General features: G+C 38.4%; 1 long non-coding RNA gene across 1 annotated transcript; it reads left to right on the forward strand.

Moving 5' to 3' along the window:
- The first annotated feature begins 22619 nt into the window (after nucleotides 1–22619).
- Nucleotides 22620–53801, forward strand: LOC143693700 (uncharacterized). The gene is made up of 3 exons (XR_013181638.1): nucleotides 22620–22720; nucleotides 23123–23275; nucleotides 53706–53801. It is a non-coding gene; the product is annotated as an uncharacterized LOC143693700 (long non-coding RNA).
- Nucleotides 53802–72089: the final 18288 nt, after the last annotated feature.

Consider the following 72089-nt stretch of genomic DNA (forward strand, 5'->3'; position numbering starts at 1 on the left):
GCATTTTACAGAAAAGGGTAGTGCTATCAAATGACGATTTCAAGGCATTTCAAGGAAATGCCAAAGACATGAAACTCTAAGCTTCGTGCTTCTTTTTTATATAATGCAGCTGACCTCATGGTTTATAGCAGTATAAGGAAAATTTTCTTTTGCACAAAACATTTTCTTGCTCATGCTAAAAAACTTGCTAAAATACCTACTTTATCAAGTGTAGATTTCTGGGCTTGCTCCTACAAGAGCAGCAATTCCTTATAACTGCTGATTTCAGTTCTCAGAATTAAGTCCTATTTCAGGAAAAGCAATATATAATTTATACTTTGCCAACTTAAATCACAACCTCTCTGTTTCCATTCATCCTCTACCATTAACTGTCATGAAAAGTCCAAAGAAAATGTTTTGTCCTTCCCTTAGAGGAAACAAAAACAACTTAAGGAGTATTAATAACCAAGTAGATATAATTTAAAGCGGTATTAGGAAAGGAACAGTGCAGCCAGTAAAAACATCATAGAAAGCTGGTATCACTGTACTGTTTATGATCAGAGGGTGAAATATGGCCTTTTTCTTAATCAGTAACTCCTATGGAAATTCAATGAAAAGACACTATTGCCTATTGAAAATGTTGTATCCTCAAGGTCCCCTCCGTTGCTCGCATGTTGGATGCAGAAAGGATGGTTTTCCACTCATGCTGTTTTCCTCAGGAAAGTGTGGTGGCCCCAGGCAGCCTCTTGCTATTCCCTGCCTCCACTCCTCCTCATGCTTTGGCCACGGTGCACTGACGCTTCTCTCTGGCTTCACAGGCCAGTGAGCAATGGTGCTCGCGCCCCCTTTGTCTGCTGGAGCCAGTCTTTCTCTCCAGCAACCCTCACTTCCCAAAAGGGGATGTATTTTAAGTTGACAGGGCTCAGATCAGATGGACAAACCATGTATTCTGTAGTCTGGTAATTCAGTTTGGATAGCTCTAAAATTAACATATTTTTTAACTACTTGATTGTCCTTGGGGTGCTTAACCACTAAGTGAAGAAAGCATCTTTGTTCTTATGTAGAAAAAGACAATTTTGAATACATGTTATTACTATTTACACATGGCAAGATTTCCATCTTACCTTCCTGGATACTAAATGTTATAACACAAACTACTACTTTTTTCTGGAATTGTTTCTGCTGCCTTCAACATCTGCAAATGTTAAGACAGAATAAGTTTAGGATTTTGAGCATAGATGGGACAATGCCTTTCAAACACACTTTCCCTGAAGTTCTAAATAGTACACTCCAGATTCCCAAAGCTGATAGATACAAATACATAACTTCTGGAGTTTTTGACTCTAGATACCTTTCTAGTTATGAGCAGTACAGTCTCCATGGAGCCTTTGAGTGCGCCAAACCCTCATATCCATGAACATATCTTCAATTTATGTGTCAGGTCATATTGGTAAATGGAAACCTCCTTCCTAAGAAATATTCAAAGGACATTTGACAGGATTGCATTTCCATTCTTACTTGGAAATGCTGGCATCTGAAAGTCTGGTCCATTTTGAATAATCTTTGGGAACTTCCTTTCCTTTCATGCAGGTAAATCAGGGATAATTTAAAAGCAAAGTACCTTTATAAAATGCAAGTCAGATGCTTTCATCTTCATGACCTCATAATTAACTTTCCATTGTGAGATCTTCTTTGGTTATGGCTACTGATTAAAAGGTGAAAGGTTGAGGAGAAAGTGAATGGCAGGGAATTACATGCTCCCTTTCCTTTTAAAGGCACTTCCTTTACAGCAGTTATGATAAATACCAACCTTTATTCATGTTACAGGTCTGAATTGGTGCCATATGATGATGAATTCCTATACAAAGACACGGCAGGACCTGATTAAGAGTTAAAAAAAGTATGAACACAGATGGAAAGAGAAAACTTGAAGTTGGAAGATGGCAGGGACAGCTGACAGCATTATGTTTCCAATGAAGAAGGGTAAAAAAATGTTTGGGGAAAAAAAAAAGAGAGAGAGAAAACTGTTCTTTTAGCCCCCTGATGGCCACATTTCAATCTGGGGAAAAAAAGAAGAAAGCTTGTTTTTACCCAGTTCTGTGTAATGTAACAGGGATGGATGAATCACATGCAGGAAGCTTTTTTTGACTTCCAGCACATCAAAATAGATTTTATTCTTTCACTATACAGAACAGATATAAACTGCAAGGTATATATATGTGCATGTACCTCTTCTAAATCCTATCTTCTATAGAAACTCCTGTGAACCTCTAGGAGAGCTTTCTGAGGGTTTAAATCTGAGGCTTTTAATCTAAGGGTTTGAATTCTGTGTTTTCTGACACTCATCTGAAGCTGCTAACACTCTGATTTGCTCACACACAGCCTTTACCAAGGATTGCTGTAGAAGTTCTCTTAGCCCAAAGGTAATCCAAATTTCACCAAACCTCTGAGATTAATTCTTGCAATGCAACATCTTTTCTGGGGTTTTTGTTTTGTTTTGTTTTGTTTGTTTGTTTGTTTGTTTGTGTTTTTTCTTGTTGTTTTTGTTTTTGTTTTTTGATTGGTCATTGCTGTTGTTATAGTTTCTTCCCCTCCCCTCCCCCCCAGGGATACTGTTATAATGATGATAGAAGCAGAAGATTAAAATCTCTGTCATACTCTCAAGATTTGCTCCTAAGTAGTTGGTAAGGAGATGGGCCAAATGGTTTTCCCAAGACTAAAACAAAAGATTTAACCTTAAAAAAGGAGTTAAACAAATGAGTAAATTATCAATTGGGCATCTCCTACCTTTGTGAAATTAGGTCCAGAGTTGTGATAATCTCTATGGATTAACACAGGAATTTCTTAAATTATGTACAACCATGTGGTGTTAGTCAGAGGAGTAGTCTACTGAGTTATTTCAGACATGCTAAGTAATTTTGTTTAAAAATAAATAAGTGTTTGGTCATCTTAACTGTTTGGTGACTGAAAAAAGTGGAGCAGAAGCCATTTTTCAATTATGCTGGTTAACCTAATTTATCTTTTAGTAAATATCTGTGATTTATTTTGCATGGTTAAGAAAAATACTCATGCATGTAAATTGTAACCAAAATGATATTAGTCTTGACTTTACTTAAATATATTGTGCATAAAAGTTTACCAAGGCCTTTAGATAAATGATTGAATTGCCTGCAATGCCCAGTGCATCAAAATTCTTCAGAGACAGCATTTTGGAAAAATTATTTAATTTCAAAGCTTTCCTAGTTGTGTTTGTTTGGTTTTGTTTTTTCCTGTGGTCCTTTGTAATTTCCTTCCCTCAACATCCTGTATTGTGGTACTATAATAAATAGACATGAATAAAAAAACAACCATAAAGATGATTAAAGTTATTGATTCAGAGGCTGAATATGCAGCTGATGACAATATTAAAAGGGCTGCAACACTGATAGCAAATAGTAGGATTCGCTATCAGGGATACAAGACTGGTGACACAACTGCAGCATGTGGATAAAAAAAAAAAATCCCCTTTAACAGCAGTTCAGAGAACATGGGAGTTACCGTAGGTGGGTTTTTAGTATCATCCCTTGTGATAGCCTCCTTTTATATGTTATCCTTTGTATAATGTTCATAACTCAAAAGATGAGCAACACAGAGTACCTGTGAATGGATTTAAGAATCCATTGTTAAAATTAAATTATTCTATATAAATTTCATCTTAGAGTTCTAGGCCCTGGCTTTGAGGAAGTCTGACACCTTTTCTGTAATTTATCTACTCTTGATTGCAGCACATTTTAGTTTATTTGGAAGTAGTCCAATGAATTCACCAGCAGTGGCTGGTGAAGTAGGTTAGAGAACTAGAGAACTTTCTGTCAACAGAGCTGGTTTCAACCTTCTTTGCAATGTTGATACTCTAAATCAACCCAGTGAATAAAATTAATCTGATTATGGTTTAGCATAGAGTGATTGCTCTGCACCTATAACTTGTTTTTGCTGTAGAAGGGGTCCTTAAAATCTGTTTTCTTTCTTAGCTCTGTACACAGCCTATGGCTCCTGTCAGGCTGAAGGGCCAGTGTTGAGTTTCCATTGCCAGCTTTTTTTTTGACTGACACAGAAGACACCCATGTGAAAGAATGGTTGTAGCTTTGGGGAGTCTGAATTCTGAATCTGAATTCTGTGGCTTCTGTTGGCAGTTTTTTGTGAGCCTAAGAAGAGAAAAGTTTAAAATAGTGTCCCTTTTTATTTCATTATCAATTTCACAATAAGAGACAACTAAATTAAAACAAAACAAAACAAAATATAACTCTATATTATAGGTTTGACAGTGCTCCTTGGGAAAGTTAGAGTTAGGTTATATCAGAGAGCAATGAATAGGAATCAAAGCTAGAAAAAAAAGAATGCTTGTATATATTATAGTGTGTGTGAAAGATCTGTTAGATTTCACAGGAACTGACTGTTTTATTATTTTCTAAAGGTTTATTTTAGATTTCCATAGACCATCTGAATTAAACTTACACACATATATACACACACCATACTGTCTGTTGCCTTAGATATGTTCTCATGAAAGTGAGCACCTAAAATTCTCAATTAAAATTTCTCTACTGTTATATTTAGAAGAAGAAAAAGTTCACATAGCCTCTTAAAAAAATCCCCACTGGAGTCCTTAGAGAGGAGTTACAATTTTTTGAAGGTTGCAGTGTCTAAATAGACTGGTCCAGGAATGAACATTTTTTGCCATCTACCTAATTAAGTTAAAAGTTAATAAATTCCCTTAGTTGCTCCTTTCTGCAGGAAGCATGCAAAAAATGCATTGAAGTAAGGAAGTTCAAGGTTTCAGTATCTGCTGCCCTTGGTCTTTCTCAGGAATTCTTTAGCTGATTACATGCTTCTCCTTTCAACAACATAAGCTTTGTATCTCATGTTTTGTGAGGGATCATTTCCACAACCACCTCTCTAAGGCCACTCTTGGTCAGCCAGAAAAGTTAGCATCTGGATGTATTTCTACCACATACATTTAAAATGCCCAAGGGAATGAATTTTCCTTTGATTATTTTAACAAAAGTAATCTTTATAAACATCCTTATGATCTTACAAATGTTTTTTCTTATGTAACAAGAGTTGAAATTCTTTCAGATTTCAGTGTTTCCTTTGAAATTTTTGCTTTATTTTCTAAACCAATGCACTTTTTCCTTTTTGTTGGTAATGACAGTCAATGAATAAGAAAAAATTAACGTAACTGAACAATAGTTACCTGTAAGATGGGTTCATTCTTGCATGTTTGGAATGCTGTACTTCATAATAAGATACAAGATCTGGATTTATCCTTGTGTCAGCTCCACACTGGTGCAAATCCATTAATTTTGATTAAATTATGTCTTATGCCTAATTTATGTCAGTGTAATTGAGGAGGATTAGGGCTTAATTATAATTATACATAATTATCCATGATTATAATAAATGCCAAAATTAAGTCAAAATAGTAAGGCTAAACTGTTGGGGATCCAAACTGAGATGATGAGTCGCAGTACTTGAGAGATGTCAAGCACCTGCAGTACCTAACTGAGGGTAGAATGGAACCCCTAAATGCTGCACTTTGGAACTAAAAGTCCAAAACTGGAGCAAATTTTTTACTATGCAAAGAACAACTATTTCTTCATTAATAATTTGTGCACTCAGAAGGTACGAGGGTCAGATTAGGTTTATGAGGTCTTGAAGTGAGTGGGAATATTTATTAAATGTGAAAATCCCACATTGAAACTTCCGAACACTTTCCTACAATTTTTCATTATTCTTCCCTTTTATCTCATTTGAAAATGATCTCTAAGATTTTTCCCATTTCATCTGCCTAAGGATCTTTATCTTTACTTGATACCAAACTTACAAATACTTAACTTTTTCTTTTATATTTTATATGTATAATAGTGTATATAAATAATAGGCTATTCAAATTCTTTTATTACTCTTGAGATAAAAAGACACAACAGCTCATTTCTTTTCATCACTATTTTAAAACATTCTAAGAAGAATAATTAAAACCAAGCCTGCTCAAAGAAGAAAGATTTTTCAGAGATTCATCCAAAGGTTCTTTTTTATTATAATAAGAATTGAAGGATAAAGAGAAGGTTAAAATATATAGACTGAGGTTGCAAGACAAGTCAATGGAATGACTGAAGTCCAACAGCTTTTTTAATTTTCATAAAAGTTCTCAACTTTCTTTTACCATTGAGATAGAATATGACACACAAAGTGCCCATGGATATTTTCCTAGAAAATATATCTTTTGAAATTAAGAATTCATATTATTCTTATAAGTGTTAAGATCACCTTTTTAGAACATTGAAAGTTTAATTTTCAATATGGGACAGCCACTAAGATTTTCTTTTTCTATTGTGTTTGGTGTCCTTGCATCAATTCCTTCATCTTTAAAGCTGAATTTGCTTAATATGCCTGATAATCACTGGTGATCTGAATTCTCTTGTTTTCTCTTGCACCTCTGCTTCACCATATTTTAAGTGCTTTCATATATTCTCCTCCCTAATATTTTGCATTGATATATATATTTTAAAAAAGGGAAAATATAGACATTTTTCCCAATCTTCTCCTGAATTAAGGCACTTCCCTCCCTCCCTTCTATCACTGTAGTGTCCACAGAGCTAATATTTACTTAAGATAGTAACCCCTGCACTGATCCTTTGTGGTGGGAGATATCAGGAGAGTCCCACTACTAACTAGGATGTTTGAGTAAAATATATCTTTTACACATCACCTTCTTCTTCTTCTTAGTACAAGAAATCCCCTGCAGGGTGGTTACAGTTTGTGCTACCTGTGTAAATTAGGCATAGCTGGGATATACCTCTAATGAGTGTGCTCATTCTGGGGGCCTTTTATTCCTTGCCAGCCTCTTCAGAGCCCTTGGAACTTTGGACCAATTCTTCTCCTGAGACAGCACTTCCTGAGGAACCTGTATCCACCTGCTATGTTATCTCAAGGAGTTTTTGGGACAGGCAGTCCTTTGTGTATGCTTTAGAGCAGAGGTACCACCTACTGAGGTTCCTTGTATGTGTTTTTCTAGGGCACAAGTAGTGCTGAGATCTAGACATTTAACTGCTTTCATGAATTTAGGACAGGTGGACATGGAATTAACTGTCTGGGCAAAAGCCACAACAATATCTTTTGATGGAAGTATGCCCTGAACCTTGATCTTTCAACTGGTAAAGCCCTCATCTTTGGGTTACCCATCCTGATTCATTTTTTTTTCTTTCATTCATACCTTGGACTATAGAATATAACTTTAAAAACCCTAACTTTTGCACTATTTTCAACAAATTTACTTTTATGTCTGGATCCAAGAAGAAAAGAAAAACCTCTTAAAGCTTGTAGATACACAGTTTTTGGTTCACTTATATATAACTATTCTGCTGCTTTTTTTTAACTGACTTTTGCGATAATGTCAACTGGGATAATAAATTTTACATTTAAAAAATATTGAAATAAAATATTCTATGCATTTAACATTTAAAAGACATTTGGAATAGGATCTCCATATAAAGTTCTAGTTTAAAAGAAAATGATTTATCAACAGCAGTATGTTCCTTTGGAAAATTCCAGGTCAGTCCATCTTAAATCTGTTCTTAATTAATATGTGACATTGGCATTCCTTCCATGGCCTTGGAAGCTCTATCTCCATGAAATATTTTATCTGTGAAGGCCTGGTACCTCTTTTCATGTAAATCCATTTGCATTTGAATGCTCTTTGGAGGAAAAATGCTGCTGAGTTGCTGAATTTTTGTTTGTTTGTTTGTTTGTTTTTAATCTCATTTACTGTTATAGAACTGTCTGAACAACAACAATTTCAATTTGTTACCCTGGCCATTTCATAAAAAAAAAAAAAAAAAAAGAAAAAAATTAGCTAATTTCTAGCAGTAGTGAAAAGGTTAACCTTCTAGTAAATTGGATGGATAACAAGGGAAGCCGATTAGCAAAAAGAGGAGCTCAGTCACTGACCTTACAATGCTTCTTTATCTTTTACATTCATCTCTCAGGCTCAGTCCAGCTCTGCAGCATAAAGCCCAAGCTATGGTACAAGTATTGTATTCCCTGAGGAACAGCGTATTACTTGTATATGCTTGGTTGCTTTTTTGCTGTGAGCTTCTGAATCATATAAGAACCAGTTTATTCATACATTTACCCTTTATTTAACATGCTTATTGAATAGGCAGGAATCTTCTTAAAGGATAGAAGTATTAAGATGTAGCTGACACAGAAAACAGATGAAAATCTTGGCATTACCATTTTCTAAAGAAATGGTCAAAGATATTTAATTACTACAGAAAACAAGTGAAAGATGCACATTTTAATACCTTTGAGAGTTGATGCAGCGCCATACCAAAAAAATGAAATAAAACATTTTAAAATAATCTGGTTTATATCACTATGACACAAGAAGAGGACAATATTGTATAAGTGGGATGCTCAACTTTTTACAAGAAAGTGATATCCTGATGGGATATTTATCACTGTTTATTTACCCTAATTTCTTTTATTATGTCTTGAGATATGTAGATAAAGCTATCTGGATTTTGAATCTATTACTCTGGGTTGGAGAACTAGCTTTTCAGTGAAAAAAGTATTTCACCCATCAGTTTGTTATGCCTTTTTTTCCCCAGAAAAAGAAAAAAATGTTTGCTTTGGTAGACAGAATAAAGGACCTGTTGCCACGTGCTCCCTGCACTATTCAGCTATAACCTGCCCTTGTTTCCCCCTTCTCAAAAGGTATTATAGAAAAATGCATGTATGATCTGATCCTCTCATGAGCCTTGTTTATTGTGCCATTTACATTTTACTAACTGGTAGTTAGCTCAGTGGGAAGCTCATAAGCCATTACAGTCAGAAGCTGAATGTTGTTTCATGCAGGTTCAACAGTTGTTGGAATCCTGCAGTTATTATTATTCTTTACTTAGGAGAAAACCAAAATAAAAAAGAGCAGGAAAGAAGGAATATAAGCAAATATATTTGAAAAATCTAAGGTCAGCTTCTGTTTTTGTAGTGTGCCTTCATGGTAGATTGTCATTTCTTACTTTTTGTTCTGTCAATTTATCTCACGTTAAAAGCCAAATATTTTTTTTTAATAATCCTAAAAAAAGCCTCAAATTTTCAGATTTCCTCATTAATATGATTGTTCTCTTTCCTTCAGCTCTTCTACTTTGCATTCTACAGTTCATAGTTATTATTTAGATTTGTGCTTACAGAACATGAAAGGATCATTGCTTTTTATGTACAGGGTCCATTCCTGAGTGGGGTCTCTGAGGAATTCTCCTGTATTAACTAACAGTAATGAAAATCCTGATAAACAGAGTGATGCTTAGTCAGCAGGATTGCATTTGACCAGCATCCCTAAGCCATTAATGAGCATAATTGTTGTAATAAAATAATTTCTATACCAAATCAAGGCTTATGTATATGCCTGTACTGAAGCCTTAAGATATGAAATTACATATGAAGATGAATGAAATAAAATTGCTCTCGCCAGAATTGCAGTGGTTTTTCAGTTCCTCTGAAGTAGCTGGCATGCTGGCTTCCTATTGTAGCTGGGCAACACTGGCATGAGGTGAATTCAATTTGACAATATTTGCCAAATATATGCTCAGTCCAGACCCTCCACATGGTGTTCCCAGTGTGCATTTGACATAACCCATGAAGACCTGGGCTAGAAACCAATGCTATCTGCATACAAAGATCAGCACCAAGTTATTTTTTTTTAGAAGATATCTCAATCAGCAGGGGACTCTACTAACTTTTTTTTTTTTCCACAATGTGCTCTCATTGCCTGTGTGTTTGAATAATCAGACATTTGACTGATCCTTTCATCTCTTACAGGGGGTTTGCAGGGACCCTCTGAACTAGGATGACAGGATTTGGAACCTGAGAGTTGGTGCTCTTTGTTTGTTGTGGCCTATCACCAGTCAAATCCAGTGTGTAGGTTAATAAGGCTTAAACTTTAAGGGAACGGTGAGCACCTGATTGACAAGCCTGTGAATAAAAGTGCAGTGGGAAGTTTTGTGTTTGTGAAGTTAGTATGCAGGGAGACACAACTGAAGTTTAGAATGAATTGCAATCAGTTATATAAAGGCAGGGAAGCTCGTTTGATGACTTAACATCAGTTTCTGAACTTCAAATAAAATTTCAAAGTATTTCAGAGTTCCAATAAAATTCTAAGACGTGGTTTAAATCATTGTCTTTGATTCTTTGTTCTTTTTTTTTTATTTTGAGATACAAGTGTGTAGCACAAATTGCAAAGCACCAATATATAACATATACTTTGCAAACCACCAATATATAACATATACTATATAATGAAATTCCTACTATTTATTAATTGGAATAATCTATCAGGATTTACAAAAGAAAGTATTGTTCTACAGCTCCTTTGAAATTAAAGACTTCTCTAGCACTACAGTGCTTCAAGTTTTCCTAGACATGTGCCTCCAACAGTTTTTATTTTTAAAAAGTAATAGGCAGCAAGTACATACTATGAGATACTCAGGGTTTTCAGGGGATCCTCTGGGACATGGTACCCAAATCGCAGTAGCCTTCAATTGTATCCATATGATTTTCATTTCCACATGTGGTTGAAAATCATAGCCTCACTTGTCTTTATGAATAATTCTAAAGTTGACTGAAAATTTTTGAGCTATGCTGACTTTTACCAGAAAATACAGTTCCACAAAGCCAAAATCTGTTAATACTTGGATTTTAAAATTTACTATTATTATAAAATAAGAAAGTACTCTGGTTTTGATTTTATAATGTTAACAGAATATCACAAATATAAAATAAACTGGGTTTTTTTCTTTAAATAAACATTAAAGGTTCAAGACAATATTTAATATTATATCAGTTCAATATAATTTAAACAAAAATTTTAGTAAACTTTTTTCAGAATTTCTGTTCTACAGAATGTTTGATTTTTTCATTTTTCATCAACATTGGGAAAAGATACAGGGAAGTGTATGATTCAAGGAATACCTCCTCTTGAAAGTATATTTCTACTGTTACTCAAAATAATATCTATAACATTTGCACTGAAAAATTCAATGTTCCCTGTATTAGAGAATACAAAATGCTTTTGTAAGTAACTTCAGGGGGCCAGTTCAGGGGAATTCCTACAAAAATTATTCTTAGAAAATGAATTTTTGTACATACCATTTTGACAACACTTTCCACCAGGCAGGTTTCTCAGACTTATAATGGCATCCATTGTCAAAACCAGAAGGAAAAATCAACTCACTGAATATGGAGTACCAAGTTGCAGAGCCAAAAACAAAAGGGGGGGGGGTCTGATTTCAAAGCATTTCCTTGTGTTTACTCACTTTATGGTGTGTATGTAACTGCAGGACAAATGGGGAGCTGCTTTTGAATGTTTAAGAATGATGTTTTCTCTATTCTCACTGAGAACCAGTGAGCTTGAGGAACCCAACAGAAAAACTGAGTGGAAAATGAGGACATGGTAGCTGTTGTGGACATCATCTTCTTGCACATGTTATCGTCTGGGAGAGACAAGGAGAAGAGGACAACAGGATGCTTTCTGCCCTTGTAGGATTAGAGAGTTCATGAGATTGTCTCCGTAAACTCGCCATTCCAAAGTGTGTTACTGAGAGGAAATCTGAGCACACTGACTTACTGAATTTTGCAGACCATTTTAAAAATGATGTGGGTCATGTTTATGCTGTGAAGTGCATATACATCCACTTCTATCCAGGGCACATTAAACAGAAATAAAGCAATATTGATACTGAACTTAGACACCTGCCCACTGGCTTACTTTTAAAAGAAGGAATTAAGATTGTCCAACCCAACATGTTCTGTCATGTAGGAGTTATGGAATTTAAACTTCAGAAGAAGGTGGAGTCAGGTCTTCCACTTTTTGAATAAGTTGTCTAAGCAGTTTGCTAATGTGGAAAGGGCTAAGGGAACATTGATTAGGTATATGATTTCATTGGACATCACTAACACAAAGTTCTCTGTCCTACTGTTTGGGACCAATCCTTTGAACCAGATACTGGCTGTGATGTGAAGTCAGGCAATCAGTTTTCTCATGGGGACTTTCCCATGCAAAACTTTTTGGATGACGAAGCCAATTTTTTCATCAAATTAGAGATCAGCTGTTGCAATGAACCACTTAACATTTTATATATGAAATGCAAAGTTAAATTATTAAGATACTTGTATTTGTCTGAAGATGTGTTCACATTTCTCTCTATAATCACAAAAATGTTATGCAAAACTTGTGCAGTCACCTTGTTTTTTAGCTACCTTTTTAAGAGAACAAGAAATTCTTGATCACACACCTCTGAACAGAAGGGGATTCCACATTTTCTTTCTGAGTGAACACAGGCACAATTTTCAGCCCAATCCAGGAATTTCATTGAGAATGACATCTCAGACATGACCCTGATTTTAGAGTTTAATCTAATGCTGCCTCCAGCTCCACTGTGCATATAGGATAATTGATGATTTTCCATGAGTGTCTTGTTTTCTCCATTGCCTATAACATTTTGCCTTAGCCTAATCTAAGCAGTCTGGATCACCCTGCTGGTGAATGTCGAGTGTCAGTTGCTTACTACTGGAGATGGCACAGAAATATCCAACAGACCTCATACTGGCCAAAATCTGCTTCTGGTTGCCTGCCACATGAGCATTTATGTTGTAGTTAATCCACTTGCAAAGCATGTGATTTGACATCCACAGTTTCTTCTTCCAGTGCTGCTTTCCCAATTCTCCTGTGTTTAGAACAAACCACGTGAGGCAACATCAGTTTTTAGCAGAATTTTTTCTGCTTTTTCTTGTTTGGGAAATGAGCCCACATCATTACCCTTATTTATTGCTTAATATCTATAAATGAAGACTCTTAAGGCTGTGGGATACTCAAACTTGTTTATGTTGCATTTCTTTGAATACACAGGATTAGTCTGGGGCATTTCTCTCACCCTAAATTGGCACGGGCTGGGTTATCTGCCCAAATGCTGGCACTTGTGCTCGAGAGTCAGCGCCTTTGATTCATGAAGCTTTGGCTTTGATGCAAGCATCCCTGTTACCTCTTGCACTAAGGATCTGGCACAACCCCTGTTGGTACTTCCATGAGGACATACAATGTTCCAAGCCTCCCCCACTGCGTAGACAATTCCTTAGCGGGGCAGGCTTTCCAAACACATTGTTTTAAAGAAATGAATCACTCATTCGTGAAAAATGGAAAAAAAAGAGCACAAATACCATCAAAGCAAATTCAGGGGTTTGCCGCCCACATCACTGACATCATGCTGCCAAGGCAGAGAGCACTGAATAGGACTCCTTACAGAGTCCATCAATGCCACTCTTTAAATGGCAATTGCCTGAAGGGGCTGCTGGTTTGTGATATGAGGTACTTCTTCCTTAGCAGGAGAAAGGCAGCAAAGGCTGGGATTTCAGTGCAAGTCCCCTCAAATGGCAACAAAACACACGGCTGTTTGCCCTGCCAGGATGTCTCTTTTTCAAAGGACTCTCTTCTGGGTTTGGAGGGCAATTAATTTATACCAGGATGAAATATTTTTTAAAAGGGAAAGACCTGTCTAATCATCAGAAGGAGCTTCCTTTATTAAACTGGAGATTGGCTAAGAGAAGCAATGTGGACTTCTTATCATTTCTGGACCAATTAAAACAGATCCAAGTGAGGTCTCTCCAAGTTAATCCCAGCGCTGGTGTGCTGGGGCGTGTGATGCAGGGATGCACTGAGCTGTCTGGACCCGAGCCAGCTCCCGTCTGACGCGCTGTTCCCACATCAGACAGGGCTGTGCCCAAGCTAATAAGCCCTGTCGAGAAATGCAGTGACAAGTCACTGTGGCACAGTGCAGTGTCACACATACAGTCTGCACTTAATGGCACGGGCTCCCACTAGTTGTGGGATTTCTACCATGTGACCATTTTATGGCATAGACAGGTTTCCAGTAATTCTGCAAATGTTTTTACACACTCTTCTGTGCCACGACATTGCCTTTCCACCTCTTTCCCTGTGATACTTTGTCTTGCTGGTGTCTCAGACAAATGACTCAACTTTGCCTGTGTTTCTGCATTTGCTCACAGGGAGCTGCTTCTCCACACACTAAGTCTGCTGGGGTACCTGTGAGCCTTCAGCCAGATAAGGTGACCTGGTAAGCAAACCAAGAGAATTGGGTTATAATAAAAGAACAGAGAGTGAAGCAGCAAAGAATTCGTACATCAAGTTTCGTGTCACCTTGCTTCAGTTTCTGCTTGTCTCTGAGTATATCTGCACATTAGCTGCTCTGCATTTTCAAAGCAAGCAACACTTACTCTGATGTGTGCAATGCACAGAACAGGGGATGCTGACCTGCCTGGGGATTTGGGACACCACAGTAATGCAAATAATTAAAAACCAGAAATTGAGACTGGCAGTAATGATCTTTCACTGACCCAGAGTGGATAGATAAAATGATCAATGATGTCTTTCCCTTCTGTAATGTCTGCCAGACAATCCAAATTTATAATCAGCATAGGAAAACTGCTGCATATCACAACCATATGGCACTGAGAATACACATTATTGTGCAGTAGCATTGCACTAATTTAAGGTCTGTCACCACTTCCATTATGGGGCTCTGTTTCCAGCAATAAGAAACTCTCACACAAGCACTTTCTCCAACCTGTACATGATCTCTGCCTGTAAAGGTCTTAGATCTCTAGATGCTTTAAATAATGTTTTTGTTTAAATAAAAAAGTTTTTCTATTTTTTCATTATATAAGTTAAAGTAAGGTTCAGTTTTCCCCCTCATTATTCAAAATTCATTTTATTTAAGCTGATAAAACTCCATGATTTTGGGAATGGTTAGGTCTATTCCATCTACTATGGGTCACTTTTAAAATTGAAAGCAGTCATTAAGCATCTGGTGACTTTAAAACCCCTTGTATATATACATAGAGAGAGAATTACACTTAAAGGGAGAAAAATCACCAAAAATGAAGCCATGGTGAATTCTATGTGAATTCAAAGTTTTCATGAAATTATTCTACATAAGGCTGATCAGGTTACATGACCTTGTTAGAGGAAAGAAAATAGTCTTTATTTTTCATCTGTATCAAAATCTGTGTACATTTTTGCACGTCTTAAAAATCCCCATTGGAACAACTGGTATGTTTCCAAAGTGGAAGCAGCTTTCTGGCACCCTAAATTTAGGGAAAAATCTGCAGTTAATCCGCGAATGTTTTACAACCTGCCAAAGACATTATGCACAGTGCAAAGGTGGCATCTCCTGTGGAAAAGGGATTTCCATTTTGGATAATCTCTCCATGGCTGACATAAGCATATCTCAGTCACTGCATAATCACAGGTTCCACGCTGATGTGAGAGTAGCCATCACTCAGAAAGGTCATGCCAAGGATAAATTAGCCCCAATTAATAACAAGCTGATGGAAAATTTTCTTCTGAAAGTTCAGGTGACCAAATCCTCCTTTGATTCCCAGTGGCACAGAGGCTGCTACAGCTGAGCTCAGGGGAGCTGCACAGGCAACTCTCTGGAAAGCCCTGGGAGGATGAAGGTGTTCAGCCCTAAGCCTGAAAGGGGCTGAGGTTGATCTCAGGGGGCGGGGTGGGGGGGAGCTCTTATCTGCCCCAGAGCAGTCAGAGAAGTGGTTAAAATAGTGATTACAAAGTAGTAAGAAGAGGGCAAATCGATCTGCCCATCCCCCTGACTGTTCTCCCAGCCTCCAGCTACTTTCAGCCCAGTGATTTCCTGAACTGGATGTGGTTTTTATGCACTCATTAATTCTCGGTGGATTTCAGTTCTATGAACTTACAGCATCTCTCCTTTAATCCATGGAAAATTTTAACCTCCAGATTCATTCCCTTGCTGTGAAAAAATCACACTTTTTTAGTTGTTATTAAAAGTGTGTGCTGGCCCGTGGCTTCAATGTGCCTCAGTAATGCAAACAACAATGGCATTACTTGGCAATAATTTTCCACGTCCCTGAGAAGATTTGCTCTGATGGTCAGGGTCATTTTCCTCTCAGTCAAAACTTTATTCCCATGAGGCAGCTGCCTGATTCGTACTAACTTTTTTTCCCATTTAAAAAAAAAAAAAAATTGCATCAAATTTGGATATCTTTCTTATCAGAGAACATGGGATTTGCCTTAGCCTATGCAGAGGTACCTGTGAGCTATATGAGCTCCTAAAGCAGATCAGTAGGAATGAATCTGTAGGAGAGAAACATTTGGTGCTGAGGCCCTAAATCCTGACCCTGCAGAATTTGGGAGAGGGAGAGAGGGCGGGAGGAGGCAAGCAATCCTCTGTCATGACTGTCCCTGGGAGCAGCAGTGTACAGGGTGGGCTGCTAGAGCACATCTACCCACTTCCTGACAACCAACATCTGCTCTATTCCAGGACACAGAGCAAGATGTAGAAAGAGGGAACAATCCAGGTATATTTCAAAAGCTCATTTATGATCCTAAGTAATGCAGATGCATCCCTGCAGACCAGGGTGCAGCATGAGTGAGGGAGCCTGAGTGAGAAGACGAGGCACCCACGGTGCCTTACCTGAGCTAAATCCCTGGGATCCTCCATACAGCACCACTTTCCACTGTGCAGACACATGATGTGACAGCAGCTCTGCTCTCCTTCTCTCCTTCTGTTAAAGAAAGGGTTTGCACCACCTCACCTGGCAAAGCCTTGCAGGGTTTCATCAAAGTCAACAATGTCTACCTGGACATTGGTGAGAATATCTCAACTAGTATTCAACAAAAGGAAAAAGCTCAAAGTTTCTCAGCAAAAATTATGCAATATGTTACGAGAAGAAAGATTTTCTTCAAGGAAACACATCACAAGGTGGTTGACCATATTTTTATCTTCTGTGTTGTTCAGTGTCCTGAGATGAAACAGAAGAGTTAAGAAAGCAGGAGAGTTTAATAAAACTATCAAAAAAGAAATAGAGGGAGAACTTAAAACTTCTGCTGAAAGACCCAGGCTCACACCAGCACAACCACAGGCTTTTAATATATAAATAACAAAATTCTACGCTTCATTTTACCTCTGCTGAACACTACCCCAGAGCACAGTTGTGATGATTTAATCTCTTCTACTCTTCCACTTTTTAAAGGTGAATCAAACAGCATAAGTTATCAAAGATGCAAACCTGACCCCCTGCGACTACATTACAATGCAGCACCACCTTCTGGCTATGGGAAAACTCTTAGTGGCTACTTTACCTACTCCATTCTTCAGGGGCATCTGTTTCTTAATTCTTTATGGTGATTCATTTTCACAGCTTCAGCTATTCTACCTATGGATGGTTTTAATAACAGCTGCTATTTTTCAAATAGAAGAGACATTTCTAGCATGGAGCATTTGGAACTGTGCATCTCAGCCTTTAGTGAAGGAGCAATGTGTATGTTCATTTTTTATGATCTGTAATCACATGCTGGTCCTGGGAAACATGCCACAAGGGCCCACATATGTGAGTAGTGGCAGCTGAAAGTGCATAATTCATGAAGGAAACATCAGGATCGGAGGAAATGGCATAAATAGCTGATTGGCTTGACACATCTTATATTTTTTCCAGGATTTATTTCCTTTAAAAGATGTGAGTTGTCTTTCAAAAAAGAAATGTGTAGACTGCCAAGTCATAAGGTTCTCTAGGTCGCTTACTTGTTTCTCTGAAAGCAAAGGCATTCTTCTGTTTTCATTCTGATTTAATTAGAATGGCTTTTTTTACAGTATGTGGTCTTTGTTCTTCCAGGTCTCTACTCCTCCACAGTTTTATTCAACCCTATTGTGGGTCCACTTTGAAACAGAAAGGGCAGTCGAAACAACTTCATCTCAGAAGAAAATCCTATAAATACTGTAATTGCTGTGGAGTTTAATCTGGTTTCTTAACCTCTGATTCAGTTTGGATAGGTCTTAGGGCACAAAAGAAACAAATCAGCCATTTCAGCTAAAGGCTTCATTTGGCACAAATCAGGACAAGGCTTAATGATAAAAGAAATGTTTGAAATAGAGAAACATTAGATGCTGCCCAAATTTCAACTGGAAGAAAGAAAAAAACATGATTACAAAGGCAAATTTAGTCACATCCAAGAATCTCCAAGAACATTTTGTAGAAATATCACAAACAACAGTGTTCTCAGGGTATTTCTACTAGAAATAATGTGAGAAAGAACATTCTCACATTACTTCCAGTCAAAATGCCATAAAAATGCACACTTGATAGCAAGCATTCTCATAGCATTCTAACTGCAAAGACCTCAAGGAAACATTTTCTCATGACATTTCCTCTGGAAGAGGGTGGAGCTGGAGAGTTCTGCACTCCTCCACTCCCACCAGCATGGGAATGTCTCAGGGGTGAGCTCTCCAGTGAGAGTAGCAGGGCAAGGATTGCAGAGGACACAGAGGAGCAGGAAGTCTGATGGGCTTCCCTCTGCAATGAGAGCACTTGCAAGAGAGCAAAGACTCCTCCATCCACAAGAAAGCGACAGAAGAAGGGTCATGGTAATTATATTAACATACCCCAGGGTAACTCAAGGATGAGCTTATGTATACATCTGTATTTTCAACATAATATTGTAAAGTATTATATTAAAGTATGTATATGAGACAGAAAGTGTGAGGGAGAACGAAAGATACTTTGATTTCATTTTTTTGAGGGATGTTTTAAAGGGTTTTATGTGCAAACTCTCCATGGGGAGTTTTCATGAAAGTTTTTCTGTGGAACAGAGTTGTCTGCACTGCCAGTCTGAAAGAAATGAAATCTCAGCTTACTCAGACAAGAGAGAGACATGGTCCCTACTAAATCAATGGGATAAATCACAGGACACCCACACTAACCTGTCTGCTACAATTTGAGCTTACACATTCTGGTGATGTAGGAAATCCTCAGTTCCCTCTTTGAGGAGTCCTTGACTTCTCAGGGGTTTTGCAAAGTCTGGCCAAGCAGGGTTCTGAGCAACCTCGTCCACTTGCAGATGCCACTGCCTGCTGCAGGGAGCTTGGGCCAGATGATCTTTAAAGGCCCCTTCTAACCCAAACTGTTGTGAATGTCAGGGATCCTAATTTCAGATGCCTTCGAGAGACATTTCAGTGAGCAGAATAGTCAGCAATAATTTCAGCTTATTTCTCCCACCCGGATACTGTACTTCAGCTGCCAAATGGAAACAATGAACCCAAGAAAGGACAGGAGAGCTTTGGTCTTTCTGAGCTCTTCTGTCTTGAAAGACTTGACTTAGACATATAAGAACAGAAGAAGTTGCTTCTCCTGGAGGCCAGTTCATGAGGTAACCCCATATGAATAAATATGAGAAGAATAATGTCATGAACTGAAAATCAGGATCCCCCTTTTGTTTATAGACCACACAAGAGAAAACAGAAATTAAACACTGCTGTGTAAATTTTCTTTAGCTATGTCTTACATTGTGTCCAGAGTCAGTCCATCAAAAGTTCTTTTATTTACTCAAGGTTTTTTTCAAAGGTTCTATAGTTTCCCTACTCTGTTGTGGTTTATTTGGGGGCATTTATTTTCTTATTTATTTGTTTGTTTGTTTGTTTGTTTTGTTGTTTCACCTTACTTAAACCTCTGTGTATGCAGTAAGCAGAGGGCAGTGCCTGGATGTGGGGTGTGGAGGAGAAAACTCTGCCTGTAGCAAGTCCACATTGCCCTTGAACAGGAGTAGAATAGACTGAGCTGCCTGAACAACCATCTCTGGTCACTGGCCACTGAGGTAATAGACTGCATGGTAGGGGAACACCACAAACTTATTTCCTTTCCCTGCTAGATGCTTTCCACATGTTTAAAGTCAATATAAAAAAAAAAAAGTCCAACTTAAAATTCTCCTAATACAACAAGGTGGTAGATATACCCCCTCAAGTATCGTAACTCTGACATTAGCTCTGATGGATTCTTCAGATGAAAGCAAGGGCCTCCTGCAGCTGGCAGACAGAGCCAAGAAAAGAATTTATCCTAATATCTAAGATTAAGGACTGGTTGAAATAAAAGCAGAAAAAAGATGAATTTCATGAACTAGAGGATTCATTTTTCTGGATTAAAAGACCTTTGAGATGGAAAATGAAATATTTATCTGTGCTATGTATGTACTGAGACACATGGATATCTCAGCTGGTACTTATGCTGATACAATACCCTATTTTTATGATGAAACAGGGGTTAATAACATGATAGTGATCTAAAATGTTAGTGCATTATATATACAAATCATATTGGTTTTCAGATTTGCATGACCTTTGCTTAGGTTTCAGAGAAAGAACACGCAATGTGAAAATGTGCACATGTGTCTAACAAGCACAATCCTCTTTAAAGTAGAAATAAATGGAATTTAGAGCTATTAATGGAATCATAGAATGGTTTATGTTGAAATGGACGTTAAAGATCATTTCATTCCAGCCCCCCTTATCATGGGCCAGGACACCTTCCTGGACCAGGTTGCTCCAAGCCCTCCCATCCAACCTGGCATTGAAGAGATGGGGCATTCACCACTACTCTGGGGAAACAGTACTTCACAATGCTCCCAGTAAAGAATTTCTTCCTATTGCTATTAATAACACAGAATTTATCCTGTAGCCACATAATTAGTAACCATGCCACTAATGGAAGTTACATTTCTTTGTTTTAATGCTTCAGATGTTTAACTGCTCAAAACTCTTAGCTAGCCCAAGTTCTTTGAGAAATTATAATATTTAACTTGTTTGCTGCATAAGCAAAATTGAACTGAGAGTAAAAGTTCTTCATGCTAATACTATGTATAGAATGAGGGCAGTCTCCAGACATTCAAATGTACAGTCCAGGTTATAAATAGTGATTGCCAAATCAAATTGCACTGTTCTAGCTTTATAGCTGGCAGGGGGACAGGAGGAAGAAATATAGACAACAACACAGATCTAAGGTGTCTTTTTAAATTTAATGGAGACAGACATCTGGAGTTTGTCCTGCAGAGAAGTGGGCCAAGAGTAGTCTTCCTTCCCAGTAAGTGGCTTCTTTCAGCGTGTGTAACTTAGGAAAAAAAAAGGTACGTGGGAGTACACATAGTATTCAGTGACTTGAAGTGTTCTTTATGTGAAAGTATTTGAAACCTAAGCAAAATTGTATAAACAAACAAACAGAAAAAAACCCTCTTGCCTCAATGATCTCTCAAATTTAGGTGGTTCTTTCAGACTCATAAGTTCAAGTAGGAGCAAACTAGTAGAAATATTTCTTTGTGTGTAGTATAGGAGTCAAATCTTTCCTCAAGTTTCAAAACTGCTTTTTGAAAGCTGAGTTTGTTTATTTGCTTGTTTTTTTCAAAAAAATCTCCCTGTAATTACATGATAGTTTTTCCTGCTCCACGAAGTGAGGGATTTAAAACAAAAACAAAGACAAAAACAAATAAAAATGTTTGTTCCCAACAGTTTTCCACCTTTGGTATAGTAACAGCCAATGTGTTATTTATAGAGCATTTTGAGCACAATCCTTCAATTTGTAATTAAAGCTGGCGGTAGGCAATAAAGTATATGCATTCAGAGATAGGGGTTATAGAGGATATCTCCTCTAGAGTGTTTCAACCCAAAATTCTCTGTCTTTGTATTAAGGAAATAATCCCTATGGTTTTTCCAGCATCCCATTTGACTTTAGTGGGGCTTTTTTACTTGTACTATCTGCATAGACTTTTAGGGATAGGGTCCTAAAATCATCTGCAAGGTGTTTGAGAAATCCTCACTTCATTTTAAGAGGCTGACATCATCTCCCACTCATTTCACTCACATATCATTAATGGCAATTCCAGAATTGCCTTTACTAAAATATAAATCCATTATTCAGTAATTCTTCAGTAAACTCTGCCTCAAATTTAAAGCAAGTGTAGCTTGATGTTGTTGCTACTGAATATCTGGAAATCCACATAAATTCCTGTTTGGCTCAACAGTGTAAGGGTAGTTCATGAAAGAGTCATCCTTGTTCTAATGCTACTTGAAGCGCTGCTCCAATGAATGGCTGGTAATTTGAAATCATTAAAAAGCTGAGATAAAAAAAGAACATTTGTGAGTGAACATAATCATATTAATAAGAAATAGAAAGACATGAGGAAGCTGTTTGGAATTTAAACTGAAGTTCTTGAATGTTTTTTCTGCAGTATTTGATGAGCTCTGATTAACTGGATAAAATTATCAAATGGAAAAAATCCAGCTGGAAATGATGACTGTGAACTTAGTGATGAATCTCTCAAGAATACGTTGTCTCCATCTTCCCAGGCATAGAAAAGCTGTGAGCTGTGCAGCCAGTGATCTATCTATTCAGGAATTCTTTACCCCTTGTTTAATTACCTAGATCATTTAGCTGCATTATTTCATATTTCAAGTGCTGCTTTTCATATTTCTTTTTGTAGTCACTGAAAAGGTCTTTTGTGCAACATCCTCTGTTCCTTTCTGGTTGGACTCATAACCATAATAAGAATAATTCTTCATTAAATTTTTGACAAGTCTAAATTTTATTCCCCCATTACCTCTCTGGAAGCAGAGGGACTGTTCATGGGAATGTTTTCTCAGCAGTGTGAGGGAAGGCTCTGTATCCTGGCAGTGCCGATAGCTTGTCAGGATACGGCTGCTCTGACATGATTAATACAAGCTCATGTTGCTGAGCAACCTTAATGAAGCTGAGGATAATCAACCCACCGCTTGCACAGATCTCTGGACTTGTACTTCCCCGTGTGTTTTCTGTCATCCAAATCCTGTGCTGTGTGAAGGTACCTGAATTAGCCCTGGAATGTGACATAAAGGAGCCAACAGAGAAAGTTGGAGAAACTGATTAAAGGATTTAAGATTTCAAAGGCCATGATCCATCTGGATTGGCTGTTGAAGAGGGTGAGGGTGTCCAGAGATGGCAGAAGAAGGATCCCCGACCTTCCTGACCCTTTAGTGAAAAGAAGGGATGAGAAAGCAAATGTTGTGTTCATTTGTTTATTTTTCTTTGTGTGATTTAGACAAGGAGAAGGGAATAGAGCTCTCTGGGTGGTCCTGAAGCTGGTTTCCTCATGAAACTGGGAGAAGGTTCCCCTTTTAAACATTGTTTGAATGGATGATGGGAGAAAGAATTAAAGATTAAAATTTTTTTTGTATTTCAACACATTTTCTCTACCTTTCTTCAGGGATGGTCCACGGTTCCACTAAAACAGCTTCACTTAGCTCAGAAATGAGCTTGCTGGAAAAATCTCCTACTTCTATAGTTGATGAGGATCAGAGACCAATCACTGAGAGACAAGGAAAAGTTACAAATTCTGGCCTTTCATCACTTTACACAGGTATGCAATGTCATCTCAATCCTCTACACAGTTTTATGTTATATTGGCTAAAAAAAAAGAAAAAAAAAGTAGGAAAAAAAAGTGCATAGGATTAGTTTCTCCTTCCTGGGAATTTTTATTCCATTCATTAAATGACTGCAGAATGCCTGTGTCTCACTCACCAGACAACAGATTGGGCAGGACTGCTGCACTGTCCCATTCCTGTCCAATATCCTTTCCAGAGTCACCTGAGTTCTCCTTTTTCAGTGTTTTTCTATTTCACGGCACTCAGGAAAACTGGGTGATGAGGACAGCCTGGTAGACATGCCACACACTGTCACATGCAGAGGGACTGGGATGGATGCCTACCTCTCCAAGGTGAAGCCAATAACTGCATATGCCAGTGGGACGGCGAGGACCAGATGGAGCATGCTCATCCCCCCAGTTACTCAGTCAGTGCCCCGTAGATGTAAATGCTGCAGAGCCTGTCTCAGTCCTGGCAGACTTTCAAGGACAAAGATATTCCCCATTAAACCTGTGGGAAAATAGCCATGTGAATTAATGCTTTGATTCTCAGGGGAATCACTCTAAAAATTCCAGCTCTTTCTGTTCCAAATGTGGATGTGTGATAGATACAGTGGCATGTTTCCTTAGAAAACTGAGTGCTGCCATCCCAAGAAGACAGTCCTGTGGCCCCATGTATTCTGCTTCTTCTTATGCTTGGGCTTCTTTTGCTAAACACTGGGAAATGAAAACATTCTGTATAACATCAGCTCTCAAAGATATTGGTGTGGGAAACCACAATATGCCATGAATTCTTTTTTGTATATGTGCATATTATGCATCCTGCAGTCAGTGCTCATACTGTGACACAGACCTTTATGCAGTGAAGCATTCTTGTTGAGAACTGAACTTTGAAACTTGGTGTCTCAGGTCTTTTTCTGGGGCATCCTTCAAAAATGGTTTGGGATAGCAGAGACTTCAGAACACTCATCATGGGCAGTGGTGACTGTAGTCTGAGGCACATTGGGATACATTCATAATTTTTAAATCCCGTGTAAATCCATTCACTTTAGTAAAATAGCAGCAATTTACAGGAGGAAAAATTTTGACTATCTGTGATAAAAGGTTGCAAATGGCAAGTAAATAATTTCATGAAGAGCATTGTGCTTGGGTTGTATAGACACATGATGTCTATAAATCACCACATAAAATGCAGCAGAAATCTTGAGCATATAGATCATTATGACATTGCAAAACAGCAGAACTGCTGTTGTCTTGGTAGATGAGTCAATGTTGGGTTTTTAATTCCCTTCTGCTGCTGGCTAAAATCTTTTCCAGGAATATAAATATCAGATGGCTACATGAGAAGATTATGAAATGCAAAAATTTGTGAGTTATTCTGTTTTACATGAAAGAAATATTTTGAAATGCACCTGTAGACCATAAAGGTCTTTATAACTGCCCTTTTTTTTAAAAATGAAATTAAATATTGGAAAATAAAGGTAAATCTTCATGTTTCCCTCCCTCTGGACAATGGAAACCAAACATCTTGTTTAGGGTTAGGGAGTGTTTGAACAGCATGGATGACAAAGGAGTGCAGGTACCACCGGTCCTTGTCACCTCAGCAATCAGGAGGGAGGGCAGCCTGCTGCACAGTGTTGCACAGGAACTGAGAACACATTTTGAGCTCTGTTTAATCGCAGCTCAGATGAGTCATGGACACTTAGTCCTCACTTCCTAATTCTGGAAGCAAAAAAATAAACACTTGTTTGAGGCCACTCTTTAAAAGTAGCCTCAAACATAGTAACCATAGCTAATTGTAAATTACTTTTATTTATTGACAGTTTGCATAGTTCAGAGAGGAATTACTAATATATCACAGACCTTTTAACCAGAAATAAGCATGCTCAAGGCAGACAGCTGTTTTTGGTGTCAGCTGGGAAAAATGCCCCAACCACTCATGTTTGATGAACAAACATTCTTTCCTGATTGTCTACACTCATACCCATCTGTTGGGATGGCATGGTGCCCAGGCAGAAGCTGGGCAAAACTTTTGCCTTGGGCATTAGCAGAGAGCAACAATAGGTTTAGATGGGCAGTATGAGTAACACTGCATATAAAATGTCTCAAGCTTCAATTTTGTGCCAAGCATGGCACAAAAGCTTAGAAACAAATGTCTCATCATACATCATTTGGGATTACTGAGTCCCCAAAGGCAAATATTACCTAAAAAAAGCCTTTGTTCTGGGGTCACCAGTATATCATATAGAAGTTGGTGTTCAGCTCAATGTGATTACCTTGATAGAGGAGAACATTGTGGCTGGAGCACACTGTGTGACAAGGTGGGGATACACACTGCTCATGTAGACAAATGCTAACTACACAGCCAGGAAATCCACTTTAGAAGCACAGGACCAGCTGCTGTCTCCAGCAAATGGTCTTCATCTCCTGGAAAACATGCAGTCAGCAAAAGGATAAGAACCTGGCTAGCCAGCAGCTGAAAGGACATGAAAATAAGGAGAGACAGCAACATGAGATTTAATGCATGAGAAATAACTAGAAGACAAAAGAAGATAAGAACTTATAGGACCGTATTGATTATATGGTCCTATAAGTTCTTATCTTCTTTAGTTTGGAAAAGACCTTTAAGATCATCAAGTCCAGCCATTAGCCCAGCACTGCCAAGTCCTTATCTCACTATGTGGGACAGACTCTCTTTGAGGTAGCTTTAAAAGGGATCAGTTAAAAGCACCAATCAATAAAAAGAGAATATATAGAAATGTATATTCTATATAATTGATATAGATAGATGTATATTTATATATACATATATATAGAGAGAGAGGTGATGTCAGTGATTTAGATGAAACTATAAAGCTTTTTTCTATTTCAATAAACCTGTGGGGCAGAGCTATTAAATTTTAAAGCTAGTTTTACAAAATCTAGAATTAGATACTTTCAAAATATAAGGACTCACACAGAGCAAGACAGGGTGAACTCTTTCCTGTAATTGTGCTCCACATCTACTGACATTTAATGTTTTTTTCTGAGCTACAGCAGAGTCTATAGAGAAGAAGAGCTGTCTCCTTCTTCCACCACCTCCTCCATGCCTGGCAGTCTGTGTGTAGTTCTCAGCACTCCTTTAATCTCCTCTCAAACATCAAGCTCTCTGCATGCTGTCACTGGCCTTAGTCCTACCACCTCTCACACTCTAGAAGTTTGTTCCAGGTTGTATGAATAAGATTCACCTTTAATACTCTATGCACATCCTATCACTCATAAAGGAGACATAAGCTCTTCCTTCCTCCACAGGGCAGGAAAAAAACCATTTAGAGTGGCCATAAAAATGATTTAGGACAAATCAGAACACGTAAATAGTGAGCAAATAAAGAAAATATATTGAATGCTAACATATTTACAGAGCTCTAAATAATTTAGTAAAGTTAGAAAGGCACCTTTCCTTATTCATGTAGGTCTTACATCTGTTCAATACATGTGAAGGGAAGGTAGTCTGTGCTGTATTTCCAGGAGAGACAAAAGTGCTGGAAATTTCTATTTCTAAAAATGAGTTCTGAGTCCAAATTCTGTGTCCAAATGTGTTTGCTATAGATTTTTTTAACTTATTTAATTTCTCCAAGGTGTATACATACCCTTTCACAGGATATATGTGGAACTATTATTCCTATTCTGAACTTCCAACAGTCTCCAGTTTCAGTTTTACTGAATTAATTGAGGACTGGCTATGTGTAAGTGCATTTGGTTGCTAGGTTGGTTGTCAACCTGATTTGTTTGAAGAAATGTTAAAAAAATTGCAAGGAGGAACAACATGTTCACCATGTTGTTTTGCAAACAATTTTTTCAGCTCAGCTGTATCTTTTGTGGATTTCTGGGATCCTGATCTCATGTCTTGACAGGCACAACATAATGTTTTGAATATTATTTAAAGAAGTTTTTGAGTGCTCTACTTCATTATGTGCAAATTCTTCTATTACAGTTCAGTTTCTATCATGTCTGAGTGCCTCCTGTCTGCATTACACAGTGCAATAGCTTTGGCCACATGCAATTCTTTCATCCTATCCTAAAACAAGCCACATGCATAATCACTAATTCCCTCTGAAAGATAATGTTTTTTTCTTACATATATTTTCTTTTACATATAGAAGTCTGTGGACATCTGTGGAGACATATGTAAATATTTCTCTCTGGACTGTGCAGAGATGACTATTTCAAATAAATAAACAAATAGACTTTGCATTTGAAAGCAACTGTGAAATTAACACTGACCTGCACTTTAAGAGTTGTAATAATTTTTTTGTTTCAATTTTTTTTTCTGTGGTTTCCATGGCAAAATATTCTACTAAAAACAAAACAATGTCCTGAGCAGCTTTTAACAAAAATCACAGTTCAGCAATTTGACCGCACCTTGCTAGGAAATGTCTGCTGGGCTCTGTTTGACAGGAGCAGGGATGCTCTTGGAGAGGTGTAGACAAGGACATCAGCCCAGAATATCTTGGTTTTGAACTTCAATTGATACAAACTAGGGGCTGACTATACAGTGCTGTTCCTTCTGCAGAGTGTGTTCTTGTGGGCCTGCATAGACAGCTCTGAATCTTTCCCAGGGAGTTTCTTGTGGAAGGTTCCTTGGGATCAGTGTGTGCACAGACAGAGTGCTCGACTTGGTGAGGATGTTGGGTGCTGAGAGAAACCAGCTCATCTTTCTTTGATGAAGATCTAATTTACAACAACCTGCTTGAACTTAGAGATCATTGCAACTTTTGCACAGTACAAAGTTGAATAAGGAAGCCAAGCTCACTGTGATATCAAAAAATTGTTGTTTCTTGGCAGTTGAAAAATACGGACTTCTTGATCAAAGCTGAAGCACACATTTCTGCAGAGATATTCCTTATATATTTTCTGTCATTCCTGGCCTTTACAATTAATCAACTTATCTTTTACCATTATGTAATACATATATATGTAGAAAAGAGGTAATTTAAATCTAGATGAAGTCAATATTGGCACTTACATGTCATTAACATATACATTCTCCAAACAAAATTATTCTACTGTCTTCTATACTAAGCAGCCACTAACTCATAATTTTTCCCAACTATTCTGGAAGCAAACATGCTCTGAAGATATATTCCAGTTTAACCAAAGTGCCTTCAGTAGGGCACTCTGCACTATAGGCAGAGGTATCTCTTAGCCGGCTCAAAGCCTTAGGGTTTACAGCAGTAAAATCTTCTTAAAAGCTTCTTATTCGCTTTCTCTACAAATAAATTAATTACATGGACACTCAGACTTGTTTATATGGAGATGTAAAAAGAAGGCACTTTGGTTAAATTGGAATATATCTTCAGAGCATGTTTGCTTCCGGAATAGTTGGGAAAAATTATGAGTTAGTGGCTGCTTAGTATAGAAGACAGTAGAATAATTTTGTTTGGAGAATGTATATGTTAATACAGAATTAAATCTTGTTCCATAGCTGTAGAAAGAATTTTTAAAAAGTGCAGTCTCTTGAAATTACACTACTGACTATGTAGTCTCTCTGTAGCAACAGCAGGGGCTATTTCAGGGGCTATTAAGAAGAGACGCTCATGAATCTCCATGATTTATTGTATTTTTCACCACATACAGGCCTTTCCTTTCTAAAACCCATGAATTTGTGACACATAGATGCCAGCTGCAGCTCTGAATGGTGGATTTGGATCTGTAGATATGAAAGTCAGATTGGACAGCCCCAGGCAGCTTCACACCCCAATCCGGACCTTTCCTTTTCCCCCTCCAAGTAGCTCCAGCTGCAGCAATCAGTGCTCAGCTTAACTCTTTCAGGGCTCCCAATTCTCCACAGAGTTTGTACCTGAAAGTAAATAGTCCAAATTGCCTTTTTGGAGATTATGAGTCTAGAATACTGCTTATTCAGACTTAGTTGGATTTTAGGATTTTAGGAGTAAGAAGCTGGCTTTTGAGTCCTGCACTGGACATAATCAAAGTATTAATCATTTGTATCACCATTAGTGCAATTTAGTTTCCAAAAAAACAGCTGTGTATTTTAAAACTACAACATAAAGTCAGTGAGTGAGGCAATTAAAGTAGAACATAAATGAAAACTGTAGCTTGGAGCATTCTAAAAAAAATAACCCAATGACTCTTCAATATGTGTGTGTGTGTATGTGTGTGTGCATGCACAAAGATGATACCATACCTCACACAGGATTGTCATTGTCTATTCATTCATTAGAGGTAATTATTTTTAATTTTTGTCCCCACTGACCTGTAGGCAGATGGTTAGCATGAATGCCATTTTTATCTGGACACCAGATCTGGCCAGACCACAATCTGTTGGATTTGATCACTAAACTGGCAGCTGCATTACAGACATGCTCTTTTCTCTTATTGTCTCCAGGGACTGCAGATTGGATGCACTGAATGTGAACTTCTGCAAAACATGGGGCTTTTTGTCATTTTCACTTTGCTTTCTTTTTATGACCATCCGGTAAATATCAGCACAGTTAAAAGCTAATTGAATCAAACTGTACCAAAAAAAGCAATTTTTAGCTACAAAATTATTTTTTGCTTATATAAAAAGCAAGAAAGTAAATGAGACTTTAAAGAACAAATATACATGTGCAAGTCAGTATGAAAAGGTAATTCAATGAATTCTATATTGGAGTTTAAAAAAATCTATATATGAACACTATCCTTCTCTAAAAACAGAGGACAAGGTGTTGTAGGACACATTTCTGAAAAGGAGAAAAGGACCAAAGGCATTTTATAATTGTATGGTTTGCACATGGGAAACTTGTGTGATCAGTAATACCAAACACTTCTATATGACATAGTTGCCTGACATACAAAAATAGACAGAGATTTTTGTCCAACCTTACTCTCACTAAGGCTTGAGAACATGCATAACTTTAAACATATGAGTATTATCCATATTAAAAGACATGGTATACACTATACTGATTACATTTTTTCTAAGTGTGTGTGTAAATCTGTTTTATCAGAGGGGTTTTTTTGCCTTCTTTTGTTATTTCTTAGTCTGGCAAAATGATTGAAAGCATGGTAGAAGTTGTCCCTCAATAAAGACTGAAATGTCTTTAGCTGTTTTCTATTCAGATTAAATAAAAGAAAAATTTTGTTTAAAATATAGTGATTGCTATGTTGCATTTAAACTGTCCAAATAAATTAAATAATTTGTATCTTAATGTAAAAGGCATCTATTAATTACAGAGAGTAATTGTCCTCCCTTTACAAGATACAGCAATGTCAAATCCAGATTTGCTCTACTGTGGATATCTGATGTTTATCACAGGACAGGGATGCATGCAAATACTTTTTGCAACACAAGAAATTTCACTTTTTACAATCAGACTGTGCCACAAGTAGAATTCAGAGACAAGGTCTATAATCTTGCAGGTTTGGATATATTTAGGCAGAGTTTAACTTTTATCAAATTGTCATTTACCTTACCTACTTTTAAAACTTATCCCTGTTGCATTCCAGTGTTGCATACATAGGTAAGGAGACACAAATGAAATAAAATTACATGTAGTTAAATGCCATCAGAAAGGGTAACTTCTCAGGAATTTTTTAAAATTTCCACACTGGTGAAAAGCCTACTGTGAGCCCAACAGGCCATTCTGGTTCATCTACTTTGACCTAAGAAAAGAAGAGGCAATCTTGTCTTGCTCAACAGACTCCCTCATGCATTTTTCATTTGAATATCATAGATTAAAATTAATATAAGCAGCATAAGGAAAAGCACCCTACACAGGTGTTTTGTGTGTTACAGTCAGATGCACTTTCACTTAGTGCTCCCCCCTGATGTTTTCCTGGCCAGTTGTACAGAAGAAGGGACAGAAAAGATGCCAGACCCAGACCTTGCACTTCCCAGGTAATCACTGAACTTCCTAGAGGAAAAAGGATTTTTCTCCTGTTAAACATCTGCCTCCCGTAGGGAATTAGTTTGACATAAGCTGGTGAGTAAATACTTAACAAGAAAACAGTGAGTACAGGTAATTACCTAGTAAGTTTACCAACCTAATTTTGTTCTCCTGGCTCTAAGTCTACTATTCCTGTCATATTTAGAAAACTTAGTTGCCAGAATTACTTCCTTATTGCAAGTAGAAAGAAAGAGATAAATTTAGACGATGATTTCTATCCCTTGACTCTCCTCTCTGCAAATTCAGTTCTCTCTGGTCCATATGAGAGCAATAAAGATTCAGTGGTGAGATTTCACCATCCTCACTAACAATCCAGTGCAGATTGGCTATATTGCATTGCAAAAGTGTATGTGAAAAGGAATAAGTAAAACTAGATGACATAATGGAATTTAAAGCTACAAAAAACATCAATGATGATTAAAAAAGAGAGTGTGCTTGACAACAATTAATCCTAATAATTTTTTTTTTCTCTGTTGGTAGAAATAGGCCCATGTGAAAGCTCCTCATAGGCCATTTAAGAGAGCACACACTTCTTATGCCTTGGACAACTGAACTAGTGCTGTGCTTTCAAAGCTATTTTTGAGGTCAGCAGTCAAGCTTTAACAACCTGTCACGAGTGTTGGGAATATCAAAGGTAAGCCTGTTAGAAGAGCAGTATATTTTCTATTTTCAAAGATGGACTTGAGTGGCAGGAGCTTGTGCAGGTGGTCCCAGAGCAGCAGGGCTGGGCTCTCCCAGCCAGGTGAGCAGTGCACACAGGCTTAGAAGAAGATGCAAAGACACTGCCAAACTCTTTGTACTCACCCATGTGCTACTTACATGCTTTGGGATTGAGAGCCAGCAATCTTTTCCAATGTTTCAGCAAATCTATCATGCTTGCCAACTTTTAAATTTCAGAAGTGGACCCTGCCTCTCCAGCTGCCATTCTTTAGGCAAAAAGAAATATCTACCAGAGGCCTCCAGTGACTCCAGAACAAACACAAAAACCATGGGATTTGCTGTGCAAGTGCAAATGTGGTGGCTGGTGTGTGGACTGCATGTCCAAATGCATCCTGATATGTCAGAGTCCCTGCACACAAGACAGGATTGCTCTGTGGCTGTGCCTCAGATTACACCCAGCACTCAGAGATGTTCCCTACATAGGGACAAAACATGCAAATGTTATAGAGCTGGCAAGAATACAGTCATAGCAGATCACACAGCAGAAGCTGAGTATTTCTGGAAACAAATTTTTCTTTTCTTCTCCTTTTCCAGGGGAGGAAATGGCACTTCTCAAAATAGAAATTTTCATTGTCATATAAAATCATAAATTCTTTGACTCTTTTTGACCCCCAATATGTCTAACAAAATGAAATGCACCTAAGGACACAACCTTTTTTTGGAGGTTTCCAGCCTGAGAAGCCTAAGCCACATTTTCATAGAGTTCAAAGTCACTTCAGGCAAGGAGAGAGAAGACAAGATTGAAATCAACCTTAGGTATAGCAGCAATGATTGCTACTCCTGCATTGTAGTAATAAGACATTATTCCTTGTCCCAAGACATTTTATGAGATGCAAAAATATTGGTGGGAACCTTTCCTCTGAGCCACATCCCTGCTGGCACTGGGGGTTTGGTACCATTTGTACCACACACCTCAGCAGGCTGACAGGCAGTGACTTCCAATGGGACACAACTGAGAATTCCCTGGAGCCCCCCTGGCAGGAGCACCCATCATCGCCCCTCCTGGCCCTGCAATCTTTCTCACATCTCCTCTTTTATAACAGCTGCTAAAGTTCAACTTGCTGTCACATGAAAGGGAGCAAGCACACAAGAGCAAGGGCAGCAAACTGAAATGGGAGGGTGTTCAGGAAAAAGGGGGGAAAGAAAGAGGAAATTCATTAAATGAATATCTGGCTGCTGCAAAATCTCATAGTACATTAACCCAGCATGGGGTCTGAATCTCTGTTGCAAGGCCCTGACTGTGTCCACTGTTGCTTCATTACTATTTTATTGATTTCAGAGGGGAATATAAATCTAGAGCAGCCTGACTGCCTTAGCAAGACAGAGAGCTGACAAAGTTAATGTGCTAAAAGAAGGGATATTTTGGAATCAAAACTGAGGCAAAGTGAGTCTATAACGTACTGTAGTTTGTCTAAAAGGCATCTCCTTTTAAAATTATGCTATGTTATCGTTTTCAGCTCTTCCAAAGAATCTAAAGAGTGTGGGACAATGTAAAACTTCCTCCAAGCAGAGAAAGCAGTGCCTTGAAGCCAAAGTGATTCTATAGCTTCCTGAAAAAAAGGAAAAAGTTTTTAGCTCTAAAATCACTTAACACAAGGGGAGTTTATTCTTACTACCAAAATCAAATACCAGTAGAGACCTATCACAGAGGCCCTCCCAATGTTAAGTGTTATAAATTAATGTTGTAATTGGCATTGTTTTATTAACTAATAGTATCAACTGGACCACTCAGAGGGGTCATTGCCAGTTTGGGGGGATGCAGTTAAAAAGACAGTTTCTGCCAGTTTATTGCCTTTGCACCCCTGGGACTGCTGAGCTCCCACTTCAAACAGAGAGCAGAATTCTTTTGCCACTCACCAAGTAGTGCATCAGCCTTGAATCACTTAGCTGGGTCCTGCATACACAAAAAAATTTAACATATTGTTACAAGAAAACGAAGGAGGTTTGGCACTTGGACACCAAACACTGATAGCTGTGTGATCACATGTGTGAGTCTTTCCTGTGGAAAGGAATGCAGAACTAGAGGAGTTCTTGTGGCTACTGAACTGGAGGTAAGTACACTATTTTCCATCACTTGTTAACCTCTTTACCCTCTGCCTTTGCTCCAGATGTTTCCTTTCCTTCCTCAAACTTCTAAAGTGAAGTAGCAGCATGTGAGAAACTCTGCAACAGGAGAAACTGGAGGAATCCAATGCACAAAGAGGATCATGTTATGTTGGGGCCAGTGCTCACATCTCAGCAAATACAAGCACCTGAAATTTTAGGTATTTATTTAGAAATTAAGTACAGGCACAGTGCCAGCCCTATTTGGTTATGTGAGTGCACCTTTTCCATCAGGAATAAAACTGTTGCCATGTAAGGCTTAGCAAAATTCTGTAGCCAGCATACAGGGAATAAAACAGCCCCAGCAACACCTCATTCTGTCTTTGAACAGGTTTAAGAATGCTTAAAAAAACCTTTGAAACTATTCATTTTTCTTAATTGAGGTCCTGGCAGTCATATAAATGCACAACCATTTTTTAACCTGGCCAAGATCTTGGTCTCATCTACTTTCTACATTCCACTGTTTAATCACAAAGCTGCATGGAAAAACATTTTGGTGTTTCTGGTTTGAATTTCCCATCTTTTATACATCCTTCTTCATATTCCAGGAAACAGAAGTTCCTATTCATCTTCCCTGGACTTTTGATTTCAGATAATTTTGATTTTCAGAACATATAATTTTACCATGTTCCCCCTGATTTGTATCTTTTAAAAATGTCTATTTTTTTTTAGTTACATTTGGTGAGAAATAATTTGTAGGCTTTTGACCACTACCACTGATTTTTTTTTAGACTCTCTTGATTTTCAAGTGATATTTTGATGAGGGGGGAGGAGAGAAAGAGAAAAGACCCACACTTTTGAATTGCTCCCTGAAGGATTCTCTCATTCTCCATCCCCTATGTAGGAAAACCTACTGAAATCTTATGAGATTTCTTCCCTACATCTGTATTTGAACACAGGTTTGTATTGATGTGTGTAAAATGATGCCCAAAAAACCCCAATGTCAGAAGACAAAAAACAAGACAAGCCTTCCAAAGCTGTCAGGCTGAGTTATCCAGACCCTGACAAGACTTGTGTATCAACAAATTCTAAATAAAAATAATGAAAAGAATCTATATAAACTCCTTCTTGAATATTTTTATTTCAAGAACTATTAAAGAAAAAAAATGCTGAATATATGCATTCAAAACCCCATAATTTAATTCTAAAAGTCTGTAAAAATTAAAGAAGCCTAAATATTAAAATAAATGCAAATTGCATAGCAAGCAGTAAAATAATTTAGCAAATAGTTTTGTTTCCACAGAAATCCCACATGAAATTGAAAATACAAATCAGCAATCAGGATAGCTCTGTAACTATTGTTCTTGTCTTCATTAATGCATCATGGGATATGACAAAATATAGAGAATTTCATTCACTTTAATCATAGAAATGTACTTATACTACATTTAATTCAGCTATACCTGTTACCCATGAGTTACCTCTATGTCCACTGCATCAAAAAATACATGTAGTGATGGTTGTAAAAACTGTAAGAAGAATGAAACTTTTCACAATTTAGGAGATGTTTAAAATCTAAAAAAATTGCAGAAATATGTCCTCTGAATATATCTTCCTATTCTTCCTTTAAATCTTACTCATCTTCTTATCCTTCTTCCCTGCTTTCATCCATGGAAAAAAACCCAGGAGCTGGGTTTTTCAAAGATCACTACAGAAGAGTGAACTCTGCTATTAATGAAAAAGTAAGTGGGTTTGAAAATGCCATTCTTAAAACCAAGTGGATAACCTTAGATTCATTAATAGATAAATGTGCCTGGATAAAGAAAAAGTCACTGAAAGCCCAAAGGAATTTGGATATTGAATTTTATTGAAAACCCAAATTATCAGACCGGCTAAGTGGGGAAGTGGAAATACGTTTTTAAATTTGCCTGTTTTTCCTGAATATGTATTTCACTTGTTTAAACCATACAGAGTGGTGCTCATTAAGTTCTGATCTTTTTCCCATACACAAAAACATCAGCATTTTTTGTTGCTATGGTTAATGAAACCTTGGTGATGCCTCTGGTCAGGGTCAGTTGCAAGGATAAAAATTCTGTTTCCAAAGGCTGCATGTGCCCAACAAGATCTGTTTCCTGGCTAATTACATGAAAAACTGCACACAATGGCGCTCTCCTGTGTAACTCACACAACATTGCAATCCATCATCATGGACATTGGCTCTGTGTTTGACACTTTCCAGCACAAACTGTGGTATATGAGACTTAAAAGAAGCAGTGACTGAAGATGGAATTAAAACAAACAAAATGGAGACCCGCCCAATTTTGCATCAAGCTGCGAATGCAGAGAAGGCTACAATCAAATGCTGTAAAGTCAGTGCAATGAAATACATCTGATCCCCAGCAGAAGGATATTCCATATTTTTTCATAAGTTTTCTCCTTCTTTTCCACAGGGAATCATCTGAGCAACTCAAGCCCTAGAGTGAGGGCTATAAACCACTGGTGTTTAGTGACCATCTGCACCAGTAGTTCCATTATCTGTGGCTGGAGATTGATTTTCCTTTTCCTTGCACGTTCACTTACCCTAATGCCCCAGAGTGTGCGATGGAGCCAGCAGCATATAATGCAAAGACAGCTTTTAAGGCATCAAAAGTGAAAGCATCAGGAGTATCATTATATTCTGAATCTTTTGTAGTAGCTTTTTGTCTAATCCTATTGTAACCAGAATCCACTGATGGCGGCTAGGCCCCTCCTTTATGAAGCTTAAGTGCAGAGCTCAGAAGAGCTCTGCTTTCCTCAGAGGAAGGTGAAAAAGTCTGCTTCATATGGCTCCTTTATGGAGAGGGTCCAGTCTTATACGCACCAATTTCATATCAGTTTCATACAGGACCAGTAACCCAGAAGGCAACAGGGACACTCATTCAGGTCTGGAGGCTGGGAGCCAGCAGAAGGTTGTTTAAGAGTTCCAGACCTCAACAACTCTTTTTAGTGGTGTGAATAGTAAATTCAAAGTTGGGTCAAGTAGCACAGCTATTCCTAAGTCATTGTCAGTGGTTACTGTAATTACTCTTAGGAAATGTTACTTTTCTCCCTCAGTGACAAACCAAAGCCCCCCAGGGAAAATGGGAATACCAGGGAAAATGAACTCATTAATTGGCCCTTTAGGAGGAGAACTGAAAGTGGTGGGGCACACAGACCAGGTTCTGGAATGGGCTTGGCATGCAGCAGCTGCAGTGCTCCAGCAAACTGGTCTTAGCAGGGCGTGACAGATGCAAGATTTTTAAAAATCTGGCCCCCTATTTAGGTACCTAAATTGGGAACCAAAGCCTACAAATCTGTCTCTCTGTATCTAGTCAGTTTAACTACTTAGACATTTTGTCTTTTTTTCATGCCCAAGAAAACCCCACAAAACAAAACCATGTGAAGAGACGAGAAGTGTGGCCTTCCAAAACATTACACAATGATCCCCTTGAGAGACCCATAAGAATGCAAATCTCCTTCCTCTCTGTGCCTGGAAAGTACCTCCTACATACCTGAAACAGCCAAATTGCTTCTCAGCACTTCTGGGACCAAAAAGACACTTGTGTGCCTATAAAGACTGTACATGGAAGAACACACAAGAAAACAGGCATCAATTATTATGCCATTGATCATACTGTGTATTCAAAGTGCATTTTTTTTCCATGGTCTCCTGCTCCAGGAGAATCACACCTTGAAAATATACATTATTACTAACTCTGTACAGTAGATGTATGATAACATTTCCATTTAATGATGGAAATTATGCGTGTTGCTTGAAGTACAATAAAAATGTGGCTTTAGTATTGTTCAAAATTTAAGGTATAAATAAGTTACAAATACTAATGTATGCATAATTATGTTTTCCTCCAGTTTTTTTCCTCACAACATGATCTAATGATGCTCTTAGAGAGCAGGGAACCTAAGCTTAATTCATTCCCTCACCTCTAAGGTTTAGAATGTGCTTTTTTGCATCACCTTCAGAAGTGGAGTGACTGTGGTGTACAAAACACCCAAAAAGTTAGTGAGAACCTGTATTTCTGGTCCAGTCATGGCTAAAGCCTCCTAAATCAGGAACAAAGGTCTAAATCAAATCCAGACTGACCACTACTGCCTCTGCCATCAGTGTATTTTCTCAATGTTCTACCTACATCTTAAAAACAAAAAAGAAGTGCACTTAAATTGAAAGGCTACATTATTTTTTTGATAAAAGGGAAATATTTTGGTGTCAGCATATATAAGTTATCTGTGGAACTCATTGCCACATGTCAGCACTGGGTACATAACAGGATTTTTATGGAGTGTAAAGTACTGAATGGTGACTAGGAATCTCACAGATGCATCAGACAAGGTGTGTGATATATATATATATATATATATATATGTATATATATGGGACATAAAAGAGTAAGCTACTGCTTGCTACTAACTAGTAAGAATAAGAGAAAAAAAAATCTTTCACTTGAGGAGGGTTGTGGCATAACTGACCATTTTCTTGTACCTTTGTCTGAAACATTGGCCACTGTCAGAGAAGAGATGTTGGACTAAGTTTGATCATTTAGTTTGATCATTGTTTTGGTGATAAAATATAGCAAGTAGAGTAAAACAGATTCTTTTTTAAATGGATACCTCTACAGAAAAAAAAAAGAAAAAGAAATAGTAGCTACATGATGCCTTAGTCAACTAAGCAAAATTCCAAAGATCTGTGAAATTAAATATTTTTATTTTTATTTTGCTATGAAATTTTTCTGACAGACAAGGGACAGAAATAATTTTTGTTTAGTAAGATAATAATTTCTTTCCTGGTTTTGAAATATAAGAAAATCAAATATTTAGCTTTCAACCGTTTTTCAACCATCTGACTTGGAGTGGATATTTAAAACTAGATCCCCAATATCCTGTGTGAGAGCTTTAAGTACAATCCCAATTTCTTGTGTTAGAGATCTTCTCCTTCCATAAATATTTAAACACTAACATACAATAGTGAAATATTTATGATAAATTTCAGTGATAAAATGTTAAACCCCTCTTTAGCTAAATAATAAAGGATCTCTTATTTTTATAAAAATATTTGGTGCCCATTATCTGCAGATTATCATGGCGTTAAATAATTTTAATCAAATTGTAAGCTTCTCCTATTTTGTCCATTTTCTTTTTTACTGAAATTTGTACTATTCTGCAACACATTTCTTGCAAAAACAAAATATTCCTTCAAAAAACACCTTACAATTTGTATTGTCACAAATCCTATATAGAAATCATGTGCAGAATTTAGACTATAAAGAAATCTTTTCTTTCTCGTGTTCAAATCCTGATTTCATACATTCATCAATTTTAAGAATGTAGAAGGCAGTTGAAAGAGGGTAGGTTTAGGTTAGGTATTAGGAGGAAATTCTTTACCACAAGGGTGGTGAGGCACTGGAACAGGATTCCCAGAGAAGCTGTGGATGTCCCACCCCTGGGGACCTGGAAGTGTTCAAGCCCACTCTGGATGTGGTTCTGAGCCCATGTTCTGCTGGAAGGTGCCCCTGCCCATGATGTGGGGGTCAGAACAAGATGATCCCTTATGTTGCCTTTCAACTTGAGCCATTCTATGTCAAATATTTTATACTTAATACAGTAGAGACCAGGAACTTGTATCTGAATATGGCACAATTTTTGTCAAGGTTTATAGTCTTTATTTGATAAGCCCAGGAAATGCAGAATTTCCTAGGAGTCTGTTCCAAAGGCTAAGCACTCTGTCAGGAATGTGCCCTCTTTCTCATATGGAAGGTATTAACTCATGCAGAAGAGCTGAGATAGCCTCTTACTATGGCAAACTCCAGAACTCAAGGAGTTAGAAAATGGAGTTAGAATAAATTTCCTTTATTTGTGTAAATAAATGAAATCTGAATTCTGTCCTCCTTAAGAGTAGAAAACATAAGAGCAAATGGTGTAGAAAGAATTATTTTCCCCCTCTGAAACAGTCTTTTAGACTAGAAATTGAGTAATGAATTAATAGCAAGCAAATGGCTCTTGTGGCTAATGAGGTCTTGGGAAGGCAAGTAGCACAGCCTGACTCATACAGATCCACTGTCTGCATTTCAGCACTATAGACCTTGGTGAACAGCAGGTATGAACTTACCCAACAGAAACCCTCACCCATATATGTGCTTTATAGGCATTCATTAATTAACATAGAGAAATTGTCACACGTGTGTCATATCAGATTCTTCCCAAAAAACACGAGGCCCTGAGAAACAGAGGATTCTTGCCCTATTTAGATCACCGGAAGGATGTATCCTTTCTCCATTGAAAAAAAAACCCCAAAAAAAGTGGATGGGGGAAGGATTCTCCAGAACTTAAAGCAAGACTGTTAATGCAACTGCTTGGTTCTTGTCATCATTTACACCTAGCAGCAAGAAGGAACACTACAGAGAGGCTTGCTGTATTTGCTCTCAGGTCTCTGCCCCTTGCCAGACAGCAGAAAAGTTACCATAATGTAAATGTCAGCTGTGTGGATGATTTCAAACACTGCTGCTCACAGCCAACCACATCAAAATAAATATGCATGCTATGGAGAATAGCACTTTGCCCTTTGTGAATTCCACAAATGTTGCTTTGCAGGTTTTGCAACCCCATGGCTGTATGTTTTTTTGCAGATTGAGAGGGAAATGTTCCTGAGCCTCTCAAGGCTTCCCCTTACACTCACATCAAACTGACCAGGAACACCTTGGCTGAATCATCCCCTCAGATCCTGGAGTTCTTCTATAACTTGGCAAGCTGTCCCTCATGCCAGCAGATCAGAGTGCTCCTGCATTTCACAGCACCCCCTGTTCTTTGCTGTGAATATCTTTGCTGCACTAGCTATGATTTATAAAGTGGTGAGCAAGCTGCTGACTGTTTATATACACATGGACTAAAATTGATCCAGAACAATTTCCTATGTGTCCTATGACTTTGGCCAACAAACTGGAAGCAAGCATGAATGAAATACAGTGGCTGTTGCCCAGGGAAGGATCATTCTGCACTGATGACAGATGTGTGGCAACAGCCAGGGGAGTTAGAGGAGGAGATGTGCCCAGACTCACAAAGTGTCCCTCACTACAATTTGGCGAGCAATTACAAATTCAATATAACATGTGAATATTAACTAAAACATTAACTACCTAAAACAGAGTCCATGAAACAATGGTTTCCCAGGTACAATGATCTTCTTAAACAAAGAGTAAAAATTTGACTGTTATGCAGAATGTCTGTAAGCCTAAAAAAGAGGAAGGTCCCTTTTTTTTCTAAGACCGTGTGTTTCTACATGCTTCTCTGAGGAACACACAGCTGTTTGGCTATGTTGCCATTTTCCTGATGAGTATTCAACTGCCTGGCACAGCCTGTGGGCCGAGGCCAAACTTTGCTGCCTATACTGGTGTTTACTGTATTCTTTCTAAATTCCTTTTATGAACTATTTTACTGTGTATGCAATAATACACTGCTTTGCTTGAAGGATTCCAGGAGCTTTATTTTGCCTCTCCATCCTCCTAGTGTGAGGAATGCTGGTAGTAAAGGTCACACAGCCTTTCCCCTTTAATCTTCAGATTAACAAAATGTAGGAAGAAACAGGAGAGGTAAGGAAACAAGAAGACAGAAAAGTTGCAATGGAGAAAAAAAGTAAATGAAACTGAAAAAAAATGGAAATGAAATTAAAAAGGCAAAAGAACATACATGGCAACAAAGTTGAAATATAGTTGCATGTCTGTTTAAATTCTAAAATTACTCCACAGCCTCATAATAGGATTAATAGGTTTCAAAGGACTAATAATCACTAGTATGACTGAATGCCTTTAAACTGTCTCTGCTTAGTCAACCTAGGAGGACTTTCTGCTCCCCTGATTGCCATACACATGATCCTTTTCTTTGTGAGCTCAAACCTTTCATGGGTCATTTTTCTTCATGCCTTTCTCTTTGCTTTCCTTCCCTGAACTCTTAAGCTTCTCTTTTCCTCCATGGTCTGAGGTGTCTTTCCCTCACTTTCTGCTCCAATTCCCCCTTCTCTCTGCTACAGAGACATAAACGTGCTGCCTGAGCACTCTACATGGGTACTCCTGAGGACTTCCCTATGGATATGGCACTAAACTCCATCAAAAAGACTAAATTTTGCTAGTGCCATAACCAAATATTGCAATTTTCTCCACTGTAGCACAGCTTTCCTCACTAAGGTGTTGTCCTTTCGTGTCATTGTTAGTCATTTGCCTTTGGCACAAATTTTAATTAGTTGGATGAGGCAGAGAAGGTCTACTGTTACTCAGATCCTGCTGCCTCACAATCAAATATGAGGTCTCATTAAATTCCTCTTACAACACTGGGTATGGTAGCTCCCTTATCTCTAGTAAGCAGGCATTTCTCACAGTTGTTATTGAGTTCACTTGCAACCGTTGGTAAGAAATGCTGAAGTCAAATTGCATATTTTGTATGTGAAAAATCCCATACTGAGCTCAGTTCTGTCTGTAAGGAAACATTGTACTCTTAAGCAAGCTTTGCTGATTGCACACAACTCTTCTGTTTTCTGGCATTCATTCATTTTCTGAAAACCTGAGCCAGCATCTAAATCCTTAAAGACCAAAGGTGGGCAGGAAAATGACAGGCACATGGGACAACCACTTCTAAAGCAGGATTCAAAAATGTGCCTTTCCGTCACCCTGTTTTTTTAAGATTTTCTAAGCCTTCTGATGTTGACATTCTTGTAGTGAACTTTCTCACACACTTTCTGTAAATAACTCATTGATTTACATTCCTTTATGGAGGAGGAGAAAGTTGATAGACTGTAGTTTGACCAGTGTCATTGGAGAGGTGGCACTGTCACCCTCCAATCCACTGTCACTTTTGGAAAACTATAAATGTTAGAGTCAGAAAATAAACTTCCCTTTTCCTTCACCTTGAGAACAGCTCTGTGTGCTTGTGTTCTTTCGTGTCCTATAGTGACACCTTTCCTAACAGGAGAAGAAGCAGATGTACCTCCCATTTACTTCAATGAATTGAGTGTCTGAACCTTTTGGTTTTCCTTTCCCAACTCAGCAAACTTTCAAAACTACTTTAATTTTGTAGGTGTGGCTCTTGCTTTTCTTAATAACAAGCATTCAGATGCAGATAAAAGCTTCAAGTGCTTTGATTCTTCTTTTTTGTTGCAATTTGTTTGTTTAATTCTTCATGCTCTTTGCAGTCTGTGAACAGATGCACCATTCTCCTTTTGCCAGTCTTAAGGTTCTTTAGAAACAAATATATTGGGCTCACTGAATATTCCCAGGAACTAGGCAGCAAGTAGGTGGTAGGTTCACAAAGTTACAGTTCACACAATTCTGCTTAATATAAAATGTAACTCAGGACATTGAAGTTAACAGTTTACAGGGACTCAAAACTGACCTACACAGCTCCCCACATGAGGAATGAGCTGTAACACCCCTACATCCAGCTCAGGAAGACTGTCAGCCTTAGGTTATGGAGGCCTGGAGTATATGCAAATGAGAAATTATTCTGCCCTGCCTGGTCTTTATAGTTCTCCTCCTGTGGCAGGTTGGCTACTGAGCTGAATTAATTTTGGACCTCAACCATTACAAACCCTTTTATAATCTGAGGCTTTGTACTGCCCTGGACTCGTCTACACACTGGGAATTCTCACTTTTCTTCCAACCTCTTCCCAGATACTTTGCATTGACCAGCATGTTCAGGGAGATTGGAAAACATTTGAATTAACTTCTTAGCGTTGATTCTACCTATAGATCTATGTATAGATCTTGAATGGACTTGCTAATAGTATTTGTTTCATTGACTAAAATGCCATGAGACTTTCCAGGTAACCTAGTAAATTGGTATGTGTCTGAGTAATTAAAAAAGTTGAGATAGTCATCTCTGAGAATAATTCTGATGTACATTACGGATTCTCTACATTTAATTTCTAACAGAAATTAGATGTAAGATACAAATATCACCCCCCTTAACTGGTAGCCTGACAGTATCAGTTTCCTCCATGTGTACTTGCTTTCCTTAAGGCTGCAGAAGAGTTGTATTTTCCCTTCCTATTTTAAAAGAACTGACAAATTTCTGAGCAAACTTAGACTAAAATAATTTCTGAGCTGCTTGGTATTTCTTTCTCTAACTGAGAAAGCTAAGCATTTATGCAGGAGCCTTAACAAAAAATAATTATAAGAAAAATCCCACATGACACTCTTAAGGACAGAGCTTTTTCTATGCCTTCATTCCCATGCCAAGTACAAACCAAATCTATATAAATGCACAAACACCATTACAAAATCAAGGGGGTTGATGTATACAGAAATAATAAATCCTACTCTGTAAGCAGTCAAATGACTCAAAGATCATTGATAAAAAGGAGGCATTAAAGGCAGCACATCCTTGCCATACACCAACACGATTTTCCCTGCTGGGTGACCTACCTCAACTAACCGTCAAAAAGAATCAGTCTCAAGGGAATGTTTTGCTTATAGATTTATAAATGTTGACAATAATCCTAAATGGATGTTAGGGGAATTGACAAATCTCAGCATTTTTCTTGATGTATGTGTGCCTGGGGGAACTTTGGAGGCCCCAGCATTCATTAAAAAGAAGCAAGCCATTGACAGCTGACAGGGAAAGACAGGTAGCATAGATAGAAAAGTAGAAGCTATTTGTTGACATAAAATTCTGAAGCATAACCTAATAATCTAGTATTTTCTTCCCCTTTTGTTTCTAGGCTCACTCAAAGTGTACAGACCATACAGACCAGAGTGCTTAGTGAAACAATAAATCTGCTTACTCTGTAAATGGCTTTATTGTCAAAGTTTGAATGCTCAGGAAAATAATGTGGACCAGATTAAAGCTGGAATTAGTGCTTTAGTAAGGATCTAGGGGGCAGCTGAGGGATGTGTTTTTGTTTTTTCTGTGTATGCATACATGGTTTTTTTTTTCCCCTGGAGGTCACAGCACATGTTAAAACAGCATCCTCTGGAAGAAAAGAGCTCTGAGCTTTGCTCTGTCTTCTTATCTTGACAGAAATGGAAGAAGGGGAAAGACAACAAATGAAGAAGCTCAGAAGTTTGATTCTAACTTTATATTTGATTGTGAGATAAATTGTTGCTGAGACCACTGACAGGGAAACTTGCAGAATCTATCCAGAAGTCTAAAGAACAGCTTTGATTAATTTTCCTTGATAGTGTATTAATTACAACTAGCTTTTCTACCTAGCAGCTTTCCACTTAAATCTGATTTGATAGCAAGTGAAGACTAGAAAAAATATGGCAATCTGAGATAATATTTGTGGATTTCTTTTGATAGTGAAATGAACAAAAATACTAAAAAATACAAGTTTCTCCCGACCTATTGAGAGATAATACTTTCTAATGGTTTTAAAAAGCATCTTCAGATTGATAGCATTCTATAATCCAGATTACTATGAGTGTATTTGTATGTAAGTAAAGTCCTACTGCCAGAGGGCACTTAAAAGCAAATTTTTCAGTATTTCATTGAATCCAGTTTTAAACAAAGGTAGCAACAGGTCCTCCAGCACCCCTGGGGCCCACAAGAACACATTTATTTCCTCTCTTCCACATTACCCCTTGTCTCATGGAAAGTGATTAAGTACCAATAGAAGTCATAGCAGTAAAATAGACCATGCCCAATTATAGGAAGCAGTGTGAATAGAGACTGATCATACTTGTAATCTTAGAAGGCAGAATAAAAGACAGCAACATAGTTATTTAGAGAGGAAGGAAGTTGAGGAAAACAAATTTGTTGATTCTGGTCAATATCATATAGAAAGTCCATGCAAATCTGTGAAATAACTCAGATCTCTGAATTTGTTCTTTGACACTATCTCCTTGTGCTGCTCCATTCCCTTTTGTTGTTTTCCTCCACCCTACATTGTATTTCTGACAAATATTAATAGAGTTTCTGTGTCCACTTCCCTTCACCGGGGTTAATACTCTACCCAGCTGATATTCAGTGGGACTTTCACAGTTAATGTGCAGCAGAAGGAAACACATAATGTGGGGTTTTTTCCTTTTTTATTTTCTTGAGAGTTTCTTCTCTGTCACAATGATTTCTGTGATGTTTTCCTGTTTTTATCTGTTAACTATGTGTCAATAACTAAAAACAGTATTTGAGCAAAAGCTGTACCAAATCTTGACCTTTTTTTTGGTGAGGCAATAACGAGTTTTTGAATGGAGCCCCAGATGTCTTTTTAGGATGCACTGTAAACTTATGTTTAATTTCCTGTCTACTACCAGCCTTAGTCCATCAGTATTGCCCTTGCTTTCACAGACTTTTATATATCATGGAATATTTGTATTTTGGATTGTTTTCCCCAAAAAATAATAGCTTCCATTTTACAGGCTGATATTCAACATAGTGCAACACATAACTTTAAACGTCTTTCTGTGTTATTTTTCTGGTCTCAGCAACGCCTTTTTTCCTTCAGCATGAGTGTACATATGGAGACTCATTGTAAAGAAATGGTCATATGAGTAAAATCCCAAATTTCTAGTAGGTGGGTGAAGTGCTTTACTTCTGTCACCACTGACCCATCCATCCCTATATCCTGTGGCCAGATGGAGTTCAGAGGCACCAAGGTACAGCCTGGCTCAGCTGCCCATTCATTTAAATGGAACTTAATGAGTTCTCAGATTGATGGATTTTCATGAAACTCCTGACCTTAAGAGGAAAATGAAGTTTTTAAGGAAAAGAAAAGTAGTAGGAAGGTTTAGTGGGTGTGTATTGGAGAAGAATTTACCATGAGGCTTTATGCTTTACCTATTGTGTTAAATGGATAAGCTCTCATTGACTTGTATAATTTTGTTACTGCATCTGACACATTGTCTCTTCTACAAGATTATACCTTTAATATATTTATATATACTATATATATAAATACATATATAATATATATTTAATATATCATCTTACCCTTCAAAATTAGACCTCTGACTTAAGATATTATTTCATAACTTGTAGAGGACAAGAAATATCCCCATTTGAAAGCTGGTGAACTACCTGAGGTGTCTGCTGGCCCTCACTGATTGTAGCAGGCTTGAACATTTCCCTTCTCCATCAGAAGCCCAACTTAAACCAGCTACAACAGTGTGAGATGTTGTGTTTGCTGTTGTCCTTAAGCAAAACATTTTCTCATTTCACCAAACTCCTTTAGCTTTGCTGCTGCCCTGATTTGCCTGATAGCTAACAGTCACTGGGCTACAGACCCTCAAGCCCAACGTGAACAACTTCCTTGCTCCCACAAAATTAATTTCAGATGTTGTGTAGCTAAAGGACATAAGAAATCATCTTCATTATGGGTGTAATTCGTTATGAGTGGGCTAACATAAGGATCTCTGTGTTCTTTCAAGTCTCACACGGGCCAATAGGGCAGGACTTCACCTGGAGTGAAGAGATGTCTGAATAACTGTACCAGAACCAGGCAGCATCTGTGCATGAAGCAGTGAAACTGCAGCAGGCTCCAAGCCCCATGTATTTTGGATCTTGCCCTTTGCCTCTGCTTTCACTGCCAGGAAAGCTTGGACACTGAAGTGTTAGAGTCCCACATTCCAAATTAAAAAAAAAGATTATCAATAACAAACTGGTTTTTTGTAGCTTTTTTGAGGGAAGAACACATTACAGTCATCTGCAGCTCTATGACCCGGCTTTTAATTCCTATCTCTCATTTCCCACTCAGGATGTCTTGGCAAGTTTCTGCTCCAGGAGGTATTTTTCCTCCCTCTCCTACGCCCTCTGAAGTCTCTAGGTGTGCCAGGAAATGAGCAGGCACTGCCTCCCCCCATGCCCTGCCCCTCGGGGCAAGGCACCCCGGGGCCAAGGGTGAGCAATGAATCCCAGGAGATTTCCTGGTGATTACCGAAGGTGAATGATGGAAACGAGGGAACACTAGAAACGATTGCAGGAAACAGATATCATTATCTTTGCTAGTTCCTCACAACAACAACATTTACCTGGGGCACACCAGACATTTTACTTCATGTAGCAGCTAATTATCAGAGACCAGCAGTGCAATACTGACAGCAGCCGTAGCTTGTGCAGAGATCAGCCCTGGCTTGTGTTCTTTCCACCCACTATCTCTTCCAGACCTGGTTTGTAATTCAGGTTATATCACTTCAAAGAATTTGACCTTCCTCTCTCATCCAGCTGCAACACACCGAAGCAAAGGCAATGGGTTTATGTTGAAGAGGAAGAAAAATCAGTTCAGAGGTTTGAAAGCTCAAAGGAAATACTTTTTCCTTCTTAGATCATTCTCTACCTACTGCTAAATGGTGCTGCCTGCAAGCACAGGTGATGCATTTCTTCTACATACATAAAGGAATGGTTTAAATGATGCACAAGATATGATTTTTACATATTCAGCAGACTTATTCTCTGGTGAACATATTAGGTATCTATTGCTGCTGCAAACTAAAAAAAGAAGTGTTGGTGTTTTGGATTTAACTGATTCAAACACTGCACTAAGAGAAACAGATTCCACATTTCTGGGACCCACATGGTAAACAACTAACACGAAAGTTTGAAGCAATACAACCTGCAGAAACAATAGAAGCATCACAAAAATACCTCGTGGGAGAGCAAGGAGGACGAATGCTACAGATCATTATCTGTGGCATCTTTAAAGCAGGATTTTATTTGAATAATTTTTAGTTTTTTACCATTATTTTTCTCATTATATTACCCAGCACATAAATGAGACAACTACATGAGGCTTCCCAATATCTTTGCTGAATTACTGAATTCTGCCAATACCCTCCTGAATCCTGTGACAGAAGAGTGGAGCTTTCCTCAGTGTACAATTCCTACATGCAGAAATAGGAGTATAGATGTAAATCTAACACAGAGACTCCCACACTGCTGCCTGTGGGCTGGTGGTGCTCTACATCATCACCTCTGACCTGTAGACACACATGCCGTACACGGTGGTTAAACTGGATGCTAAAGGTGAACCATCATTTCTGCTGATGACTGGCATTGGTTCAGAATCCTAACAATTTGGAAATAACTATTTGAGACCTGTCACTGATCAGCTGTGAGCAAGATGCTTCACCTCTGTGTCCCTTTGTTTCCCTTCCAGCACCATCTGCTTTGCTTAATTAAAGCAAAAGCTCTTCTCTGTAAAGACCTTCCCTTCACAGGCATTTGTGAAATGCTTTTCACAGTGCACCTCTGAATTCATTCAGGACACAGAGCTGCCAAGCTAACATTGATTACTACCATTAACAATCTCTGGTTTAACCTGTCAGCTATGACAGCAGTATTACTAACAGCATAGGAAACTAGAATCCTAAGAAGCAAAAAACAAACCAAAATTTAACATGAAAAAGGACTCTGTGTTCTGTTTGGGGTATTGCCCTTTCAATCAAATATGAATAGAATCCTTACATCCAAATGTGTATGCTAAAATATCACGATCTTCTGCAGATTGCTGTGGAGTGTAGCAACCTCTGGGTGTGTAGGATATTTCAAAGCACTTTGCTTCTCCAAGCATCATTTTTCATACAGTCATTTGCATGCAGTTTGGTAGCCTTGTTTTTCATGGATTTTTCAAAATGCTAATTTTTGCCTACTCTGCTATAATCTACTTAGAGTTTGGGTGGGATCTTACACAAGGGATGCAAGGGATGTACAAGGGATAATATCTGGAAGAAATCAAAGGCAAAGGCTGTTGCCTAGTTTTAGCTGCAGAAATAAAGCTGTTTCAACGCAACCCTAATTACAGTTTTGCGGTGCTTTGTCGAGCCCTGCTGATAAGTTTCCGTGGTAAACAGCTCTTTATTGTTCTTCCACATTCAGTCACCATGGCAACTAGCATTTTAGGGTTTGATCCTGAGAGATGCCAAGCACCTGCTTCTGTGAGAGTATCTATGGGAGAGGAGGATTTGAGACATAAGATCAGTCCTTTCAATAACAACAGATTTACTACAGGAAAGGGAAAAAAATATAAGAGAAAAAAAGCTTTTGATGTGCCTTTTTGGAAGAAATTGTGAAAAAAAATCACAGGTAGTGTCTGGCCCCAGTCATACCTTGCAGAGAAAAACAGTATCTGACACTGCTGCTCATGGATGTAGTGCAACACAAAGCAAAAAACCATCAAACTCACAAAACCAAAAACAACAAACAAACAAACAAACCGATCAAAACCAAACAAAAACAAAAAAAAAAAAAAAGAGAAAAAGACACCTGACAAACCTAAGGATCTAACTCTAAAGGAAATGCAAGTCAGAAACAGAACCTTAGAATGTCACTAACAGAATGTTGAGAAGACGAATTCCCTTTCATTCATTGCCAAATCTTTCATTGCCTTCTTGTTCTAAAAAAAAAAAAAAGATATTGCTCGGGAGGTCAAACTCAGGTGATAAACAGCTGAGCAAATTTTCTATTTTAGCTTCCAAAAAGTCCCTGGGGGACTCTCCTTTGTCTTTTCTGCTTGTGCTGACCTCAAGCTGTTGGTCAGAGCCTGGAGGAATCACTCAATTTAGCAAAGAGTAGCGTTTTTTTTTTTTCCTCCCTAACAGCTCCATTTCCTCTGAATTTATCTTGATGTCTCAGTAGGAAGATAGAAGGTTTGTGTCAGCAGTTAGCAGATAGTTTGAATGTTAGCAGGTGTGAACATACCAATTGCTTCCTTATCTGATGCTGCATGAGCAGCAGGATCCAGCCGGGAATAGTTCCCTGCCCTCTGTCGGGGATGGTTCCGTGCCCTCTGTCGGGAATGGCTCCGTGCCCTCTGTCGGGAATGGTTCCGTGCCCTCTGTCGGGAATGGTTCTGTGCCCTCTGTCGGGGATGGTTCCGTGCCCTCTGTTGGGAATGGTTCCGTGCCCTCTGTCGGGAATGGTTCCGTGCCCTCTGTCGGGAATGGCTCTGTGCTCTCTGTTGGGAGTTGTTCCGTGCCCTCTGTCGGGAATGGTTCTGTGCCCTCTGTCGGGAATGGCTCTGTGCCCTCTGTTGGGAGTTGTTCCATGCCCTCTGTCAGGGACGGTTCCGTGCCCTCTGTCGGGAATGGTTCCGTGCCCTCTGTTGGGAATTGTTCCGTGCCCTCTGTCAGGGACGGTTCCGTGCCCTCTGTCGGGAATGGTTCCGTGCCCTCTGTCGGGAATAGTTCTGTGCCCTCCGTGCCCTCTGTCGGAAATAGTTCCGTGCCCTCTGTCGGGAATGGTTCTGTGCCCTCTGTCGGGAATGGCTCCATGCCCTCTGTCGGGAATGGTTCTGTGCCCTCTGTCGGGAATGGCTCCATGCCCTCTGTCGGGAATGGTTCTGTGCCCTCTGTCGGGGATGGTTCCGTGCCCTCTGTCGGGAATGGCTCTGTGCCCTCTGTTTGGAATGGTTCCGTGTCCTCTGTCGGGAATGGTTCTGTGCTCTCTGTTGGGGATGGTTCTGTGCCCTCTGTTGCTCCTGCTGCCCCCATGCCCCCTGTCCCTGCTGGGGCCACTCCGGTCACCACTCCAGTCACCGCTCCGGTCACCGCTCCAAGCCACCCGGGCCACCCCTGCTGCCAACCAAGGCAACGCCCTCAGTTTGAGGGCAATGGCTTTGTTTTCATTATTTCAAAATATCGCAGTTATTCTGTGCAAATGCAGGCCCCCATCTGACAGACACAGCCACCTTGGGCTTCACTAGCATGGTAGGAGCAAGGCAGCCCTTCCTCGGTGACATCTTACAGGGAGTGAGTCACCTTTTGGGTGTTTTGATTCCTTGTTAAATTTAAAAAAGCACGTGCTAGGTCTCTATTTGCAAGTCACCTCAATCAGTGGCCCAGCTAATTAGAACATTATTGCATTCATGCATGTACAATATTGGAAATTTAGGTATTTTGTTTTCAATTAGCCCTCTGACAAAAAAAAAATAAATTAATAAGATCATGCTACAAGAACATATCTCTTGTTCATCTCTGCAAATATGCAAATATGCACAAGAGAAGAAATTAGTTCTTCAAATGACAATTTCGGGACACCTTAACTGCAATCTCAGTATCTTGGCATTGTTATTAGTGGGAAGATTATGGTGAGGTTCAAGATTTTTATCTTTAAAATATTTCCCTCAAGATTTTTATCTTTAAAATATTTCTCACTTTCATAGCCCAGGGGTAACAACAATGGAAAGGAAAATAAAGATTAAGCATTGGCCAAATTTAAACAAAGCAATATGGGTTACAGACAAACCATGGGACATGGTTTAGTGGTGGACTTGGCAGTGTTGGGTTAACAGCTGGACTTGATTTTAGAGGTTTTTGCCAACACAACACAAATGATTCTATGATTCCCTCTGATTTGGGTCTACTAGCAATGAGTATTAGAAAGTGTGTCACCTTTAAAAATGAGTACTTTGAGATAAAGAGGTCACACAGTTGCCTACTATACTACATGGCTGTAGAAGTTTATGAAGAAAAAGTATCTCCACACTTACAGCTGAGGCACAGAAAGCTCTTGGTCCTATAAATGAAACTATGTCTAAAAAAATAGTAAAGAATATGTTCTGGAATATTTGTAGTCATCCAACATTACCATTAGGAGATTGAGTTAAATGTTTTAATGTATATATGGGAAGACTGGCTTCATGACCTTTAGATCAGGAAAATTTCACAAGAAATTAGCTGGCAAAAGGTCCAGTGATCTGGAGTAGATTCCTTCTTCTGTCACCTACCTTACAGTAAAGTAATATGTGTCACTATGTGTCACAGTGTTCGTTCAGTGCAGCCCTGAAAAAGATGAAATGCAATGTTAGAAATGATGATGGAATTAGGTGCAGTTTAAGGCAGGAAAGGACAGGCTGTCAGCAAAAAACAAGAGTGATTTTACATGTCACTAACTTGCAGGTGAGCTGGTGATGGTCAAGTTCTTCCCTCTTCATTAAACCTGTTATAGACAGAAGTGTTATCCATGTCAATTCAATGACTGGAAAAAACTGCATGTACAATGTACACACCGCAAAATTGAGCATTAGAGTGCTACTATTAAATACAATATAAGATGTGACTTAAAATAACTTTTGGCTCATCTTCCAGTAGAGAAATCCTTCTTCATGGAGCAGGATCACCTACATTATTAAGTCTGATGCTGTAATGTCTCTCTGCTAGAGTGTGCCACCAGATACATTAATCTGACTTCAGCACTGTTCTAGGAAAAGATGGGTTGGGGCTCATCCATCTACACACAAAACCATTGCCCCAGGGTCTCTCTCTACCAAAAAATATTTGCCCTTCTAGGGTCCAATCCATCTTATCCTTGAGCAGACTTCTAAAATAGGTTCAGGAATGCCCAGACTTGCCCATTTGATTCAAACAGGAGCTTATAATATGCAGAAATTTATGCAGTAAATTTAGGGCAAACAATTTTTACCCTGAATGTCTAGTGAAGACTCTCTACAGTTTGGAACTAAAATTTTCCTCGTATTTTGAATTTGTGTAATATCTAGTAGACCTTAGCTCTAACCTAGGACTGGTGCTTTGGCTCACTTAAGCAAAATAATACTTGAAATTTAATGCTCTTATTTCCCCAGTAGATTCAGGTGGACTTTTGCCTCAGTGCAAAGTTACACTAAGACAATTTGTTTAACAGGCATAGTCAGTCAGTATTGCCCCTTCACACTCCCTGCTAAAGTCTTTTCCAGCCATAACTGCTCTTGCTTTCTCCCTCCATGAATGTTACTGCTCTGCAAACATTCTCTGTAGAAGGTTGCAGCAGCAATCAATATATTTACTTCTTTTCAGGCGATTACTGCGTCCAAGCCACAGCCACACCTAAAAGGAGGCTCCAGGATTGTCCCCAATGGATATAAAGAAAAATAGTTGTAATGCAGTGAATATCAGATCATTTAAAGGTACCAAGTCCAAAGGTTCATTGGTGTAAGAGTTGCCCAAGTTGTTGTCAACTTATTTTATGCTGTGCACTTACACCTTTATTCATATCCATTTTCCCTTTGCATTTGCCTGTATTCTTAGACAAGGTCAAATCATCATGTCAGCAGTGCATTTGTGGGCTTGTGTGCTCAAATCTCTTTTTCTCCTGCTTTCTCTCTAAATACATGTTTATCTCTGTATATCTGTTCCATATGTCTGGGGGATGTGTAGGGGGAGGCCAATTTGCTAGTTGTAAGAAGTAAATGGCCAATATTTCCACTAACCCAGTAACTAGCAGAGCTATATTCTGAATCTTTTGTCAACTTTCATGATCAAACTGTAGCAGTAGATTTAGTTCTAAGAAGTGCCTCATCTTTACTCTGTGCAAATTAAACACCAGCTGGATGTGTGAGATACTGAGTGACGTCCCCTTCTCCAAGAATATGACCCAGCACTTGGAGAGGAAAAGAAAGATAAAAAGGAAAGGAGACAGAGCTGTCCTGCTGCTCTGTAACACGGGGGGAACCTCACACAGCAGGTTGCAATCTGAACTGTCCCATTTCATTATGCCACTGAGGCAGACTCCTGCAGTGCATTAAGGTTTTAAAATCATTTAGGAAATGTGAAGATACATTGTTATTAAATCATTTCATTGCACTTCAAAAACAATTTTCTGATGTCCATTTTTTAACGTAATGAAGATTGTCTTTCACCAGCGGGGACTGGCAAGTGTATGTAGACTGAGTTTCTGTAATAATATGATTAGCATGGAAATGGAAACGGACTGTAAATAATACTTAGAATGATCTTTTATTCAGCCACATCAAGGAATCACACAAAAGCTTCCTCAGACTGACTTCCATGGTATACTAAAAACACACAAAATTTATCCATAGGGGATTTTTCATTATCTGCCTAAAGTTATACCTAATAAGGATTTATTCATAATAGACTCTTAGTTTTGTTGTAAACCTTGAAGACACATTTACCTCTAGAAAAAGAAATGATTATCATATAAATATTATCTGAATAGTGTTACACAACCTTTATTTCACAGAAGAATGTATATATGTCTGGCAAAATCAGTGTGAATCATATCTGTGTTCACGAAGCACTGTAAAACCAAAATATTTTATTCAGAATTCTAAATTCAAAAATCTACCTATGGAAACTTTGTTTTAATTTCAAAAAGCAAAAACTAGAAAGAAAGCTTTTCTTATTTTGTCTTGAAATTTGTGATTAAATACTTTATAATTATTTTTAAAAATAGTACAGTAATAGATGACTAATTAAAATTTTGTAACATTTATTTACATTTATGGCAAAAAGTATATGCTTTTGATGCTAATCAGAACTCTCTGCAACATTTTCCTTAAAGTACATAAGGGAACTTTCTTTAATTTCTTATCATTGAGCTTTATTTATCTACAGGGTTTTTTATGAGTTAGATGCAAAATGAAAATGTCTTTAGGTGTGAAAATAAGTCAGAAGCCTCAACATGTGCTACCTAAAGAGTGATAAAAAATATAAAAGTGTCATTGGAACTTTATTTGTGCTCACACCAAGAAGCTGTGAAGAAAAGTTACTGGAAAAGGGAAGCCTTTGAGGAGCTGTACACTAGCATCACCCTGTGTTTTCAAGATACTGTAGATTATAAAAGATCTGCATTTAGACCACCTTATGGCTAGATGTCTTTTGAATTTCAAACAGCTGGAACTTTGTCAATATTTTCCTCTATCAAAAGTGGTTTAGAAGCTGGGCCCCTGTAGGGGAGCCACATGTGTGGTGAATTCCCATGAATTACTCACAGTCATTTTCATTCAGGAACAAAGAAACAGACTTTAAAGAACTTAAATAAGAAGAAGCTGAGAACATCTTCCCATTCCCTTCTTTCTCTTCTGTGTACACTAGATATTTCCAATATTCAACTGAGCTAATTAAGGTTTTCCTTGGACTTGACACATCCTTGAGACAATCTATGATACAACTTTCTGGAAGCTTAATTTTGTAGCTGTTATGCATGTAACAACACTGAAGGAGCACTGCCAGAAGTCTTTTTAAGGCCAAAGTCTTCGTGTTGAAGGTCCATCCTTCAGGCATGTTTAAGTGTTTTAACTGGCTTTAACAACTGTCCTAAACTGTTGATATAATAATAATAATAATAATAATCTTATTTCTTTTGTCTTCTTCACTTGAAAATTCAAGAAAGGAAAAAGAAAAGCAAGTGTCAACAAAGGAGGTTGAAAAAGAAAGAAAAAAACGAAAGAAATAAAATTAACAAATGCATCAAGAAATTCTAAGGAAACAGACTTTTTGAAGTATTTGCTTTATAATATCTACTGAGCAATTTTTTTTTTAAATCAGGGTTTTTTCAGTAAATTGCATTAACTGGGGTGCTAGTATTGGAGGGAAAATGCAAGAAACAGAATACACATAGCTTGTGTTTTATCAGTAATGGCATTCCAGTTAGGAACTGTCATTTCCAAACAAATCCAAAAATGAAATGAAAAATCCAAAAATAAATGAAAACAGTAATACCTCCCAAAACTTTCATGGCTACAGCAGCATTGCTATGAAAGTGCCTCACATAGGAGCTGATTTTTGAAGCTGATTTTTTTTCCTCCCATATGGAATGTGCATGTTTTAAATAAGTTGCTGCAGTTGGATTTCCTTGCTTTTATTTTTTTTTTTTTTTTCTGTGAAGATGAGGGTTAGGAATATAGGTTAGAAAACAGAAAAGTACCTGAAAAGCTAGACACCAACCAAAAAAAAGAGAGATTTACCTGTGAATTGGGGGGGGGCAGGGAATTAACAGCACTTTCTTTGATGGGATTCTTTCTGCAGTCTGTTAAGAGCATGGATTTAAATACTGTGGTTTGGAAACTCACACCTGGAAAGAATTTCTTTTGGAGACTAGTGAACTGCTACATAAATCATTTTCATCCAATCATTTGCTGATTATTTAGGTAGAGACCATCTACAGTAGAAATTCTTCTCAAGATGTTAATTATAAGATTTCTGTGCCCAATAAAGGTCTTTTGTTTCCCACTTCTTTTACCTCTGCTGTGGTCTTTGTTATACCTTAGCTGTTTGGCATGGAATGAATCCTTGATGTTAACTACTGTTGATCTCTCTCCTTTAACCAGGAAGGACTTAAAGCAAGGTGAGGTGAATCCAATCCCTTGTGAGATTAAATTGAAGACATTTCCTTTATCTCTTTTTCCCCTTTTTTCCCCTGCATTCCGTTGTATTACTGAAGACAACACTTGCTATATTACAATCAGTTGTCAACTGTTTTGTGTGAAATAGATATTAAATCAATGATACATCTGCTTTGTAAACTTCAGAAAAAAAGCTGTTGCTGAAAGATGGAGAGATGTAGTCGTAACAGTAGGGAGCATTAAAAATAAAAAAGTGAAAAATAGCTATTATGTACAGGAAAAAAAAATCTAAAAATATTTTGACAAAAATGAGAAACAAGGCACCTTCTATGCTTATCTCAGAGGGATTTAAATACTTTTTGGTTTGATGTAAATAGGAGCTTAACAGTTTATCATAGTTTTTTTTAGATTCTGCCAGAGATTTGATCTTATCAAGTCAAATAACATAATACATCAAGCACAGTCATCATTTTTCATTGAAAACCTCTGGATCCTGGAGGTCTGTTACCAATCAATCTCAAACCAAGTGGCACAGCTCCCTGGAGGAAGCCAATGTCACACCCCTCCTGGCAGCCCAAGGCTGAGGTGGTGAAGGTTGTTTGTTCCAGCAGCTGAAGTGGCAACAGGAGATTCCTGTGTGCTCCCAGTGCCCGCTCTGCTGCCGGCTGTACACGAGAGCACTCCAGGAGGAAGCCAGGCACATGACACTGTAATAGAGTTTTCAGCTTTGTCTGATTGCATTGCAAACACCACACATATTGAAACACTCTGGCAGCTTCCTGGTGCTCACAGTGAGGAACCTGAACCTTTTGACCCCAAACATCTTATTAAAGCCTTTGCCGGACTGTGTCTCTGCAAGGGAAAAACCCAAGAAACTACTGGACTTTTCTCCTCTATAATTCATTCAAGTAAGCCCTTGCTGAGTAGAGGACCTTGGCTTTGATGTTAAAGTCTCCTAATTGGAAGGAAGTGAAGTGTTAGCCTGTCAGGCTATTAGTCTCTCATCAAATACTTTAGGAGGTATCAGAACACTGAAGTTCTCACACTAGTGCAAAGAAAGTATGGGGTGGCCTGGTTTTTGTTAAAATGTTTAAACTTTGCATCTGTCTAACAATTTCCCCTCAAATTTAATATAAGTGGAGTTGTTCCTTGATATTTCTTTCCTTTTATCTGTACTTTTTCCTCTCAGAACCTCCTTCTTTTCATTGCCTACAGCATATCAGCTCCTGTGAGCAGGAACGTGGGGGATAACTGGTGTAGGCTATAAAGTCTAGGGATTCATATTACAGCCCTGATTCAAACCCAGGCATTTTGTGCCTGGTGGAATTTACCTCTTTGCTGTTTGACTGTGAAACACTTCTGTGGTGGTTTTCCTCACAGGGAAGTCACCTCTCAGAAGGATGTCCTTACAATGAACAACATTAAAATACAAATATTTCTGAAGGATGGTTTTGTTCTAAAGCCTCAGCACAGGTCCAGGCTTTGTTATTAATATTAGTATTAGTCCAGGCTCAATTTATAGTATTTACTTACATTCAACCAAATTGAATTTAAAAATAGGTTGCTGCTTTCCTAATTACTGGTGTTTTTCTGCATTACATATTGGGTATCCAAACATGAGGATGGTGTGTTTCTGTTTTAGATTTGGCAAATCCAACTAGGCCAAAATGAGAGTTGAATGGAGTCAAAGTCTTGCAGGGATCTGCCTAAACTCCTTCCAGGATCATGCAAAGTTGAATTCTGTGTAATTTCTATCCTTTTAGTTGAAAATAGCATCCAAAATGTCACAGTGAAGGAAACCTGCGAAACAATATAAAATAACTACCTGAAAGGAGATTACTGAATTGCTAATGCACATCCTTTGGAGTTATGAAGATAGTTATTTAGTCACATCTGCTCTATTTCTTAGTTTACAGTATGAACCTAAAGAAATTTTGTACTACCAGTGTAAACATTTCTGTTCTACAAAGTTTTCCCTATTTTGATTTGCTTAGTAGCAGACTTAGGCAAACAAATTACCTGTGGCATTTCATGCATATCTTCCATAATGCTAAGTTTCCTTTTGTATTGCAAGATGATGTCCATATGAAAGCAAATGTAATGCATCTGTTCCCTTATTATGCATGTTTTTTTCCTGGCTGAATATGACCCTGTTCCTGTACAATTACAATTGTTTCTTTTTCATGCAAGTGTTTGAATGATAGTCAGATCTCTCACTTTAGCTCACTTGGTTCTGGCAGCCCTTTCATCTGCTTTTGGATGGGTCATGAGTTCTGTCTTTTAAAACTTCTTTGAATTTTCCTCCACTGTTTCATTTTTGCGATTGTGTTAACTCCTTCTGTAAGTCATTCCCATCTCTGAATGTTTAGTCTTTTATCATTAAATATTGTAAGGTTTCACACCTCATAATTATTTTATTAACCCTGCTTTTCTTATTTGGAAAAATTCTTTTTATCTTGGATAATTTAAGCAATAAGGCCCAAACAATTTATTTTACTTTAGTAAGTTTGATCACTCTTTAAATATCCAGGCTCCAAAGATATCCATGGCACTTCACCAAATATGTGTAATTTACCTGTCTAGCCTCATCACAAATATCCTCTCACCAATCCTTGTCTATCCAGTTCAGCTGACCACAGATCTGGGTGCAAGAGCTAATGACTTCATTATTTTTGACACTTTTTTCATTATTATGAATGGGAATTTAGTTTAATTTGTTTTATTGCCATATGTTTTGTTCTTTCTTGCCATTAGATATTGATATAGTTTGGACTTTTCACAGCATAGGAGCATGAAAATCAAACATTGTTTTATTAATACAGTTACTTTTTCAGACAGATTTGGTTTGTGTTTGAGTAAGGAACAAAGAGCGCTCACAAGTGTGGTATTTCAAAAGTGGGAGACCATTTACCAGGTTCCAGCTGTGCTCAAATACCACTCCTATCCCTAAATAGGCATTGCATCTCTCATGTTTGTATCATTAGCAGATGTCACTACATTTGTACAGATCATTGTGGGAAATAGCCAATTAAACAAAATTTCAGAGTCATCCACAGGGAACTTTACAAATAGTCTTTCTCGTAATCACTCATTCCCTTTTCAGGATAACTCTGTCATGAGCTATCCTTTTGGCTAATTCCTTCTGCATTTTGTGTGTTCCTTATGTACCATCCTCTCCAATTTGGCTCATAAACATCACATATTTCAATACTGAATGCCTTAGTGAAGTCCAGACACCTTAAACTTGCACCTTTCATTTATGTTAAATAGTAGTGTCTTATCAGAAAAACAAAATAGTTCAGTGATGTAGCTACAGAGAATTGATGTGACATTTTATTTTCTTTATACTTTTATATCTACTTTTTTTTCCCCGCTCTTCTAAAATTTGTACCTGGACTAAAATCTAAGCTGTTACACTCAATATAAATATGTAATACATTTTCTTAGAAGTGATTACTAATGGCCAGGCAAAGAAATAGATGATATTTTCCTTGCAATGTACCGAGTTGTCCACTACTGAATTCCAGATTGGGCCTTCTTTCCTTTGATTTTCTCTAACCGGCCACACTGCCAAACAACCACCGAGATTGTGTGCATCATTTACAGAAACTGTGGCTTTATAATCCCAGGAATACATAACCCTTAACACAAGCTACTTCATCTGGATATGTACTGACTTGGAGCAGCTGAGAACCTCTCCCTTGTGTCCAGATTTACTGCCCATCTGGAAGACACCGGAGCTAGAGTTTATACAGAACTGGACCATAACTTCAGCCACATTAAAGAAGAGATCAGAACAGGCATTTATAGAATTCCTTTCAAGCCGTATTTGCTATAAAACTGAAAATAGCTCCAATTTCCAACACGAAGGTAAGCCTCAAGTGAAGCCAGCTCTGCGAAGGCTGGTGCACAGGCTGTGAGCTCCATCAGCGCTCCGGCACCGGCAGCGTGTCCTCGCTGCGAGCGGGAAGCGTGAGCGCGGCTCTGCATCACTGGCACACCCCTGCTGGCTTCATCTCGGCCATCTGGATAAAAATCACATCACGAGAGCCCGAGCTCAGCGCGATTCCAGCGGGAGCCTTGCGGTGCGGCAGAGCGCAGTGCAGCTGGAGGCTCTCAGTGCTCCAGGTGGGCGCCGGCTCGGGATGGAGGCGGCTCCGGCTCCGCGCCCCGCGCACCGGGCGCTCAGCGGGAACCGCGGGTTCCGCGGCTGCTGGGACACCCCGCGCGTCCTTCCCGACGGGACGGGGATGCTGCGAACCCTTCCGCCTCGGCTTCCTTCGTGTTTGTTTTTGTGGCATAGCAGTGAACGCAGAGCTTGTTAAATTGCCAAGCCTTTATCCAGGAAAAAGGAGCCACGCGGCTTTTGAAAGAAAGCTTCAAGAGAAAGTAATAAGTGGGAAATAATTTTGTCTGAAATTTCCCAGAAATAGTCAGTCTGAGGAGAAAACCCAGCATGGAGCATTAAATAAAGGATTAGTGTAGGACTTATGTGAGGCCCCATGTGAGAAATCATGTGGTAATAGCTCCTTGTAGTGCAGAGTTTGACAATTGTAAAATAGGCAATGACATCAGTTGTGCCTATAATTTGCTATTATTTAAAAAAAAAAGGCAAGACTTTCAATTTGATTAGCTGCAGATTGTGTATAAAAAATTCCATAACTATAATTTTTATGACTTATAAGACATTACATATTACTGTCAAAATCTGCCTCACTGCTGCTTCTGTAGTCATGCTAGTGACATCTGAGTGTAGAATATGGACAATATTTGCCTGAATATTGAGGTTTTGAAAGTCCATAAAGAACTGCTAATCTGCTGATGTGCAAACCTTTGTCCTCAAAGTCACTGGTCCTTCACTGTGTCATTCAGATTACTAAAATAGTCTGATAAACAAACCCCTAGATTATTTCGACTTTTATTCCCTGTACCTTCCTTTTTCCTGCAAATGAAGCATTCTAAAAGATGTTTATGTATTGTCTTCTTATTTACTCTGTTAAATGGAATTCACCACTTTTAAAGAGAATCAATTTCTCTTGGTCCAGAGTACAGGATTCCCAAAAAGCTTCCCATCACTCTAGCCATCTACTTGAAACAGAAAATTGCTGCTGCAAGCTGCCATTTCCTACATGTTTTCTTCAAGGAGAACCATGACTGACTTTCTAAGGAAAAGTGTTTTGTTTAGCTAATGAATAAAACTTGTTCTAGATCATTGCAACTGTAGTATCTGCTTCTCTGTATTTTGTACAACAGGATAACTGACCATTTATTCACTGAGTCAACAGAAAATGCTTGACCATAGTAATAATTGGAGGAAACAGGAAAGAATTTTAAATAGTACAGTCTAACAGGTACATTACTTCATTAGAAAGGTAATTTTTCATCTCAGCTTATACATGTCAGGCAATCTGACTCCTTTCTTAGTATTAAACTGCCAGTGTTTCATATTTAGAAGTGCTATGCAGATACTAACTAATCAATCAGTTTTCTTATTAAAATATTTTATCCTGTTCTGCAGTGTCAGGTTTGCCATGTTTAAACTACTACAAATGCCAATCAGAAGATGTGAAGTGCCCCTTTTGATGCTTAATACCCTTTGTTTTGCTTAAATTATGGCTGAACTGAAAGTTCTTGCAGCCATGGTTACATGCCTGTCAACATGTTTTCAGAAACACTGCATTTTTATCTCAAATACAGTGTTGTGACAGCATTCTGTGGCACTGCAAAGAATAAAATATAAAAAGTAAACCCTGATGCATTTGTATAGTAAGCCATAAGAAAATTATCATTTACAATACACAGAAAAGAATGGAATTGTCTATTTCTGTTGGAAGGAATTTGTAGTGGCCATCCAGTCCAAGAGCCTCACCAATTTTGGGCTGACCAAATGTTAAAGCACTTTGTTTAGGGCATTGTCCAAATGTTTTTTAAACCCTGACATCCTTGGGGCATTGATAACCTCTCTAGGAAGACTGTTCCAATGTTTGACCACTCTGTCAGTAAAGAAATGCTTTCTAATGTCCAGTGTAAACCTCCCCTGGTACAGCACTGAATCTTTCCCATGTGTCCTTCCACCGGATCCCAGGAATCCCATGGTACCTCCCTCTGCATTTCCCCTCCTCAGGAAGCTTCAGGAGCAATGAGATCATCCCTCAGCCTCCTTTTGTCCAGACTAGGCAAGCTCAGAGCCCTCAGCTGCTGCTCAAAGGACATTGCTTCCAATCCTTTCACCAGAAACTTGCCTTGTGTGATTTTTCTTGGTGCTTTGAAAACAAAACCCCATTTTAAATTCATATATATGGCTTATCTCTTTAGATAGTGTAATGCTACTAGTTTCCATGAAGTTATGGTATACCTCCCATATTTTCTTGGGACTCCTGTAAAATCAGAGGGAACTCCCGTGTTGGGGACAGATTTTAATGACTGTCTCATAAGTGCTGACAGACTAATGAACATCTTTTGTTCATCTAAGGGATGAGCAAAAGAAAATAGTTTATTTCTAGTTCAGTTTAGGAGGTGAAATGGGAGCATTATTCAGCTTGGCAATTAAGGGCAGTGAGAGTGGTGGTCAGTGGCTTTGACTCCAGCATTCCTTCTAAACCTAGCAAACTCCACCCATGGGCTATGTGCCAGCAGTAGCATGTTGCAGTGCCACTTTGGATCATGCAGGAGGTGCAAATTGGTGTGAGAGTTCTCTCTTAATTACTGCTAACCACTTTTATAATTTTTACTCTTAGCACTGATAAAAAGTAGAAGAAAGCAGGTAGAAGCAAACAAAAAAAAACAGTATTTGATTTTAATTTTGTAGCCTTGCCCCACTGGCTGTTAAACACATTACTCTGAATTACTTGAGCTTGTAAATAAATCAGCTTGGCTACACACTATGCCACATTCTTGAGATTATTTAATCTTGCTTTGGGAAAACATTGTAATTACTAAAATCTTCTTGTATTCTATTACTTGTTTACTTAGTTGTTAATAATACATTACACTTCAGATATTAGGAATGTGTCTAGTTCACAGAAGTTTCTAATAAGCATTATTTGCTCTCCTGCTCCTTTCAGTGACTATGAGCACAGTATAAAGAACTGTACACAGCTTTGTAGTTATGATATACTTTAGGTAGGCAACAAACTAGGTGAGTACAGCTGAGGTTTAGCTGTGGTCCAGGCCCCTAGATGGTTTGAATGGAGATAGCGCTGGAACAATTCTCTCTCAAATCCATGAAAGAATCTGTCTCCAGGCATGTGGATTACTGCCAAGACACAATTTCTGTCAGCAAAGTCAACACTTATTGTCCAGTGATCTCAAAAAGAGTGGATTTTTAAAATATTTTTCATAAGTTTCCTCAACATTGCCTCAACAAAAGAATGATTGATGGCCACTCCAAGAGCTGTTATAAAAGTGTATTTCAAGAATAATGAAAATAATAAAGGGCTTATGTTCCACATTCTTGAGGAACTGCATGCCTATGTTTGAAATATTTCCTTGTAGAATAATGGTGTAGCATACTCCTGTGACAGTTTCTGTAACATTGCTATAAAATAATCTGAAAATTTAAGAAAATTTAAATGTTGGGGATTTTGTTTTGTTTGCTTGTTTTGTTTCCCGTGTGGAAGAAGTGTGGTGTCAACACCTAAAGTGCTTGGGGTAGATTTGATTGGAGTTGTTCCCAGACAGGGTTGCACTAAGGAAGTCTGGCCGGATTTGGGCTGCCACAGCTGCTTGGTAATTCTCCACCTATCTGTTCTATGTATGCATGCAATTCAATTAAACTATGCTCAAAAACTACCCAGACTGTGAATGCCTTCTACTGATGACATACTTCAAGAAGAAAATCCTACAGGTGCTTTCACTTCCATGTGCTGAAAGAGGAGCTGGTGAGGCAGAACAGCTTTGTCTAGCCAAAGATGAACAGAGAGTTTTGGCTGGAACTTGGGGAAAAAGGGTTAGAAGGAGAATCCCAGGATTCATCCCTCAGTGCTGGGGAAGTTCATGGAGTAAATCATCTCAGTGCCATAATGTGGCATGTACAGGACAACCAGAGAATCAAGCCCAGCCTGCATGGGTTTAGGAAAGGCAGGTCCTGCTTGACAAACTTGATCCCCCTCTATGACAAGGTGACCTCCTGAGTGGTTGAGGGAAAAGCTGGGCATGTTTTTTGTCTGAGCTTTAGTAGAGCCTTTGACACCATTTCTGACAGCATTACCCTTGAGAAACTGGCTTCCCATGGTGTGAGCAGATGCATTTTTTTCTGGGTGAAAAAATTGACTGGATGGCAAGTCTCAGAGAGGGGTGGTGAATGGAGTTATATTTTATGTGTGTCTGGTCAGTAATGGGATTCCCCAGGGCTCATTATTGGGGCCAGTCCTGTTTAATATCTTTACTGATGATCTGGACGAGGGGATTGAGGAAACCCTCAGTCAGCCCAGAGATGACATCAATTGACTGGGAGTGCTGACCTGCTGGAGGGCAGGAAAGCTCTGCAGGGGGATTTGGACAGGCTGGGCTGATGTGAGGCCAATGGTGTGAGGTTCAACAAGGCCAAGTGCTGGGTCCTGCCCTTGGGTCACAACAACCCCTGCAGTGCTACAGGCTGGGGAAGAGCAGCTGGAGAGCGGAGAAGAGGAAAAAGACATGGGGGTGCTGGTCAGCAGCAGCTGAACATGAGCCAGAGTGCCCAGGCAGCCAAGAAGGCCAATGGCACCTGGCCTGTATCAGAAATAATGGTCCCAGCAGGACCAGGGCAGTGATCATCCCCCTGTACTTGGGCCTGGTTGGACACACCTCAAGTGCTGTGTCCAGCTCTAGGCCCATCACTACAAGAAGGACATTGAGTGTGTCTGGAGAAAGGCCATGAGCTGGTCTAGATACTGAGTCATATGAGGAGCTGCTGAGGGAGCTGGGAGTGTTTAGCCTGGAGAAAAGGAGGCTCAGGGGGACCTGATCACTTTCTACAACTCCCTGAAAGCAGGTGAGGATCAGGCTCTTCTTTAGGTAACCAGCAACAGAACAAGAGGAAGAGACAGAAGAGGCTCAGGTTAGGTATTAGGAAATATTCCTTGATCCAAATGACTGTCAGGCATTGGAACAGGCTGCCCAGGGAAGTAGTGGAGTCACATTCTTGCAGCTATTTAAGAGATGTGTAGATGTGGCACTTGGGGATGTGGCATACAGTTTAGTGGTGGACTTGGCAGTGCTGGGTTAAGAGTCGGGCTTGATGATCTTGAAACACTTTTCTAACCTAAATGATTTGGTGATTCTATAAGAAGTCAAGCCCAAGGACACACTTTACTTGTCAGAAAGGCAGTATTGATCTTAGAAAAAGGGCAGTGATTGGGCACCAGTACATGAACCTCTATCACTCATCAGACTGGGAAAACCAGAAATAAATGCAATTAAAGTCAATGGATTTATACTTGTAGGCAATACATTTCAGAACACAATAAAGTCTTGACTGCAGATGTACTTTGAGAGACAGGTACGTGTTTTATATGATTTTACCAGTGTAATTCTTTTGTTTTCTTGCTTGCTTCTCTTTCAAGTGTATCCTTGGCATCTGGCTCTGGTTTCACAATAGGTAATCCACTGGTTTTTGTGCCTGGTTTGCGTGTCTCTAACTGTGTGACCCCATTTCACTGCATTGAAAGAAATGTAGATCAGTTCATAGGTTATACTAGAACTGGTGTTTCTCCTCCATAGTTCTCCTGCAATTTAACATATAAATAACTGCTCAAGACTGTTTCTCAGGGAGGAGGCTGAGAGGGTGAAATCATGTGAAGTGCTTACTGCATCTCAGAGAAATACATCTGGTGAGGCTGTAGAGCGCATTAGCTCACCAAGGTGATGAAGTTTGAAATGACATTTAAGTGCCATGAGGGACAGCTGAAAATGAGAGCTACTGACTGTGTAAGGCTTTTTCTTTCAACATACTGAAAAGCTTTAGTTATTCTTGCTAACCTGCTGCTAGCCCAATGGGACAAGGTTTATAAATATTGAAGAAAAAAAAAAGGTAAGTGTCCTCTACTTCAACATTTTTTACAGTTTTCACATTAGCAATCTGATAGAAATGTGCTTATACCTAGAAGATGGTGCTGGGTTTGATGATGGAAACAAGCCACATCTCAGTGCCAGCACCTCAATAAATACAAATCACACCCTGGATTCTGCCCAGCTTAGAGAATTACTGAACTGTAATAATATGAATAGTCCCATCATCAAAAGGAGCACTCAGATCCCTTTCCTCTCTGGCTTGATTTATTTTCCTTTTATAAAGAATTTTTAGAGTATATTTTACAATATAATATAAAATAAATACGAAGGTTAAGATATGTAACAAAAATAAGTATTTTCTTCATATAAAACCAATAAAGATATCTGTTCCATTTGCCGGGTGTTTTGAGTTAGAGCAAAAAGAATAAAAGCAACACAGTATATATATACACATAGAGTATTTTAAGGACAAATAATAATGACATCAAACAATTCTGTAGATTTAACAGAATCAAGGACTGAGCATCTTCACCTGACTCATGGTCCCCTAGTGCCCACAGACAGAAAAACTGGGCTAAATTTTTCAATCCTTTCTTCATTAGTCTATAGGTCCATGATGTCTTAGATTAGCCTAATGAGTGGTCTCATTGGACATCACAGTTTGCTACATTTTTAATTTGGTGAAGAAATGTTTTGCACACATCCCACAAAAATAGTTACGTCTACAGAAGCGACTGCATTACAAATTCAGTGATTTGAAACTAAAGAAATGATGGCATTGTAGGTGTGCTACACTTTTAAATAATTTATTGTTTAGAACATTTGTTGTTGTTGCACAGAATAGACCCAAAATCTTCCTAAAGACCTTTTCCCTCTTCTACCATATATTTTGAATGACAGATTAATTTGCTAAGAACTAGTATGTTATCACTTTTCAAAGGTTATTGTATAAATTTTGGAAATTCACACTGAATTATTTTTTTTTCTCTGAAATGAATGCCAAAATTCATACCAATTTCACAAGTCCAGGATTTTGTCATGGTTTTTTATATCTAATTGAATATAATCATAATTAGTATAAGTGTGTTAGATGTTTTATATAGAACTCAAAATGGTCTTGCACAAGCTTCAGAACTATTTTTAACAAATATTTCAGGGATACATTCACTATGTTTTGTGTTTCCCAGTAAAAATCACCATCAACTCTTTAGCATCACCAATTATATTTTTAGTTTGCCTAAGCAGAATAAATGCAAACTTTTAGTATACACACCAAAGATACAAACAGTGCGCTCACTGACTTCTCCTGGATGTTTATACTAAAATGAATTTTAAAATAAATTATGAGAAATAGTGAGATGGAAATAAACAGCAGAAACTGATTATATCCTCACAGTACTGGATAGGTATATTTCTCTCCAAAACAGAATACATAACAAATTGCCTGAAAATTTCAGAGTGAGAATTTTCTTTGGAATAGGGTTTCCTTGTATAAAACTGAACTTAAAAACAGAGGTGGAATTCTCACAAATCCTCCCTGTTTGGACATCCCTGTATGTTATGTTATTAATTTCTGAAACTTTGGTGTAATCAAGTCTTTAGTAAGGGCTTTGGCACTTAGCATTCTATAATTTTTTTAATATCTGTGCTCTTAATAGGGTTGTAAAAATAATTGCTTTGGATCATCTCAAGTGGAAAGCAAATCTTTTTGGTTTCCTGGAAAAATATTAATTTCTGGCACATATCAAGGAAAATATTCCTGTAGAGCTGGAAAATGTGCTCATTCTTGTAGACACCTGTATGAGCCTGGCTACTTTATGTGTCTGAGGTGAGAATCAGTTGCCACAAGAAAATCTGACACTCATTTTGAAGACAAAAAATCTAGAGAAACACATTTGGTTAGACTCTCTCAGACAGTGTCAGAAAGTATTAGACTCAAAGGTGAGAGTGTATCTGTAAAAGTGGAGGCAGGTTTTCTTTGTGGGAAAACTCAGTTTCAGTTCAACAGCAATTTAAATCATGGTGCTATGTGCTACTGCTGTTTGTCAGTAGAACCATGTAGGTAAAACTCATGCCAGGTGAGTGGAGAAGCAGAAGACTGAATTGATATAGAGCTACTAAGAGAAGTATTATGTTTATGACAACAGTGTCCAGATAGCTCTAATAATTAACCTAACTTTACACACAGAAAATCTCAAAGAGCAATTTGATGATGCAGTGACCTATGTTTGCAAGCTGTATATTTTGGAAGCCGTGGTTGAATTTCAGGATATGGACAAAGACTTTCAACTATAAATAAATTCTAATATTGTATTAAAATAGAAACAAATCAATTGCTGAACAGACACCCAGGAAACGATTGAGGTATCCTGCATTCTGGAATGCACCTCCAGAAGGGTGCAAGCACCTGCTCACCACAGGGCAGTTGTGGGGTCAGACCAGGCTGTGCAGGGTTTGCAGCCCTCAAAGGATGGATGGAGCCTGCACACCCTCTCTGGGCAGCCTGCTCCACTGCTCAGCCATCCTCTAGGGAATTGTGTGAGAAACAGAGAAAGGTGGTTTTTTGAACTGATACTGTGTAACTGAGGCAGCAGTCATCTGTTTCAGGGGTGAATACCAGCCTCATGAGCATAGAAACAGCCAGAGAAGTTCTGGGCTATTTTCAGAACAGAGGCGATGCAATAGAGCACAATCAGAAACCATTATTTGGATGGAGGGGATGAAAAACATTACAAATCCATGGATGAAATCAGCTGATAAATTTAAACTGAAGAGGAATGATACTAACCCTTTAAAATTTTTAATTATTTTGAGGAAACAACTTGGCCTAATTTCAGGCAGAGAAATCCATTAGAAATCCTCAGAGAAAGAGTGAGCCAAGACAATCACTTCAAAAAGATATTTAAACAAGGCCCTGTGCCAGTAAATGACTCAGTAAGCCACAGGTTTTGTATGTGGTTTTTTTTCCTCTTAAAATGTTAAGTCACAGACAAAGTGCAGAAAGCTGCAGCAGAGATGGAAGTAACTGGGAAATCTCTTCATTACAGCTGAGTGAGGATTTTTCTGCAGGGAGATCTTATACCTTTCTGCAAAATATAGTACTTTAATTTCATCTCAAGATAGTTGAAGCAAAACCTTTTACTTTGAATTGTATCATAATGTGCTTTCTTTCTCTTTCTTTCTTTCTTTCTTTCTTCCTTCCTTCCTTCCTTCCTTCCTTCCTTCCTTCCTTCCTTCCTTCCTTCCTTCCTTCCTTCCTTCCTTCCTTCCTTCCTTCCTTCCTTCCTTCCTTCCTTCCTTCCTTCCTTCCTTCCTTCCTTCCTTCCTTCCTTCCTTCCTTCCATTTTTTTTCCATGTGGCAGAGATCAAGATTTTAATTTCCAAGTTCACCTTTGCTCTCTGCACCTCTAATGATATTCTATGAGAACTGTGATGCCTGACAGACCCAGACTCTACACCTCTCCTCCATTTCCCATGCTGGTCACCCAGGGCAATGATTTGTGGCCACACAAGTCAGGTAGGCAAAAGCACAAAAGAGGAGAATACAGGTTTAACCATCTGTTTTATTTAACCAGTCTTTGCTGAGTGCAGCAGACCCACTTTAGGCACCCATTGTGTAATGGATGGAAGTCTGTGATGCTCTAGGTCACTGTTCCTCCTCTGCATTGCACCTGGGCAAGACCCACCCATGTCTGTTCAACCAGCCTGTTTCTTCCACTGCAGCTTTCTTTACAATTGTGGGTTTGGGTTTGTCATGTTTGTCCTGTGAAGGAGAGATTTTGGTGGAAGATGTTTGAAGTCTGGGAGTAGCAAGTAGATGGATCAAAGGGTGAACTGATGGAACATTTACCAGCAGATGCCACAGACTTCATGACTGTGAGGCCCAAGGTCCTTTGGGTGAAGAGTAGAAAACATCAGACTGTACTGTCAGATCTGCCTGTCCAACCTGCTGAGGGCACAGCTGGAAATTAATGTACCTGCAGACAGGTGTAAGAAGGAAAAGAAGATTTTCTGTGAAAGATTTTACCACGTGTTGATGGCTCTGGGTCTACTGTTTACCATTAGTTTCTCTCAGAGATCAATGAATAATAAAAAGATCTACCCAAAATGCAGATATTTCAGAGGGAAAAATAAGACTATGTTTTCCATTTCATTGCTCTCCATATATGTTAGATTCCTGCAGAATGGTTCTAACACACCAAAGTTGACAGTTATTGCTGTAAGATAAAATTCTGAGAGCTCTGTTTAATTTGGCCTTGTCAAAAAAACCCAAAATAATGGTATAATTATGCCATAATTATCACAGAAAAGCATCTTCCTCATCCAAGTTTTCAGCTTTCATTAATTTGGTTAAAAAACCAAACCAAACCAAACCAAACCAAACCAAACCAAACCACATTAGCATCTGCCTTTTCAACAACATAAACATAATTTCTTCATAAGATGCTGAAGATTATATTTGTATTACAGTGTTTAAGGAAGAATGATGGACTCAATACTTTTAAAACATGTAGGTAAGAGAATTGCGTGCTGGTAACACATGAGTGTGGAGGGCAGGGAGTCCATGCAGGATTAAGTGTTACAGAGAAAAGGTCAGGTCTCCTAGGAAAAAGGTTGGTCTTGAGCTTTCACCTCAGAAATAACTTGGCTTCTGCTGCTCCTTAAACAGTTCTACTTTGCACTGACTTTTATCCAAGCTGCATTACAAGATGCTAATTCTTCCCAAATTCATTTACATAAATCAATCAGGGATAAGAATGCAAATGCAAAAATCTGAAGGATATGAAACAATTTACTTGATATTAATTATTCTTCATAGAGAATATAATTAGCCTGGGAGAGAGGTGATTTTGTTTAATATTTGCAATGATTAAAAAGAAGGAAGCCCTAACCAGCAATATCTACACTTGATTCTTTCAAAGGGCCAGTTTCAAAAGGCTGAAAACAATTATGAACCAGATCAGGCAGGAGGTAGATTTTAACTAAAAACACACGAATAATAATCAGAAATTGTTTAAGAACACTTTAATAGGTATTCAGAAATACACACTTTCACATCTGTGAAAGGCCACAGTGGTTGAAAACACAAGCTGATTTGGAA

Source organism: Agelaius phoeniceus, chromosome 3, assembly GCF_051311805.1.
Source record: "Agelaius phoeniceus isolate bAgePho1 chromosome 3, bAgePho1.hap1, whole genome shotgun sequence".
Lineage (NCBI taxonomy): Eukaryota > Metazoa > Chordata > Aves > Passeriformes > Icteridae > Agelaius > Agelaius phoeniceus.